Source organism: Salvelinus fontinalis, chromosome 4 (genome assembly GCF_029448725.1).
Source record: "Salvelinus fontinalis isolate EN_2023a chromosome 4, ASM2944872v1, whole genome shotgun sequence".
Lineage (NCBI taxonomy): Eukaryota > Metazoa > Chordata > Actinopteri > Salmoniformes > Salmonidae > Salvelinus > Salvelinus fontinalis.
The window spans coordinates 41973803-42024760 of record NC_074668.1 but is presented as its reverse complement, the minus strand read 5'-3'; the positions used below and the strand labels follow the sequence as shown (position 1 = coordinate 42024760).

General features: G+C 41.2%; 2 protein-coding genes across 2 annotated transcripts; both read left to right on the top strand.

Moving 5' to 3' along the window:
• Positions 1-10827: 10827 nt before the first annotated feature.
• LOC129852787 (fibroblast growth factor 10-like) lies at positions 10828-25379 on the top strand. The gene is made up of 3 exons (XM_055918444.1): positions 10828-11911; positions 22098-22201; positions 24457-25379. The coding sequence occupies exons 1-3, from the start codon at positions 11422-11424 to the stop codon at positions 24649-24651; spliced, it is 789 nt and encodes a 262-aa protein (XP_055774419.1). The 5' UTR covers positions 10828-11421; the 3' UTR covers positions 24652-25379.
• A 2485-nt stretch (positions 25380-27864) lies between these two features.
• On the top strand, positions 27865-50553 carry LOC129853801 (polyadenylate-binding protein-interacting protein 1-like). Its single transcript, XM_055920215.1, has 11 exons — positions 27865-28299; positions 43650-43798; positions 44275-44472; positions 44612-44724; positions 44872-44983; positions 47014-47139; positions 47346-47452; positions 47613-47727; positions 47941-47995; positions 48077-48158; positions 48896-50553. The coding sequence occupies exons 1-11, from the start codon at positions 28110-28112 to the stop codon at positions 48984-48986; spliced, it is 1338 nt and encodes a 445-aa protein (XP_055776190.1). The 5' UTR covers positions 27865-28109; the 3' UTR covers positions 48987-50553.
• The last annotated feature ends 405 nt before the right edge of the window (positions 50554-50958 follow it).

The following is a 50958-nucleotide window of genomic DNA, read 5'->3' as shown; positions in this document are numbered from 1 at the left end:
ATTTGATCATCTTTTCATCTTTTGTACATTACTACTTCACATCATACCTCATTTTCAGCAAATAATATTATCCTATCTTGGCCTGTCCATTTTAGTTCTGATGATGCGATTCATGTTTGGGGTCTGTGTTAATGTTCCTGTGTCATTACCTCGTTATCCGAGGTAATGATCACTACAGCTCGTTACAGGTGAGCGGATCCAGTTTTTGACCTGTAAATAAACTCGTTTGGCCTGCTGCAACCGACCCGTGGACAACGGCCATGCTGATAATGTAAGTGTCCATCCTGGATGTGAGATAACATGGCAAACATCTATCGCTCAGCATAAGACAGGAACCTCATTTGGGTTACCAGACACCCAACCACCGCACACCGGCCTGGGACACATCAAATATTTACATCTGATGACTGGCTTAAAGGGCCTCAGGTCGCCTACAAACATAGGGGAACAGTTGCTAAGGGAACTGTCTTCTGTTCAAAATGAATGTAAACTAATTAGGGGCCAATTTCGCCAGGCTGTTCCATCGCCTATCAAGGTGAGGTGAGTATAGGAATGGATGCGTTGGACGCCGAGGTGTAGCCCAGTCCCTCCCATCTGGGTCAATCATACTGTGTACCTACGCAGTAACACAGTCATCCCTGTCTGTACTGTACTGTACCAGCCCTGTTCTTTTAGCAAAAAAAATATATTTCCCACCTATCAAATCGCTGACATTGTCATTTTGAACAGTCCATCGGAATCATTCCATAAATGCTCTGCTTTGATTTCAAATCCACTTTTGGTATGAGGAACGTGTCAACTCAAATCCTATTTGAGGCACGTGTTATCTATAGCGTTTTCCATGTCAGTGTTCTTTGTAATGGTGTTTTTGTTTCTGCACGGTACAAAGGCAAGCTGCTGCAGCCTTCAGCTGGAGATCAGAAACACACTGGCCTGTTGCATTGTCTTTGCTTCTTGAACTTCAAAAGCATTACTCTGAGATAGATCAATAAAGATAGGGTGAACACTACATCCAGGGAGGGTAGAGAGATGAGACCCTGGCCGCTCTCCAGGAACTCTAAAGCCTACTTATATTGTTATAGGAGAAAAAAAACACAGGCATGGTTGCATTTACAAGGAATTTGCCCTTCGAATTTACTCTTCCGCTTCTCAGCTCGGATGCACCTGCAAAGGACAGTATCCTCTGTCTGAAGGGAAAGAAAAAAACACTCAATAGAAGGGAATATCACGATACTTTAAAAAAAACGTCACCTTTACCAAGAAAAAGAGATATGCCCACCAGAAACCAGGGTACAGTGCCTTCGGAAAGTATTCAGTCCCCTTGACTCTTTCCACATTTTGTTAGGTTACAGCCTTATTCTAAAATTGAGTAAATAGTTTTTTTCCTCTCATCAATCTGCACACAATACCTCATAATGACAAAGCAAAAACATGATTTTAGAATTTTTTGCTAAAACGTTTTTAAAAATAAACTGAAATATCACATTTACATAAGTATTCAGACCCTTTACCAAGTACTTTGTTAAAGCACCTTTGGCAGCGATTACAGCCTAGAGTCTTCTTTTATATTTTTTGTGTAAATATATATATCCGTATACATACACGTATGCATACATATACACATATATACATACACATACCTATATAGATACACATACTTTTTTAAGAATGTACCTTTATTATTCCCCGCAAACCCTACCACCCTTCCCCCAATTGGAGTAAACGAATAAACACTTAGGCTTCTACCTTCAGTTTATACATTTTATACACATTTTACAGACACAATCTATTTTACAATAGATATATTTTGTTTGTTTTAAGTCCTTCCTCTATTTCTGATGTCCATCCAGTTTATACATTTTACAGACCCCGTATGGTTCACATTGGTTATCTTGTTATTAGTCCCACCCTTCAGCTCCAGTGAACCCCACCCATCTATCTCTCAACATCATCCATTTTGGATTTCTATTTGCCATATATTTTTCAACTGTGCTGTGATGCTTCACAAAATTCTGAACCTTTCTATTGTCAAAGCTTCCACAGATTGTAAATTAAAAATAATTATTTTTGCTAAAATAATTATTATATTATTGATTGATTGACTATGGCTTTTCAAATCACCCAGTATTGCTATCTGCAGCGTTAGTTTTAGGCAAATGTTGAAATTCTTCAGCCATTCCTGGACTTGTGACCAAAAACGCGCTACATATGGACAATACCAAAATAAATGATCTAATGACTCTGCCTCCTCATAGCAAAATCTGCAGAGCTGGGAAGATTGTATCCCCCATTTATATAACATTCTATTGATTGCAAGAATTTTGTATAATAATTTAAATTGAAAAATTTGAAGTTTTGAATCCAGCGTTATTTTGCTTATCAATTCATAAACCATGTGCCATGGAATGGGTACATCGAAAATCTCTTCCCAACTATTTTACAATGTATATGGCACAGCTGTCAGTTTGTTGGTCCTTAAATGAAATTGGTATATGTTTTTATTTATCACACTTTTCTTTAACCATTTATGTTCTTTAATACAGGGCCGACATACAAGTTCCTTACTTTTTTCCCCTTCTACTTGCCTCTTCCATTTTTGTGGTAATGCTGCAATTAATTGGTTGTAATTTTTGGTAGAGCAGACATTTCCATGTCTGTGTTAGCTGCATGTGTGACATAACTCCACCAGTCCTATTTATGATATCATTGTTAAGGCTGTCGCTCTCCTCATCCTCGGATGAGGTGAGGAGAGAAGGATCTTCAGACCAAAATGCAGTTTGCGGGAAATAAGCCATCTTTTTATTTATAACCGAAAAACTGATGATGATGGCAACACGAAAACAAACACTTTAACAAACTTACAAAATAACAAAACGACGTAGAACGAAACCTGAACATAAACTCACATCACAAACGTAAACTCACGGACAGGAACGTTACATCGAAACACACGAACAGCCAAACAGTCCCGTAAGTGAAAAACACATCGACAACGACGAAAGACATCACAGGAGACAATCACCCACAAACAAACAGTGAGAATGCCCTACCTAAATATGACTCTTGATTAGAGGAAAACGCAAACCACCTGCCTCTAATCAAGAGCCATACCAGGCAAACCAAAACCAACATAGAAACAAATAACATAGACTGCCCACCCAAAACTAACGCCCTGACCATAAACACATAAAAACAACATAAAACAGGTCAGGACTGTTACAGTACCCCCCCCCTCAAGGTGCGAACGCCGGGCGCACCAGCACAAAGTCCAGGGGAGGGTCCGGGTGGGCAGTTGACCACGGTGGTGGTTCCGGCTCAGGACGCTGTCCCCACACCACCATAGTCACTCCCCTCTTCTGTCTACCCCTTCCACTGACCACCCTAAAACTACTTTCCCCAAAATAAACAGCCAGCACCGGGACAAAGGGCAGCACCGGGACAAGGGGTAGCACCGGGACAAGGGGCAGCACCGGGACAAGGGGCAGCACCAGGATAAGGACCAGCACCGGAATAAGGGGCAGCACCGGGACAAGGGGCAGCACCGGGACAAGGGGCAGCACCGGGACAAGGGGCAGCACCGGGACAAGGGGCAGCACCGGGACAAGGGGCAGCACCGGGACAAGGGGCAACACCGGGACAAGGGGCAGATCCCGGCTGAAAGACTCTGGCAGGTCCTGTTTAGACGGCTCTGGCAGGTCCATGCAGGCTGACGGCTCTCGACACTCATGGCAGACTGACGGCTCTCTACGCTCATGGCAGGCTGACGGCTCTCGACACTCAGGGCAGGCTGACGGCTCTCGACGCTCATGGCTCTCTGACGGCTCTGGCTGCTCATGGCTCTCTGACGGCTCTGGCTGCTCATGGCTCTCTGACGGCTCTGGCTGCTCATGGCTCTCTGACGGCTCTGGCTGCTCATGGCTCGCTGGCGGCTCTGGCAGATCCTGTCTGGTTGGCGGCTCTGGCAGATCCTGTCTGGTTGGCGGCTCTGGCAGATCCTGTCTGGTTGGCGGCTCTGGCAGATCCTGTCTGGTTGGCGGCTCTGGCAGATCCTGTCTGGCGGGCGGCTCTAGCGGCTCCTGTCTGGCTGACGGCTCTAGCGGCTCCTGTCTGGCGGATGGCTCTGTAGGCTCATGGCAGACGGGCGGCTTTGCAGGCTCATGGCAGACGGGCGGCTTTGCAGGCTCCTGGCAGACGGATGACTCAGATGGCGCTGGGGAGACGGATGGCTCAGATGGCGCTGGGGAGACGGATGGCTCAGATGGCGCTGGGGAGACGGATGGCTCAGATGGCGCTGGGGAGACGGATGGCTCAGATGGCGCTGGGGAGACGGATGGCTCTGTAGGGAGGAGAAGGAGAGACAGCCTGGTGCGTGGTCTAGGCACTGGCTGCGCTGGAGAGGAGGAAACAGCAGGAGAGAGAACCCGGAGAGACAGCCTGGTACGGGGGGCTGCCACCGGAGGACTGGTACATGGAGGTGGCACCGGGTCTACCGGACCGTGAAGGAGGACACGTGCTCTTGAGCACCGAGCCTCCCCAACCCTACCAGGTTGAATGATCCCCGTAGCCCTGCCAGTGCAGCGAGGTGGAATAGCCCGCACTGGCCTATGCAGGCGAACCGGGGACACCACCTGTAAGGCTGGTGCCATGTACGCCGGCCCGAGGAGACGTACTGGAGGCCAGATACGTTGGGCCGGCTTCATGACATCCGGCTCGATGCCCAACCTAGCCCTCCCAGTGCGGCAAGGTGGAATAGCCCGCACTGGGCTAAGCACGCGTACTGGGGACACCGTGCGCTTTACCGCATAACACGGTGTCTTACCAGTACGACGCCTTCTACCTCCACGGTAAGCACGGGGAGTTTGCTCGGGTATCCTACCCGGCTTTGCCACACTCCTCGTGTGCCCCCCCCCCAAGAACTTTTTTTGGTCTGACTCACGGGCTCCCAACCGCGTCGTCGCGCTGCCTCCTCATACCAGCGCCTCTCAGCCTTCGCTGCTTCCAACTCCTCCTTTGGACGGCGATATTCCCCTGGTTGAGCCCAAGGTCCTCTACCGTCCAGGATCTCCTCCCAAGTCCAGAAGTCCTTGTTGCTCCGTAGAGCATTCCCATACCGCTTGGTCTTAGCGTGGTGGGTGATTCTGTTAAGGCTGTCGCTCTCCTCATCCTCGGATGAGGTGAGGAGAGAAGGATCTTCAGACCAAAATGCAGTTTGCGGGAAATAAGCCATCTTTTTATTTATAACCGAAAAACTGATGATGATGGCAACACGAAAACAAACACTTTAACAAACTTACAAAATAACAAAACGACGTAGAACGAAACCTGAACATAAACTCACATCACAAACGTAAACTCACGGACAGGAACGTTACATCGAAACACACGAACAGCCAAACAGTCCCGTAAGTGAAAAACACATCGACAACGACGAAAGACATCACAGGAGACAATCACCCACAAACAAACAGTGAGAATGCCCTACCTAAATATGACTCTTGATTAGAGGAAAACGCAAACCACCTGCCTCTAATCAAGAGCCATACCAGGCAAACCAAAACCAACATAGAAACAAATAACATAGACTGCCCACCCAAAACTAACGCCCTGACCATAAACACATAAAAACAACATAAAACAGGTCAGGACTGTTACAATCATTCACAAAAATTATACCTTTTTTAAACATTTCTTCGAAAAATATGTTTTTTTAAATCAATTAGTATATTTGAGTTTAACAACAATATTTGTTGTATTATTTGTTCTGTCTTTTCAGGTGGATTAAACTGAAATTGCAACCAACTTCCTACGGCTTGTTAAAAAAAGTTGGATATTTTGGAGATTATTTCCTTTTCAAACAACCGAAGGTGAGCAGGTGTAATCTGAATAAAGGGAAAAAGGCCATTCTTGAACATAGGATGAGACATTCCTACCAATTTACTAGAGAACCAGTTTGGATTTAAGTATAACTTTTGTATGACTGATGCCTTTAGTGAGAGGTCTAATGCTTTAATATTTAATAATTTCTGCCCTCCGAAATTCATATCCGCTATATAAATAGGCCCTTTGAATTTTGTCTGGCTTGCCGTTCCAAATAAAATGGAATATTTTTTGTTCATATAATTTAAAAAGCAGGTGTAGGCAAAACCATAAGCAAATAGGTCAACTGTGATATGACTAAAGAGTTAATCAGGGTGATTTTTCCACAAATAGACAGGTATTTCCCTTTCCATGGTAGCAAGATCTTATCTATTTTTGCTACCTTTCTATAAAAAATGATTGGAGTGAGATCATATCTTTCTTTGGGAATTTGTATACCGAGTATGTCCACATCTCCGTCAGACCATTTAATTGGTAAACTACATGGTAATGTAACATTTGCATTTTTTTGTGATCCAATACGTTATCATCATTTGGTTTTAATCCAGAGAGGATAGAAAAAATATCTAGATCCTCTATGAGGCCATGGAGAGATTCTAATTGTGGTTTTAAAAGAAAAGAGTCTTCTTGGGTATGACGCTACAAGCTTGGCACACGTGTATTTGAGGAGTTTCACCCATTCTTCTCTGCAGATCCTCTCAAGCTCTATCAGGTTGGATGGGGAGTATTGCTGCACAGATATTTTCAGGTCTCTCAAGAGATGTGTTTGATCGGGTTCAAGTCCGGGCTCTGGCTGGGCAACTCAAGGACATTCAGAGACTTGTCCCGAAGCCACTCCTGCGTTGTCTTGGCTGTGTGCTTAGGGTCATTGTCCTGTTGGAAGGTGAACCTTCACCCCCGTCTGAGGTTCTGAGCACTCTGGAGCAGGTTTTCATCAAGGATCTCTCTGTACTTTGCTCCGTTCATTTTTCCCTCGATCCTGACTAGTCTCCCAGTCCCTACCGATGACAAACATCCCCACAGCATGATGCTGCCACCATCATGCTTCACCATAGGGATGGTGCCAGGTTTCCTCCAGATGTGACGCTTGGCATTCAGGCCAAAGAGTTTAATCTTGGTTTCATCAGACCAGAGAATCTTGTTTCTCATGGTCTGAGAGTCTTTAGGTGCCTTTTGGCAAACTCCAAGCAGGCTGTCATGTGCCTTTTACTAAGGAGTGGCTTCTGTCTGGCCACTCTACCATAAAGGCCTGATTGGTGGAGTGCTGCAGAGATGGTTGTTCTTTTGGAAGCTCCTCCAATCTCCACAGAGGAACTCTAGACCTCTATCAGGGTGACCATCAGTTTCTTGGTCACCTCCCTGACCAAGGCCCTTCTCCCCCGATTGCTCAGTTTGGCTTGGAGACCTTCAATGCTGCAAAAAAAATTGGTACCCTTCCCCAGATCTGTGCCTTGACACAATCCTGTCTCTGAGCTCTACTGACAATTTGTTTGGCACCATGGCTTGGTTTTTGCTCTGACATGCACTGTCAACTGTGGGACCTTATATAGACCGGTGTGTGCCTTTACAAATCATGTCCAATCTATTGAATTTACCACATGTGGACTCCAATCAAGTTGTAGAAACATCTCAAGGATGATCAATGTAGACAGGATGTACCTGAGCACAATTTTGAGTCTCATAGAAAAGGGTCTGAATACTTATGTAAATATGGTATTTATTTTTATTATTTTTAATACATTTGCAAAATTTTCTAAAAACCTGTTTATACTTTGTCATTATGGGGTATTGTGTGTAGATTGCAGAGGATTTTTTTTCATCCATTTTAGAATAAAGCTGTAACGTAACAAAATGTGGAAAAAGTCAAGGGGTCTGAATACCTTCTGAATGCACTGTATATGAGGAGATTTGGGATTATGATATCTGGATAAAGTTTTTCAAATACATACCTGCTGTATCTAATGTGGCGATACCTATAGATGGGGCATTCAGTCTGTCAGAGAGAGAATGTTATATTGGCTCTCACATTTTCCACGAGAGGAACACAGGTTGTGCTTTAGCAATTGATAGGGATCATCAAAAAAATACTTAATAACTATCAGAACCAGTGGTGGAAAAAGTACCCAATTGTCATACTTGAGTAAAAGTAAAGATACCTTTATAGAAATTTGCTCAAGGAAAAGTGAAAGTCACCCAGTAAAATATTCCTTAAGTTAATTTCTAAAAGTATTTTGTTTTAAATATACGTAAGTATCAAAAGAACATGTAGTTTAAAAAATATACTTAAGTATCAAAAGTGTCATCATTTCAAATTCCTTATATTAAGCAAACCAGACCGTACAATTTTCTTGTTTTTTATTTATTTACGGATAGCCAGGGGCACACTCCAACACTAAAACATAATTTACAAACTAAGCATTTGTGTTTAGTGAGTCCGCCAGATCAGAGGCAGTAGGGATGACCAGGGATGTTCTCTTGACAAGTGTGTGAATTGGACCATTTTCCTTTCCTGCTAAGCATTCAGAATGCAAGTACTTTTGGGTGTCAGGGCAAATGTATGGAGTAAAAAGTACATCATTTCCTTTAGGGATGTACTGAAGTAAAAGTTGCGAGAAATAGAAATAGTAAAGTAAAGTACAGATACCCCCAAAAACGACTTAAGTAGTACTTTAAAGTATTTTTACTTCAGTACTTTATACCACTGATCAGAACATACAGTGTAAGGAAGGGCCTCAAATGCGTTGCGGTTAAAAAAGAAATGCAGTTATGTAAATTCCATGGGAATCGTATGGATGTCCATTATAATTCGGTCAATAATCAATATCAACTTATCCCTGCTCCTCCCAGCTCTGTTTCCTATAAGTGCTGATTCCGGATATCATGGTGGGAAGGTAGACAACAAAGGAAGTAGTCTACTGATAAGATTTTGTTTGTGGGGTACCTGATGAACACAGACAGCTAGCTTAAGACTGGACTTAGGACCCGACCAATGCTCTGGCAACATGTCATTGACAGACATTAAAGCAGCCACTAAGAAAACCGTAGGGACTTCAGGAGAGAAAGCAGAAGGCAAGACATGGCATCAACTTCTACAGGGATGAGAGGAGTAGACAAGGGAAAAAGATGGTTTCATAAGTATAATTTACAGTAATTTACACTCAGCAAGATGATGATTTACAACCAAACAATTAATACTGGCAGTCTTGACAGATTTTAATTCTTATTTTTTTTCTCTAAGTAGGAAATTACTCCCCTGTGTATGATGATGTCATCTTGCTGAGTCTACCTTTCATTTCTTACAGTTTCAGTAACAGTCTCAGAACCCACCAATTCACAGATTGGAAATGTAGTTGAATAAAGTTAAATGGACTAAGTAATATTCTCCAACTAAATTGAATTACTGAACATTTGACAACGTGACACAGTTCTGAGTAGGGGGGTAAAAGAGCTTCTACTTTGGCTGTGGGCCATGTGACACCTGACTCTCAGAGGAAGGTAGGTGAGATGAGAGAGGCCTGACAGATTCTCTTATAGCAATTGGATTGAAACCAGCAGTGGTAACCTTATAGTGTGTTTTATCAGGAGAGATAAGAAATGACACACACACACACACACACACACACACACACACACACACACACACACACACACACACACACACACTATATACTCACCATGCACACTAAAACAGCCTACTCAGTAAAGTGTTTGAAACACCTATGTAACTGGTCTATTACTACTACACATACCCATGTTATCTACCCAGATAAATCCTATCCTACACTGGTCTCCTTTCCCACCACCACCCTTGTCATTCTGCCCCATATTCTCTCACACACACACATCACCCTGACACAGCTCACTCCAATATTTTACAGAGGGTGATGGGAAATGAGAGAACGGTAGGTGGAGCGGAGGGGGAGGGAATGCACAAGAGATTTTCGGTTTGGGAATGCACGAGAGAAAGAGAACATATGTAAACATACGTTTCCCATGCCAATAAATCCCTTTGAAAGTAATTTAATTTAGAGCGAGAGAGAGAGAGAGAGAGAGAGATGTGGAGCGGTGAGAGAGGGGGAGGGGGAGAGAGAGAGAACGAGCGGTTGGGGGTCTCATATTCACAAACACAAACACACATCTTTCAGTGACAGGTAAAGAGATCAGACCAGGCGTCCTTCTATCCAGCCTGGCCTCAGAGCCATACGAAAAAAAAGAAGAAAAAAAATGGAGCACTTCCAAGACTTATGATACTTACAAATACTGTACTTACTTTAGACAGAAATGAAAGCAAGGAGGTTGGTCTGGGAGGATGGGTGGTTGTAATCCGTGACAGTCTTGCAATCCAAAGGTTGTGTGTTCAATTCACCTAACCTGCTACATAAATTCACCTAACCTGCTACATAAATTCACCTAACCTGCTACATAAATTCACCTAACCTGCTACATAAATTCACCTAACCTTTGTTGTTTTAGTTTCCATAACCTTTCACGTAAATTATTCTAACATTTGTCGTTAGTTCTCCCAGTAAATCTCCTTTGTTGTTATGAGGCAACAAGCAACCTGGTTTCAGAGAAAGATGTATAATACTACATGTCATCCAAGATGTATATTAAGTTACGTCATCCAATTCGTATGCTATTGTTCGACCGAGTAAGACGTATGATACTCTAAGTCCTATAATTCATATTATATTGTATGACTGCTATCCCATTCATTTTGTAACCTAACGTTACGTATCACACTAAAAGTTGTGTCAAAGATTTACATACTGAAAAATACAAATTACCCTGAGACCACGTCACATCAAGCCCAGCAAGGGGAGCAAAACATCTTTAACACACACATGCACAAACACACACACCCCTCCTCAGCCTGTCACCTCAGTGAAGGTGGAGCCACTGTAGGGAGCGGGAGAGAGAGAGAGTCCACTCCACACTCATCCATGGAGAGAGAAAGAGAGGAGAGAGCAGCGGAGGATTTCACACTCAAATGTATTTTACCTTCTTTGTGAAATCTGGAAATCTGTGGAGGGTATCTGTCAGCAATGAGCTGTTGAATGTTTGAGACTTGAGGGATGAACCTGGAGAAAGTGTTATAGCAGAACGGTCCTATATCAGTGGACCTTTCATTATTGGAGTAATCATCTGAGGAACTCTGGTTTGGAATTAAATTCAGTGGGACATAGGACAGCTGCTTGAATTGTCATTGGAATACACTGACAGTATATGCACTGGTAAAAATAAGGTGGGTGTTTTTTGTTTTTATTTATCTACCTGGACATCTGTATAGGAAGAAACGTGAAAGAGAGGACTCTCAGATTTGTCATTGGAATTCATTGACTTTCAGGACAGTAACTGCTCTAGCTACCAAAAAACAGGAGGAACAGAAGGACATCTCTTTTTGCGTCGAGACCTGGTAGAAAAGGTATCAGATAGCCCCATTTCCCAGGAGGGCTCCCCTCCCTGCCCTCCCAGCCTACCCTGTCCCCAGCAGCATGTCCCAGGCTGTGAGGCTGATTCCAGTCCTCCCCAAACCACTCTACCATGAGCACATGGGCTGCTGGAGGGAGTAAGGCTGCCTCTGCCTGGTCCACCTCTGGGTCTTGGTTTAGGTCTGGCTCCAGGTTTAGGTCTGGTTCTGGGTCTGGGCTAAGGTCTGGCTCCAGCTCCATCTCTGGGTCCTCCTTTTCCAGCCTGTCACTGTCTCTGCTGCTAGCACTGCTGCTCTCCCTTTCTATCCCTTTGGTTGTCTGTCATCAACCTCTCTACAGAGGCAGGAACCAGCCCCACAGCCCCAACAGCACTCTTAGTGCCCCAGTGAACAGTTCCCTGGCTGGGTCCAGGATTGGAGGAACTGGGCAGACTGGGGATCCCTTAGGAAGGACAGGGGGTCCACTTGGGAGGCATGTACGCAGCTACAACCACCTGCAGGGAGATGTGCGGCGGAGAAAGCTCTTCTCCTTCCAGAAGTTCTTCCTGCGGATCGATAAGAATGGCCGAGTCAACGGGACCAAGAGTAAAGATGACCCACTCAGTAAGTAACCACAAGAGTATGTTTTTCAATTTGTAGGAAGGTGAAAGAGGGGGAAACAGAGGTTCAACCATAGTGTATTAAAAATGAACCATTGTGTTGTTTAGGCTTTCTCAAACCTTCTGGCACGGTCTTCACTACAGAACATCATACGAATTACAGAAAAAAAGGAAACTAATTCAAATGATTGACTTGAATTGAAGGATTTTACTGAATAACATTTTTTTTTGCATTGATCATTTCAAATACTGTATGTTGAATCAAAATGGCAAGATTTGTCTCCGAGCAGTTCACAGATGTTAAACCTTTTAGTTTAGTTCACATTCCTGATTAAAAGCTCCTTTTTTCCGTCTCTAGCAAACATCCTTGTGATATCTGGCCTCTCCAAACATTCAGCACAATGATGCTAGATCTCAGATGGCTAAAACAGGACAAGGGAGGAATAGATTAGCAACCTGTTATCTGTCATTATTCACTGCCCAGGGTAAATAGCACTGATAACAACTAGACAGGAGCAGGACTGGGGGAAGGAGAGGAAACGTCAATCACTACCATGCTCTGTGACTCTCTCACACACAGCCAGTCTGCTACATAATGCCGATACCGTCTGGTTTCTGATCACTGCAGTATCATGTGAATGTGATCTGATACATTCACACAGGTACAGTAACATAAATGGGGATGTTTTTCTACTCACGCCAAATTGTTGTGCCTGAATATCCTATTGTAAACGGTGTAGCATTGTATGTCTAAGCACTTTGTTGCCGTCTTCACTGCAGCTCTTTTTACTTAGTGTTCTCAGTGATCACTGGGAGAAAAAAATAACTTTCTATCAACCCACTTCCCAATTAGCTACGTGTGTGAGCCTATCTGTGTGCGGGCACTCACATGCTCAAGTGGGTGTGTGTTCGGATGTAGAAGCCAAGGAACCAGCGGCACATGTGCCCACTTAAACTACAACCCCCACCCACCCACCACACCTACCACCCCCCATCCCCGGTATATGGTACTCTAACGTTTCTCCTGGGAGTTCTTAACCACACATTCGATCAAAGACACTTATGGGAAACAGTAAGGGATGTAAAAATGCCACTAATGGTGTTTGTTTTGACAAGAATATGACAGAAATGTCTTTATAGACTCTACACTTTTATATAAATGTATTTATAGACTTTAAACTGTCTTTATTTGACAGTGAGGCAAAAAATGCAATGAATTTCAATGGGCCCCTTTCGGGTATTTGTGAAATAGTACAACAGCCAGGCTAGCAATGTCTTTACTAAGATGATTGGTGGGTTCAACTTGACGCTATAGTACGTGTAAACCTATTGAACCTATCAATTATCTCTCACCATTACTCCTCACAATTCTTTACATTTCTAGGCTATAATACTAGTACTAGTAGTATATATTAGTAATATTCTGTTGTATATATTACTAAGCATTTGCAAAAGATGACCTAGTTTATCTTTGGGTTGAGTATGAATGCAGTGGTAGGGGAGGGGGGGGTACTAATTCATGAATGACATGGTTAACGTCATTGTGGTCACATCAAAGCTACGAGTGTTCAGTATCAATGGTGGTGCTGTCACAAAGCCGTGTCCTAGGGGGGACTGGGGACAGTGTGTGTGGATTATATGGCCCATGATCAGGTTCACAGGGAAAGGGATACTACAGAAGAGCAGCTCTAGTTTCTGCTCTGGACCAGGGGCTAGACATGATCCCTGGGAGGATGTCCTAGACATGATCCCAGGGAGGATGTCCTTTGAAGGCCCTTGAAATGGCACTAGATCAGGTTTTTGGAACTGGTTCTGTGGTAATGCCTAGTTAAACACTCCGGGTTGATAGAAAACAATAACATAGAACCGATATACTGTATGAATAAAACTAGAAAAGGCCATTTCCCAAACTAAATCTGTGTGCTTGTTCTTGCTAGGAGCAATCCCATGAAATATGTTGAGTTAAAGTTTTGGTAATCTTTCCATAGATATGTTAAATCATGATTATGTTTATGCACTACAAAAGCATATCTGGAGACAATATTACCAGTTTTGATTTTTTTTAAAACATCCCTCACTCTCTCACTAGTCATTCTTATTTCTCCTCTTTAGAGATATGGTTTACGTCAAGTTTGTTTGTGTGCAAGGCTGAGACCCGACCTTTGAACCCAGGTTACAACAGTGCAGCAATAGAAGGGGAAACAACTGTTTTGGGGTTTGAAATACCAACCTTGCTAGCACAGATCTCTACAGATGTAGAGGTGGTGGTTTTGGGGGCTGCCCATGGCCCTGTGAGGACCCTGCTCTGTTTAAGAGCCTGTATCCAACCTCCCACAGATTTATATGGATGCCAGTGCAAAACTGTCCCACATGGCACTCCATCATGCTGGGATTCTGCTGGGAGCTTACAGAGAGAGGGGGCTGGAATGGAAACCCCGGAAATATGGAGCTTTGCTAAAATAAGCACATGGGTATAAAGCTACACAAGCTAGCCGGCATGCAGAGTAACAAAAAATGTGCTTATCGATAACCTAATTTGCTATACATTTTTACATTTCACCAAATTTGAACAACCTAAAGCATTTCTAATGAATTGTACATTGTTACTGGGACGGGTAATGGTGGACTCTAGCAGTGCTAACTGAGGCACTAACAGATGTGTGGCGGCAGACGGATTAGTCTAATTACCCCAAACTGGGATTGTGTGAGTATGAGCCCAGCCTGTCAAGAGCGCAGGAGGCAAATATAGGAGGCCACCAAACGTGTCTGTGTGTCTCTCTCTCTCTCTGCCAGGGGCCATGTGTGCTGAGGCGCCAACGGACTTGGCCTGACATGGTCCCCACTTGCTCTCTCTCTCTCTGTGTGTGTGTGTGTGTGTGTGTGTGTGTGTGTGTGTGTGTGTGTGTGTGTGTGTGTGTGTGTGTGTGTGTGTGTGTGTGTGTGTGTGTGTGTGTGTGTGTGTGTGTGTGTGTGTGTGTGTGTGTGTGTGTGTGTGTGTGTGCCCCCCACAGAAGGGAAACCACAGCCAGTACTCTCAGGGACACTGAGATAGAGATGTAAAGTTGTTTATGGACGTGGATAGAGGAAGGATATGAACAAACTAATTACATTCAATGTGGTCCTCATCTGCTTAACAGCTGATTTATGTTTCCATCCATCCCATATTTCAACATGACAATACAGTTCGAATGGTTCCAGATCTCTAAGTATATTTTTCCTCATTCTTAAATCAAGCAGTCTACCGTATCTGTACTGTAAGCTCTGTCCAATTTTTCTGAGACAACACATATTTTTCAAAGAGTAAACTTCCAGTTACCAAGAATAACAATGAAAACTGCAAAACACATCTGAACTTGGCAACCCACTGTGGAAAATCCACCTTTAATTCACATTGGCATTGTCTGCACCCCTTGGACCCTAACGCACCATTTACTGTAGTAACTACAAACAGAGCGTATCAAATGAGCCACACATTAGGAAAAAGAATCCAGTATGCAACAACAAATATTTCCCTAAATAAACAGATGGAAATGTGTGGTTGACCCAGGGCCATGTTTTTATGCGTGGTGTATCAGAATAACCACTACACAACACACAGGTGTCACATTTGGTGCTGGGTGTTGTACTGTGTAGTATGTTGAATGAAAAACACATTTCTCCTAATGGCTTTGTTTTGTGGCATTGTGGATATCATTCCTAAGTGAGCAAGTAGACATTAATCATCACAGACTGAGTGGATACAGGTGGGAAATACTATAGGCGTGTGTGTGTGTGTGTGTGTGTGTGTGTGTGTGTGTGTGTGTGTGTGTGTGTGTGTGTGTGTGTGTGTGTGTGTGTGTGTGTGTGTGTGTGTGTGTGTGTGTGTGTGTGTGTGTGTGTGTGTTCATGCATACAGATGTGGGTCTTAATTTGAGCCAGTTTGCTACAGCAGGAAAATGATCCTGCAGCAACAGGAAATTATAATTATTATGTGGATTATAATTAATGGACATTTTTTAAGGGGTTTGCTCCATTTTTTGTTAGGGCAAATGACATTACAAACTATGAAAGCCTTTTTAAACCTTGAATATACTACAAGTTTGCATTTCCTGCAGGGAAATTCTCAGCAACGAAAGAGTGATCCAATTAAGATCCTACATCCGAATGGGTGTGTGTACGTGATGTGTACAATGTATACTCTATGTTTGTGTGAGGGGGGGGACTCTTTGTGTGTGTGTGTGTGTGTGTGTGTGCTCAAACTTTATAAGAGCCGTCTCGCCCCAGCCCCCGGCGTGTGTCTTTGATCAGTGGTCATTAAGTTATTTCTAATCCTCATCTCCCTGTCTCTCTGTCATGGCCTCTGTTCTCCTCTGTTCTTTCTTCTTTCATCCCTAGCATGTTTACAGAGGGGCCAGAGACGACCTTAGATAGTCTTACATCCTCACACGATACCGGACACCTGATCCCTTACAGAAGCAACTCTCAGATCTTCAATGGCCGTTGTGTCATAGTCCCCACCACCACTTCACCTAACGGTAGAGCTGGGCGATATGGACAAAAATCCATATCACTGTAAATGTACTGAATTATCATGGTAACGATACATTTAACGATAAGTTTATAACATTAAAGTGCACCACAATATTTTTTTATATATAACCCTAAAAACGACTACTACTTTGAATGTTGTAGCTGTCAATAGTCCCATTAACAATCACACATATTAGCAAACATATCTCATTTCAAACTTGTCAGCCAGCCCGTCTATAGGGCGGGTTGGCTGACAAGTTTGAAATTCGATAAGTTGGCTAATATGTGTGATTGTTAATGGGACTATTGACAGCTACAACATTCAAAGTAGTAGTCGTTTTTAGGGTTATATTTTTTTTTTTAAATCACAAAAATGACCACCTTTACTCCACACACAGAGAAGCGTACAAAGCTCTCCCTCGCCCTCCATTTGGCAAATCTGACCATAATTCTATCCTGATTCCTGCTTACAAGAAAAAATAAAAGCAGGAAGCACCAGTGACTCGGTCAATAAAAAAGAGGTCAGTTGAAGCAGATGCTAAGCTACAGGACTGTTTTGCTAGCACAGACTAGAATATGTTCTGGGATTCTTCCTATGGTATTGAGTAGTACACCACATCAGTCATTGGCTTCATCAATAAGTTCATCGATGACGTCGTCCCCACAGTAACTGTACGTACATACCACAACCAGAAGCCATGGATTACAGGCAACATCCACACTGAGCTAAAGGCTAGAGCTGCTGCTTTCAAGGAGTGGGATTCTAACCCGGAAGCTTATAAGAAATCCCGCTATGCCCTCCGATGAACCATCAATCAGGCAAAGTGTCAATACAGGACTAAGATCAAATCATACTACACCGGCTCCGACGCTGGTCGAATGTGTCAGGGCTTGCAAACCATTACAGACTACATAGGGAAGCACAGCCGAGAGCTGCCCAGTGACACGAGCCTACCAGACGAGCTAAACTACTTCTATGCTCGCTTCGAGGCAAATAACACTGAAACATGCATGAGAGCACCAGTTGTTCCGGACGACGGTGTGATAACGCTGTCCGCAGCCGATGTGAGTAAGACCTTTAAACAGGTCAAAATTCACAAGGCCACACGGCCAGATGGATTACCAGGACGTGTACTGCGAGCATGCGCTGACCAACTGGCAAGTGTCTTCACTGACATTTTCAGCCTCTCCCTGTCCGAGTCTGTAATACCAACATGTTTTAAGCAGACCACCATAGTCCCTGTGCCCAAGAACACTAAGGTAACCTGCCTAAATGACTACCGACTCATAGCACTCACATCTGTAGCCATGACGTGCTTTGAAAGGCTGGTCATGGCTCACATCAACACCATTATCCCAGAAACCCTAGACCCACTCCAATTTGCATACCATCCTAACAGATCCACAGATGATGCAATCTCTATTGCCCTCCACACTGCCCTTTCCCACCTGGACAAAAGGAACACCTATGTGAGAATGCAATTCATTGACTAAAGCTCAGCGTTCAACGCCATAGTGCCCTCAAAGCTCATCAATAAGCTAAAGACCCTGGGACTAAACACCTCCCTCTGCAACTGGATCCTGGACTTCCTGACGGGCCGCCCCCACGTGGTAAGGGTAGGTAGCAACACATCCACCACGCTGATCCTCAACACAGGGGCCACCCTGGGGTGCGTGCTCAGTCCCCTCCTGTACTCCCTGTTCACTCCTGACTGCATGGCCAGGCTCCAACACCACCATCAACTCCAACACCATCATTAAGTTTGCCGATGACACAACAGTGGTAGGCCTGATCACCGACAACGATGAGACAACCTATAGGGAGGAGGTCAGAGACCTGGCCGTGTGGTGCCAGGACAACAACCTCTCATGCAACGTGATCAAGACAAAGGAGATGATTGTGGACTACAGGAAAAGGAGGACCGAGCATGCCCCCATTCTCATCGATGGGGCTGTAGTGGAGCAGGTTGAGAGCTTCAAGTTCCTTGATCACCAACAAATTAACATGGTCCAAGCACACCAAGACAGTCGTAAAGAGGGCACAATAAAACCTATTCCCCCTCAGGAGACTGAAAAAATTTGACATGGGTCCTCAGATCCTCAAAAGGTTCTACAGCTGCACCATCGAGAGCATCCTGACTGGTTGCATCACTGCCTAGTATGGCAACTGCTCAGCTTCCGACCGCAAGGCCAACCTTCCTGCCATCCAGGACCTCTATACCAGGTGGTGTCAGAGAAAGTCCCTAAAAATTGTCAAAGACTCCAGCCACCCTAGTCATAGACTGTTTTCTCTGCTAACTCACAGCAAGCGGTACCAGAGCGCCAAGTCTAGGTCCAAGAGGCTTCTAAACAGCTTCTACCCCCAAACCATAAGTCTCCTGAACATCTAATGAAATGGCTACCCAGACTATTTGCATTACCCCCCGACCCCCTTTTATGCCGCTGCTACTATTTGCTATTATCTCTGCTTTAATAACTCTACCTACATGTACATATTACCTCAATTACCTCGACTAACCGTTTCCCCCACACATTGACTCTGTAACGGTACCCCCTGTATATAGTCTTGCTATTGTTATTTTACTGCTGCTCTTTAACTACTTGTTACTTTAATTTCTTATTCTTATTCATATTTTTTAAACTGCATTGTTGGTTAGGGGCTTGTAAGTAAGCCTTTCACTGTAATGTCTAAATCTGTTGTACACCTGTTGTATTCGGCGCATGTGACTAATAAAATTTGAAGAAGCTGTCATTTTCTTTTTTTAAATGTAACCTTTATTTAACTAGGCAAGTCAGTTAAGAACAAATTCTTATTTACAATGACAGCCTACCAAAAGGCCTCCTGCAGGGACAGGGGCTGGGATTAAAAATTAAAAATAAATAAAATATAAATATAGGACAAAACACACATCACGACAGGAGAGACAACACAACACTACATAAAGAGAGACCTAAGACAACAACATAGCAAGGCAGCAACACATGACAACCCAGCATGGGAAGCAACACAACATAACACTAACATGGTAGCAGCACAAAACATGGTACAAACATTACATTTGGCATGAGGATTATAACAATTGCATATTACATTTATGTATGAACAGTTTGGCTCGTTTGGTATGTAGGCCACCAATTCACAGTGCAAATATTCTGGTTACCTAAAAGCCATTCAAAAAGGTTGAATTATACCCTAGTAACCATAGCATGCTGTTGTTGTAGACAGCTGAGGTTATTAATTGTGCTCGTAGTATCAGAGGTCAGAGAGATACAGCTTCCTAATGTGTCCTTTGACCAGAGAGCCCATTTATCATCCACACACGCACACACACACACACAAACACACACACACATTTATCTAATCTGATGCTGGTGTGTGTTAATGACCCCTCTCTGTTTCCCAAGGCACGTTTGATTTCATGCCTCACTCCTTGACTTCTTCTTCCCATTTCCTGTATGGTGTTGTTATCCTATCTTGCAACACACACACACGCACACACACATACAGCTAGGGAGTATGAACTGTAGGGAGTTGTCATGATGATGGCATGGTTCCCCTCCTTCCTCTCCCTGATGAGTGCTTGTGTGGCTGCCTGTGTCCCTGTCCAACTCCCTGTCTTGTTGTCAGACCGTCTAAAAAGGTACTGTGTGAAGACTTGAAGAGGCAGGTGACCTGAAAAAAAGTGCCCTCTAAAATATACAGTGATTTACATCCCTGTCTCCACATCATGTATAACAAAGGGGATTAAAAATTATGCAAGTAATGTTATTTGATCAACTCCAATTCTATCTACCAATTTCATAGCTGACTAATGAAATTAGCTGCCCCCCCCCCAAAAAAAAAAAAATGACCTTGTGGCAGCGAGGTCTACATCATTCGGAAGAGCTGGGATGATAAATAGGAAATTATCGACACCGACCAAACTGATCCACCTATCATGGACATTTTTCTGATATCGTTCATTACGAATAAATCACCTATAGAAAAAAACGGATGCGTGCGCAGCTATGGGGCAAAACAGACAGGTTGGCTTAGATTGTTGACATGTGAACTATATTTAGTCTCCAAATGTTTGAGAAGATAAATTCATTTGCACAATCAGTACATGTTGTTCTTCAAATACAGCGTTACAGTTGTTGGTTAGCTAGCTAGCACATTTTTTGCCATATTAGCATTGACATGAAATCAGTCAAAAAACCTCAAAAGAAGACATGGTATCAAGAGCAAGATAAAACCAGCCTAGGTTTCCCCACATGACTGGGCTCCCGAGTGGCGCAGCGGTCTAAGGCACTGCATCTCAGTTCAAGTGGTGTCATTACATTCCCTGGTTCAAATCCAGGCTGTATCACATCCGGCTGTGATTGGGAGTCCCATAGGCCAGCACACAAGGCCGTCATTGTAAATAAGAATTTGTTCTTAACTTATTTGCCTAGTTAAATAAAGGTTAAATAAATAAAAAATGAGTTAAGTTGAAGTCTGTTGTTTTGTGTAGAGGAGATGAAGCAGGCTTATTTGGATGAAATCAAGGATGGATGGATGGATGAAAACTCTACCCTACAGTTGAAGAGGTTCTTTAGGATTTTCTCTGACTAGTAACTAGAGTATTTTATGTATCTACTGAGCACCATAAGTAGCATGACAGTTCAAATAGGGGGTGCTGATACCTGTCCTGTTGATATCTGCCCTGTTGATATCTGCCCTGTTGATACCTGTCCTGTTGATATTTGCCCTGTTGATATCTGCCCTGTTGATACCTGTCCTGTTGATACCTGTCCTGTTAATATCTGTCATGTTGATATCTGCCCTTTTTCACACATGAACAACCTGTACAAGTGTGTGGTGTGAAATTGAAATGTGTTTGTTGAATATCCCACTTCCCCTGCCATTATTGATGCGACCCTGGAGCAATTAGGGTTAAAGCTGCAATATGTAACTTTTTGGGAGACCCAACAAAAGTCACATAGAAATATGAGTTATAGCTCTGTCATTCTCATTGAAAGAAAGTCTAAGAAGTGGTCGATCTGTTCTATGTGCGCTATTCTTGCTTGTTTTGTCACATAAACAGAAATTAGGCAAACTATACGAATTTTAGCCACTGGGAAATGGATTTCTACATAGTGCATCGTTAGGTGCCTAGCTCAAAGGCAGATCGACAGATTTTTCATCTAGTTGGCTCTAGGATTTGAACTAGCAACTTTTTGGTTACTGGTCCAATGCTCCAACTGCTAGGCTATCTGGCCCCTAGTTGGCTATGAACCCACACAATTTCACCTAGAGGCTTTCTGAAACACATCCAGCCAATGTGTTGTCTTAAGAAAGGCTCTAGCCGGACCATTTAATGTGTCAATTATTGATGGGCTTGGCTTGGGTAACAATGGATGGAATCCTGTCGCCTCACTTGACAGTCTGTGCTGCTGTCCATGGACCATAAAGATCTGTCCATTTCCCTATATCTGACACAGCTGGTGGCTGGGCCTTTGTCTTCCTCAGTCAGGAGGGGCAGGCAGACTGCTGACTGTTTTACAAACTCTTATCTGCCGTGTATGTGACCACAGCCGATCCAGAACACTAGCTTCTATTTCCTCTGCCTCTGATGTTCCTTAAAATCCTCCCCTCTACAAATGGTCATGATGATTATAAATGGCTTATAAAAAGGTGTTTTTTTGGTGTTTATTCTCAGGTATTCTGGAGATCACGTCAGTGGATGTGGGCGTGGTGGCTATCAAAGGACTGGGCAGTAACTACTACCTGGCTATCAGCACCAAGGGAGAGCTGTATGGAGCGGTCAGTATCCGTGTCAGAGGTCATTCAACAAGCCTCAAAGAGATCCCCTTAGATTCTTCAGTCTTTATCACCAGATTGTTTAACTATGTAGCTGCTTTCACGTTTAACCAATGGTGCGGTGGAAACCATGAAAAGTGCTAGGAGCACACGAGCATTTACAGACGAAATTGGAAGTCAGCAAGTCATGACTATAGTTCTAAGTGACACAGACTTTCGATTACATCACATTTATCACTGATTTGAATAATTAACCATTTCTATTGAGTGTACCCCTCTGGTACATCTTGACTAAGTTGAATTGGTTCCCACTGGGCAAAATCAATGTTGTTTTCAACTGAATTTTTCAACGTATCGTGACGTGGAAACTATGTGGAAAATATATTGGATTTGAAAAAAGCCATCAACTGTTGTTTTGAGATGAAATTTCAACCGCAGGATTATGCCATCATAGTGATTCATTTTCAACATTGACCAACATTGTATAAAATGTGTTGAATTTGTACCTTTGAAACAATGTCAGATCTTCAACTCAACATCCACTATAAGAAAGAAACAAAATGCTGGTCAGCACCTCCTACTGGGCAGTTGATATATCTACAGCTACCCTTTAGTCTCCCATCCAGGATTTTAACTAAGCCTAGCTTTGATATGTATCACTGACTGTTACCAATGCGCTTTTGTGAGAATGATTGTTAAGAAATCTCCACTTAATAGATTCACTGTTGCTATCATAGTCATTCCCAAGCGTGGGTTTAAGATAGCAAATTAGATGTAACCTTGTATTTTCAATCATGTATCATCAATGATGCTATTTAGGCCTATACAGCATTTGGGAAGTCATCAATAGCTATTGTTTAAATTCAAACCAGTGTTCAACTAAAACTAGACAATAGGTCTAGGCCTAGGATTTTAAGCTTTGGTTGATTTCAAAAGGAACACTACAAGTTAGTAATACAAATATGTTGGATTCACATCTCCATCCAAACCAAAAATCGAAGTTAAAGAATATAACTGTATTTAAAGTGCATTTATAGTTAGATTTTATTTAATTTAATCCTATTAATTAGCTTAGATGTTTGGTTTTAATGAATCCACCATTTCAATTATTCATTTGTAGACAAACTGGAAGTAAGCCAGACACAGTGGCACAGACAGAACTATCCAAGGACACATATCCTTCAAATGTTGCTATTTGGTTGCGTTGACAACCAAACACAATTCAAGTATCACTTTTGACATACAGTAAATAGTCTATTAACTTGTTGACCAGTTAAAAAAAGTATAGGTTGGATTCAGGCCTCAATCTCAACCAAAAATAAAAGTTAAAGAATAGCACTTAGCCAGTTTCTCAGATGGGACTACCCAAGCAGTAGATACATCTCCTTTAAACGTTGATATTTGGTTGCATTGTTAACCAAACACAATTCAATATTACTTCTGTAATACAATAATATAACAGTATTTATTCAACACATCCCTTGCCACATTCTGAGGTTACTGTAACAATGCATGTCTTCTTATGTAATCATAGAAAGCTGCATGCTCAAGATAGCACGCAAATGTCACGCAAAAAAAGCACGCAAAATTGATATAATAATATGCGCATAATCTCAAACTCCGTTGACCACTTGCACTATGTATTTAAATAATCTCAATTGCAATCCAGGTAATTTGGTTGCGCTATTAGATGAAGCACAATGTTAACACATTAAGTTGTTGTACAAATAAACAAAATATCTAACGTTGTATTCCCATTTGAACTTTGTTGTGCTTTTAAATGGTTGAACGTGCAGTAATAACACATTTAGGTGAGAACTAAAAGAAAAATCGGACATTTGATTTTCGATTGGAAAGCATAGTGGATTAGATTGCTGAAAGCATAGTGACAACACATTGGGAATTAAACAAACTTTTGACTGTCTTTTGAGTGGCTGAAAATAGGTTGTAATATAGTTGATCAATCTATCAACCAAATATTACCCAATTCTCCACGTTGGAATTACGTGGTGTACCCAGTGAGTTATCAGTTAGCTAATTAGATTGAATTAGTTTGAATAAATACCTGGAAATATTTTGATTTAAACTCTTGTATGAACAGTACACCACTGGACTAACTGTAGTGGTGGTATTTTTACATCTTTTGCCAGTGTATGCACTTCAAAAACGGAAACGGTTGAATCAGTATAAAATGGATTCAGTCAATATCCAAATACACATATGTGAATGTAACCCAATAATGTCCCTTGTTCTTCCAGAAAGAGTTTGGCATTGACTGCACACTGAAGGAACGTATTGAAGAGAACGGCTATAACACCTACGCCTCAGCCGAGTGGAGGAACAAGAAGAGACAGATGTTTGTGGGCCTGAGTGTCCAGGGGAGGCCACTGAGAGGGAAGAAAACACGGAGGAAGAATACGGCCACACACTTCCTCCCCATCATGGTGTGGTGATGAGGAGCTTTTCACTGGACTAGACCCTGTCGGAGAGCTAATTCAGCACTGAACAATCTTTCAACTAAGGATAAGAAAGGACTCTAATCTGGACAGAGAGCATCTGAACTAAAATACATATTTTGTCTAAGGAAGTTACTTAACTGCGCAGATGCTGCCTCCCACTGGGCACGGACGTCAATTCAACGTCTATTCCACGTTGGTTCAATGTGATTTCATTGAAATTACGTGGCGCAACGTTGATTCAATCAGCTGTGCCCAGTGGGCTGCTTATGACTTTGCTTGAGATAGTTTATTGGTTTGGGGGATGGACAGTGTTTTCTGTGGCACATGGTGAAATATAAACTATATTCTGTGCCAAGTCATTGGAAGGAGGTGGACTGAAGGAGGACGTGACATTCGGGGGACAAAGTAGGAGGCTGTTTCACACATCAAGTGGATGAACTGAGGAAGCACTGGTTTTGTGTGTAAAAAACACTTTTTACAAACTGTTATTCACGGTTCTCAATCGCATTTCAATAATCTGAACACGTTTGGGAATCAAGAAGAAGGGCTAACAGATCATTAAATGCGAAAACAGCAATAAACTCTTGAGCAAGATCCTAGTGCTCATTTTAAGCCTGAAACCATGACAACAGTGAATATATAATGTATACTTAACCACTAAGTTCTGACTGTGTTGAAGCAAATTATTTATTTTGTGTAATATTTAACTGGAGGTGGAAAGAAGGTGAACGTTTATTTGCATTATTTTACACCTTTAATGTCTATAAGAGAAAATAAAATGAGACGTTTCCTCCTCTGTATCCAGATGTTCTAATGTCCATCACTAAAGTGTGCAACTAAAACTGGTTGACTCGGTAAACATCCGACAAATACACACATGAGAATGTGAACTAATACTGTCTACATAGGTAACAGGTTATGGTAAAAAGGAAGATAACCCAGAGCACAGAAAACAAGTGTAGTTTTCGAGTGACTATTCTTATCAGGCTGACTGAGGTAGGGAATGACAAAAGGCAACCATTACAGGCCCACCAGATATTCCATGTGGCAACCATTGCGCTAATGATTAGAGTTCCCAAACAAACTGGAAACATACAGGCCAACCACATCAAAACGGAAGGGAGGTAACTACCCTGGTATGGGCTGTAGATGCTTACATCATTTTTTCAACTATCACCCCATTACCGTGGAGCTGCAACATTCCCGAATGTTGCGGAGGCCTTGGGCCACATGGATACAGAAAGAAACCCTTTTTTCATACAGTAAGTAATATGAAGAAAAGTTGATAGTATGTAGACCTCACGTTTCTGCATTATATTGTCCCACATCAAGCCCTTACTAGAATGTGGTGCAGGGTATGTGGGGTAGGAGGCTGTGAGTGTGTGTTTGTGTGTGCGTGCCTGTGTGGGCGCGTGCGATGCGTGCACGCGATGCGTGTGTGAGAGAGATGTCCGTATGACCTGTGTCTCGCCACCCACTTCCTCCTGTAATCGTCAACAAATGCTCTAATCAATGACAGCTGTCAGATGCCAGATCAAAAGACCAGGGGGAAAATGTTAACACCACGAACGCTCGGTCCTGTGCCTCTCTCATCTAAATATATTTTTATGTAAGGGTGTGAAATTGGGAAAAGAGCACAGAGTGTGTGCAAAACTAACATGAAAATGTCCAGATTTGTCCCATTCAACTAGAGACCGTGATTCCTGACCTGGAACTACAGTAAATGCTTGGAGATACTGTAGGATGCCAGGGATCATGACAGTATTTGCTTTGAGCTAGAAATGCTAATATTGTCCCCATAATGATGGCTTATGGACTCACAACAAATTGTTTTGTGATGTTGCAATGTATTTCCAACATACTGCAATGGTCCTTACTATATGAGCCAAGTTAAATTCCCACCAAATGGGGTTAACCCTATTGATGCAATGCGCAGGGTGTTTGCCTTTCCCGCCAGCGACCCAGGTTTGATTCCCTGCCGTGCCATTCGCTACGTTGGTGTCAGAAGTGGAATGGTGACTGTGAGGCCATTGGAGCGCATGGCTCAGATGTGTGAGGTGGCTGAGTAGTCGAAGTCTGCCTTTCCATTCCGAGGGGGCAGTATAGCAATCCTCGCTGAGCCACGTTACAATTTCCACCATGGCCTTGATATCGTCCCCTTTTCACAGCATTTCCTTGGATTTTAACATTATGCTATATTGTCACTTGGTCACAGATAGTAGTATAGCCCATATGCCACAAGGCTAATAGTCAAACGAATTGCCCTGAACACACAGCCAGTGCCCCCCCCCCCCCCCCCCCCCCCCCACACACACACACACACACACACAACGCCAGCTAGCAAGGACTCCAAAAAGCATTGTTGTCATCTTTCATCTTCTATGCGTTCTTAAGACTTGACTTGTGAATGTTTGAACTCTCTCCAAGACACCCATTTGGGGGAAAAACAGCAATAGCAGAAAATAGGGGATGTAATTTTTTATCAAAGTGTGTCTCCACATTTCTGGAACGGGAATGCTCTTTCACATAATGTGATACAGCTTTGGGAAACAAGTGGAAAATGACTGAAGGCTAAACAACTAATGAATGCTTATTCTGTTTATGTCTGGTGAAACACACATGTTTGTAGTGGGCAGCTACTGAGAGAGCAGCAGAGGGAGAGTGGCACATGTGAGAGGGTTTGATCCACAAGGATCCTGATTCTGCTCTCTGATGCATGCGTCTGTGGTTTTATTGTAGTGTGGGAGGTGGGTGGTATGTTTATATTATTCGACCACCCCACTCCCTTTCATTGCTAAAGAACCTGGGTCACATCTATCATGATATGTGTATTTGATTAACTTACTTGTTTGCTTCAGCTCAATGTAGTCCTCCTGGGACTTTTTTACGGTCTGCTTCCGCTCGGTTGTGACTAGTTACCACAGCCACAAAGGCAACATTGACTATATCGTACAAATGTATGAAATCAAACATTTGAGGTTAGTTTAAGGTTAGGACTAGGCATAATGTTAGGTTAGCAGTGTGGTTATGGTTCAACTCAGATTATAAGAAGATACATTTTAAAAATAGGAAGGGTTTTAATAGTAATTATGACTTTGTGTTTATGATATCTAGTCTACCGACGACCCACTCCGCTCAGCTCCAAGTTGGTGCTCTGCCACTCCCTTCCCCTAGAGGTCACCAACACCTTCACTTGCATATGAATAATCAGCCGATATCCTGATTTGCTGTTGAAGGAAGTGGCCTTACAGAAATATGTTTTAATATCCGATCGAGAAAATAAACGTAAATATTAAAGTGAGATAGGTGAGTGTTTGAGGCCAAACTAAATAATAATTTAATACCACGTTATTGGAATTACCAAACCGCTTCACATTTGTTTGGAGGGAATGCCAGGTGTTCTGTAGTGTTGTGCTTTACCAAACAGGCCGTAGTACAAACAAGCAGCAGAGATGACTGAGAATTTCGACCGAGCCCCAGGCGCAGGTAGAGCCCGTATAAAGCCAACAAGCCCCGGACTCGCAGATGTAGGAGACGGGGACGCAAACTCTGTTTTCAACCAGCGTGAGCCTCTACGACAGCCTCGGACGTCTCCACCTTTGACTGAGAACAACACAAACACTAGTGAGGCTATCGGCGGAGGTAAGATGTGCTGTCAGTTCAAATATGCTTTTACTGTAAATAATTTGCATTAGTTAGCTATGTCATAGACAAGAAGGGAAACCTTATAAATTACTGGATTACTGTTTTAGTTACCAGCATCTTTGGCTACATTTTACATCTTACATCATAATTTGCATTAGTTAGCTATGTCATAGACAAGAAGGGAAACCTTATAAATTACTGGATTACTGTTTTAGTTACCAGCATCTTTGGCTACATTTTTAGGTATTTAGCTAGACCTGTGTGAAGCTAGCCACAATAGTTGAATTTTGGGTTTCGCCTTCAAAATAAAAGTCCCTCATTGAAAGTGATTCAAACTGATACAAATAGTGGAATCATGCCATTTGGACTAGATAATACTAAACAAGATCGGAATGTTGTATGAATTCAACACAATATATAGTTCATTTGATACTAAAAAAGTTAAAATCAGTTGAAATCGCACTGGATGTATTAGACTTTAGATTTTCATTGGAGGCATACTTATATCAGAGAGGAAAAGGAAGAGAGGTCAAACTCGGCAGAAAATCCCTCTGTACAGCAGGTGGCGTTGTTTCGCCCACCGAGGAAGGTGTTTTTGTATGGAGTTCAATAGAGCCCCACAGTGGTGTAATAATACCCATAAAACCTAGTGGTCAAACAGGGAAATGGTTCCAATAGTTTTTCCACCATTCATTTTTCCCATAGGGTATTTTAGAAAACACTTCAAATATGGGCTGTGTTTCGTGTAGACTTACCTTGGTGTGACATTTTGATTACCATGTAAATCACTTGGACAAGGAGATGGAGATTTGGAATATTCACTGAGAGGGTCTGGCATAGATTTTACATGGTAGAATCACAGTGAATAGCCTAATAAGATGTCTACGGGGTCTGGGATCATTGAATTAAAGCATAAGGGAATTTCTTTAGACCACAGATAAGATACATTTGCAGACCACACAGAAAGAACATGCCTAAATATAGGTTGAAATAACCTTTTACCTTCAGTCATACATGGCAAACAAAGTGGCTTTATCCAAATCTGATAGACATTAATCACTCTGCAAGAGCTGGAAAGGGAGTTGGGAGATGGTGGGTGATTGGTGTCTGTATTTTAGTACAGAGTATCTATGCTATAAATGGATGTGGTTTGTTTCAGTTCACATGAAAACAAATCAATACTTTTTTGTTCTGGGCTACTTTTGGTTTGCTTCCAATGATAATATAAATTGTTACATCCACGTAAGGCTGGCCAGGGCTCAGTCATCAACTGGTGATAAGGACTGACTGCATGTGATTGCCTTAATGGTGCCAAATTACGATCCTCAACAGGTGATTGTGTGAAATGGCAGATACAAAGATGCTATAGAAATGTGGTTCTTGTATTTGATGCACTAATAGAATAGACTGACATTCCTGTCTAATTAGCCAGTTTGTCCTATTGATGCTTTTTAAAGAGCGACTGCCTCTAAAAATCAACTAATCCCTTTGAAAACGGCCTATGTGGCATCAGTTAAACATTGATTATAGTGTCAAAATTGACTACAAAGTGTTAATAGGATAACTTTTTTTTTTTTTTTTATTATTTTTTATTTTTATTTTTTAATTTTTTTACTTCTGGGGGGTGGATCAGCTTAATATTGCGGAAAGAATGTTGCTTCCAATGTAATTGTCTGCATCATTTCCAATCCCCCATATTTTTTTGGGTAAATATATATATCCATTCACGTATGCATACATATACACATATATACATACACATACCTACATAGACATACATACTTTTTTTAAAGAGTATACCTTTATTATTATTCCCCGCAAACCCTACCACCGATCCCCCAATTGGAGTAAACTGATAAACATTTCTGTTTTTACCTTCAATTTATACATCTTATACACATTTTACAGACACAGTCTACTTTATAATAGTTCTCTCTTGTTTGTTCTTAGTCCTTCCTCTATTTCTGTTGTCCATCCAGTTTGATTTCCACTTGTAACTGTGCTATTTCACAATAGCTCCGCACCTATACACATTTCACAGATCCCGTATGCCCTACATTGTTTATCTTGTTATTAGTCCCACCCTTCAGCTCCACTCAACCTTTCCCATCTATCTTCCAACATCATCCATTTCGGATTTTTATTTGCCATATATTTTTCAACTGTGCTGTGATGCTTCACAGAAGATTTGAATCTTCCTATTCTCATAGCTTCCACGGATTGTAAATTAAAAATAAACATTTTTGCTAAAATAATTATTATATTATTGATTGATTGACTATGGCTTTTCAAATCCCCCAGTATTGCTATCTGTAGCGTTAGTTCTACGCAAATGTTGCAATTCTTCAACCATTCCTGGACCTGTGACCAAAAACGAGCTACATGCGGACAATACCAAAATAAATGGTCTAATGACTCTGCCTCCTCACAGCAGAATCTACAGAGCTGGGAAGATTGTATCCCCCATATATATAACATTCTATTAGTTGCAAGAATTTTGTATAATAATTTAAATTGAAAAATTCGAAGTTTTGAATCCGGCGTTGTTTTGCGTATCAATTCATAAACCATGTGCCATGGAATGGGTACATCGAAAATCTCTTACCAACTATTTTGCAATTTATATGGCACAGCTGTAAGTTTTTTGGTCCTTAAATGAAATTGGTATATGTTTTTATTTATCACACTTTTCTTTAACCATTTATGTTCTTTAATATAAGGCCGACATACAAGTTCCTTACTTTTATCCCCTTCCACCTGCCTCTTCCATTTTTGTGGTAATGCCGCAATTAATTGGTTGTAATTTTGGGTAGAGCAGACATTTCCATATGTCTGTGTTAGCTACATGTGTGACATTACTCCACCAGTCCTATTTATGATATCATTCACAAAAATTATACTTTTTTTAAACATTTCTTCGATAAATACAGTTTTTTTTATTACTATATTTGAATTTAACCACAAGATTTGTTGTACTATTTGTTCCGTCCTTTCAGGTGGATTAAACTGAAATTGCAACCAACTTTAAGGCTTGTTTAAAAAATAAAGATATTTTGGAAATTATTTCCTTTTCAAGCAACCGAAAGTGAGCAGGTGTAATCTGAATAAAGGGAAAAAGGCCCTTCTTGAACATAGGATGAGACATTCGTACCAATCTACTATAGAACCAGTTTGGATTTAAGTATAACTTTTGTATGACTGATGCCTTTAGTGAGAGGTCTAATGCTTTAATATTTAATAATTTCTGCCCTCCGAATTCATATTCGTTATATAAATAGGCCCTTTTAATTTTATCTGGCTTGCCGTTCCAAATAAAATGGAATATTTTTTGTTCATATAATTTAAAAAGCAGGTCACTAGGTGTAGGCAAAACCATAAGCAAATAGGTAAACTGTGATATGATTAAAGAGTTAATCAGGGTGATTTTCCCACAAATAGACAGGTATTTTCCTTTCCATGGTAGCAAGATCTTATCTATTTTTGCTAACTTTCTATAAAAATTTATTGGAGTGAGATCATTTCTTTCTTTTGGGATTTGTATACCGAGTATGTCCACATCACCGTCAGACCATTTAATTGGTAAACTACATGGCAATGTAAAATGTGTATTTTTTAGTGATCCAATACGTAATATGGTACATTTATCATAATTTGGTTTTAATCCAGAGAGGATAGCAAATGTATCTAGATCCTCTAAGAGGCCGTGGAGAGATTCTAGTTGTGGTTTTAAAAGAAAACATGAATCATCAGCGTACAATGACACCTTAGTTTTTAGGCCCTGGATTTCTAATCCCTTAATATTAATGTTTGATCTAATTTTAACAGCTAACATTTCGATGGCAATAATAAATAGATATGCCGATAGTGGACAACCTTGTTTTACTCCTCTAGATAGTTTAAAACTTTCTGAGATGTAGCCATTATTTACTATTTTACACCTAGGGTTACTATACATAAATTTTACCCATTTTATAAGAGATTCCCCAAAATTGAAATATTCTAGGCATTTATATATAAACTCCAGTCGTACTTTATCAAAAGCCTTTTCAAAATCAGCTATGAAAACCAGGCCTGGTGTCCCCGATATTTCATAGTGTTCCATTGTTTCCAGTACTTGCCTTATATTATCTCCAATGTATCGTCCATGTAAAAAACCTGTCTGATTAGGATGAATAATATCTGACAAAACTTTTTTTATTCTATGCGCCAAGCATTTTGCTAGGATTTTTGCATCACAACACTGAAGTGTAAGAGGTCTCCAATTTTTTAAATGGACTGGATCTTTATATATACCACTTGGGTCCTGTTTCAGTAATAATGATATCACACCTTCTTGTTGCGTGTCTGATAATCTATCAAAAATGTTTGTATACTTCCACTGTTATGCTATCCAGTCCTGGAGTTTTCCCATCCTTAAAGGCCCCAATTGCATCAAGTAGTTCCTCCTCTGTAATTAGGCCTTCACATGAGTCTTTCTGTACAGATGTTAATTTTACATTATTATTAGGGAAAAAATCCATACAATTAGTTTCAGTTAGTGGAGATGGAGGAGCCTGAAACGAAAATATATTCTTAAAGTACTTTACTTCCTCTTTCAAAATATCATTTGGTGAATCATGCGTGACTCCATCATTTGTAACAAGTTTTAATACGTTTTTTTTGGTAGCATTTCTATATTGACGATTGAAAAAGAATTTGGTGCATTTTTCCCCATATTCCATCCAGTTCGCTTTATTTTTGTAATATATTACACTGGATCTTTCTTGAATAAGTTCCTCCATTTCTTTTTGTTTTTCCTCTAACTTATTCTGTGCCTCTATGGTACCGTTTTTATTGTTATCTAACTATACTGTTAGTCCTTCAATTTCCTTTGTTAATATGGACTCTTTTGATCGAAATTGCTTTTGTTTTATAGATGAGTACTGAATTGCATGGCCTCTAAAGGCACACTTAAAAGTGTCCCATACAAAATGGGGATCTGCTGTACCTATGTTATGTCTAAAAAAGTCAGTTATAAATTCTTCTGTCCTAGTTCTAAACAATTTATCATCTAGTAGGCTTTGATTAAATTTCCAATATCCTCGCCCACGTGGAAATTCTGTAAGAGTAATATATATGGCAATTATGTGATGGTCCGACCGCATTCTGTCCCCTATCAAACACTTTTTAACTTTTGGTGCCAGAGAGAATGATATAAGAAAGTAGTCAAGGCGACTAGCTTGATTAAGCCTCCGCCATGTATATCTCACTAGGTCAGGGTATTTAAGTCTCCATATATCCACTAATTCCAATACATCCATGACATTCCTGATTTCCTTAAGTGCCTGAGGGTGATAGTTTGTAGTGTGATTTCCTTTCTGGTCCATAGAGGTATTTAAGACCGTATTAAAATCTCCCACTATAATAATAGAGTCTAGTGTTGCTTGTAGAGTTGATACATTCTTATATATATTGTCAAAGAAGCTTGGATCATCATTATTCGGACCGTATAGGTTAATAAGCCATATATGTTTATTGTCCAATAACATATTTAAAATAATCCATCTACCTTGAGGATCTGTTTGGACAAGTTGCACATTTGGATCAAAGTTATTATTAATTAAAACCATCACCCCTTTTGAATTTCTTTGCCCATGGGAGAAATATATTTTTCCCCCCCAGTTCTTTTTCCACAAAACTTCATCTAAAACTGTCGAATGGGTTTCCTGTAAACAGTAGATATTATAATCCTTCTCTTTTAGCCAGGTAAATACTGATCGTCTTTTCTTATTATCTGCTAAGCCATTACAATTGTAACTGGCTATACTTATTTCACCACTTACCATAATGAGACACACCTTTCAATTATTTTTATCAAAATAGATGTTTGTAAACGTCCTATTAAAAAGTAACATAATGATTGAGTGTCTATATAGTTGTACCATGACATTTGCATCTCCACTAAGCAAACCTCCAATTGGTCCCCCCTATTCCACCCGCCAAAAGCCCCCATCTCGAGTTGGGTTGTCATCCCAATGCCCGGCAGACCACCCCCGACCCCCCGCATCGCAAAGCCCCGGACCGACTGGGATCCATCCTTCGAAAAGTGCACACAGCACCATCCACCGAACCGAAGCAGATCCATTGCCAAATGCATTTCCATCGCCCTCACCTCGATTTTTATTACATATTGCTGTGAATCATCCTCTATAGTCCCTAACATCTTTTACTTCTTCCTTCGCAACAGTTGTGGGATACACACCTACACCCACACACATTCAGCCCTTACCCCCACACAACCATAAGCTCACCCTCTCAACAATTGCACCATCCCAGAGCCCAACTCAAGATGGGTCATGATTTACAAATGTACTTGCAGTTGCAGCTGCATGAGAAGGCCTGCAAGACCGCGCAAAAAATGAGCATAAATGTAGAGATTTATTTACCATTGTCACATCCTAGATGATGGAGGTCAAATGTACACCTTCTTCCTGAAACACCCACAATACGGTCATCCATTTTGACCATGTTCCCAAGCATCTCCATGCAGTCCGATTGGTTTCGTGCCACCAGGGCCACAATAATATACCCCCTCTCTGAATGTCCGAGTGTGACCCCCTCCCCATGGGTTACTGCAGCTAGTGTTGCCAGCACTGCCACTGCCTGGGTGGGGGCACCCCACCGGAATCCCCACCGGCTAGGTACAAGGTCGTCAAGGTTCTCATTAGCAGCTTTGAGAATTTCCTTGTTTATTATGCTCTCCCTTTAGGGGGCTTTGGCTTTGCAGGACCAACCCTGCCAAGCAGGCTCAGAATCTTGAGGGGGCAGTGCTGCTCATGGTCCCTGTCCTCATTTTGGCTGCATACAGACCGTTTACAGCATGCACATAAAACAGTTAGGGACTTCTCCTTAGTATCTGGGCCATTCATGTGGGTGTCTAGGGTATAGGGCCATGGACCGTACCATTAAAATAGGATAATAAATAATTAGATATAATTTATTTTAAAAATGTAGTTCCCCATGATAGGACAATAAATAAATAAGACGTATAATTCATTATAAAAGTATATCCATCATTTGAACAACATTGAAAGCCCTCTCATACCCGGCCCACAGCAATACACTGGCTCTGGGATATGCAACTATTTCATTACTCACTCACTCAACTTTCCAAACATAACAAATAAAAATAAACACACACCACACCATCCACACATACTGTGCCTTCTGTTTACTTAGTTTTTATCTTCACTATGTAGAAATAGTGCTTGTGTTCAATTAGTTATATGTGAAGATTTATAGAAAAGCTATATTTTGTATTGTTACAATCAGTAACCGGGCTTGAATTGTGTTTATTTTCCTCATCTATGAGAACTTTGTAATTTTTAAAATAACCATGGAGTAATCTTTGTGTCTCTGAACAACTGGTTATCAATATATAGTTTATCCACGACGAGAGCTACTCGTTTCGCTTTTAATCTATTTTCTTTGAAAATTGGATACAGAACTTTGCGCCGTTCTGCAATTTCTTTCGGAAACTGATCATTCATGCCAATTTTGGTCCCAGCAAGTCTTTTACCCAGGCTTTTAACCATTATTTTATCTTTAAATGAAGCAAATTTGGCAACGATTGGGCGTTCGTACCTCTGCCCTCTCTGTCCGAGGCGGTGTACACGTTCAAGTTGGATCTTATCGATAACTTCGCGTGGAATCTGAAGCGCTGCAAAAAGGAACTCTCTAACTACAGATTCAGGAACCTCTCCTTCTTTCTCTTGGATACCTGTAAGTACCAAATTCTCTCTCATGGATCTAGTTTGTATGTCCAGTAAGCATTCTTTCAGAACGTTGTTCTCCTTTTTAAATTCATTCATTTCGGTTTCAATCTTATTGACCGTCACTTTTAGCGCGTGTGTTTCCTTTTCCAATGTTGCAGCTTTTTCATCACTCATCTCTAGGCTTGCCTTCAAGTCTTTTATATCTTTACTAACTAATTCAAGTATACCCAGTTTGTCATTTATTGATTTTAACAGATCGGTTTCGACCTTTACCATTGCTGGTGTTGAGAATATTAGATCATCCGTGTCGGTTGAGGAGTCACGTTTTCGCTTTTGATTCGGTTCCCCTGTCTTATTCTCCGTCATGTTTGGGTGTTGCTTGTTTTCGTAATATTTGTCGATAAATGTTTCTAGTCTTAGGATTTGTTTTGTGTTATTATCCAGATTGAAGGTTATCACCCACCAGATTATTTAGTGCTAATATTTGAGTCTAATTTAGCAGATATTTCGAATATTATGTTTTATCTTGAGGTGCTCTACATAACTTCGTTCAGTCCGCCATTACCTTTACGTCCGCCGTCTACGTCCTCTTAATAGGATAACTTTGGTCATAATGGACAGTTTGGAACCTCAGTGCGTCACAAGTAGTAAATGAAAGTTGGGTTTGGATTACAATTATGTCAACAAACCATGCCCCCTTTTGCCAAGCTCCACATGCAAATTTGCCCCTCCGCCCGCTTCGCGTCATTGAATGGTGTCCCGTTTCATCGCCCCCACCCAACTCGCTAAAAGGATCATGGCCGTTTGAGACTGAGAAGTTCTATACGGATTGACCATGCAATGCGTGCGTCCAGCAGGATGCATAGCCAACAACTATGGTTTGCATGCCCTGCTGAAGGACCCTATCATGCAGAATAGGTGGTTGGAGTTTGTTGGTCCCCAGTGGTGTACTGGTAGCTAGACCTTAGACTGTTCGTTATATATATGGTTATGTATCTTTTGATAATCATTATCATCGCTAGCATAGCTGATATTATCTAGCTAACTACCGACTTGCTACCTAGTTAGCTAGCTAGCTGGCTAACGTTAGCGTACCTCAATGGAACTCTGATTTGATTTGGAAACACAATAACATTTCAAAAGAAGACAAATAATTAGTATGAAAACCATTTGTCACGAGTGTGATGTTGCCAGATTTACTTAAGATGCACTGTAACTTTAGCCAGCTAACTAAGATTGAGGGGACCACTGTATTTTAGCTAGCCTACATTAGCATTGCTAGCTTTTTTAGACACTGCTGGTAACATTAATGGCAACATTGCCATCGCTCTGAAGTAAGCTTAATGGCATCATAGGGCAAAGTTGTTTCCTACTACTTATTTGCCTATTTTAGCAACATCATCGTATTTCCATGCCACTCTAAGTAAGTGTAATTTAGACAAAACAGCCAAATTAGCCTCTGAGGTGCAACCCATGTCTAGGGCACAAATAAAATTGGATGCAGCTATCATGGTACTAGCTGACTACAACAGTGTACTAACTAGCAGCAATAAACTAAAACCAACCCAGGGCCATAGCAAAACATGTCACAGTTGGTTCCGGACTGTAGCGGTGTCACCGGCCTGAATTTAATACAATCTGGAGCCAGTCAGTCATTCTACAGTGCATTCAGAGTATTCACACCCCTTGACTTATTCTGTTGTTACAAAGTGGGATTTAACTGTCCATTTTTTGGGGTTAACGATCTTCATAAAATAGTCTATCAAAGTGGAAGAAAATTTCTAAAAAAAAATTATTAATGGAAAATAAAACTGGCTAAGTCTAAGAGCTTTGCAAATCTGAATTTTTACAATATTTGCCCATTTATTCTTCAAGCGCTGTCAAATTGGTTGTTGATCATTGCTAGACATTGCTAGACATTTAAATCTTGCCATTGATTTAAGTCAAAACTGTAACTAAGTCACTCAAGATCATTTTAATGTCGCCTTGGTAAGTCACTCCAGTGTATATTTGGCCTTGCGTTTTAAGTTATTGTCCTGCTGAACGGTGGATTTTTCTCCTAGTGTATGTTGGAAAGCGGACTGAACCAGTTTTTCCAATAGGACCATGTTTGTGCTTAGCTCTACTCCTTTTATTATACTAAAAAAAAGTCCCTAGTCCTTGCCGATGACAAGCTTACCCATAACATGATTCAGCCACCACCATGCTTGAAAATATGAAGCGCGTACAGCCCAGTACATCACTGGGGCCAAGCTTCCTGCCATCCAGGACCTATATACTAGGTGGTGTCAGAGTAAGGCCCTAAAAGTTGTCAGACTCCAGTCACCCAAGTCATAAACTGTTCTCTCTGCTACAGCATGGCAAGCAGTACTGGTGTGCCAAGTCTAGGTCCAAACGGCTTCTTAACAGCTTCTACCCCCAAGCCATAAGACTGCCGAACAATTAAGAAAATGGCCACCTGGACTATTTGCATTGACCCCCCCCCCCCCCCCCCCCCCCCCATCCCCTTTGTTTTTACACTGTTGCTACTCGCTGTTTTATCTATGCATAGTCACTTTACACCTACCTACATGTACAAATTACCTTGACTAACCTGTACCCCCACACATTGACTCGGTACCCTCTGTATATAGTCTCATTATTGTTATTTTCTTGTTACTTTTTTATATACAGTACCAGTCAAAAGTTTGGACACCTACTCATTCAATGTTTTTTCTTTATTTTTTTTCTTTATTTTTACTATTTTCTAACATTGTAGAATAATAGTGAAGACATCAACACTATGAAATAACACATCGAATCATAGAGTAACCAAAAAAGTGTTAAACAAATGAAAATATGAGATTCTTCAAAGTAGCCACCCTTTGCCTTTGCCAGCTTTGCACACTCTTGGCATTCTCTCAACCAGCTTCACCTGGAATGCTTTTCCAACAGTCTTGGAGTTCCCACATATGCTGAGCACTTGTTGGCTGCTTTTCCTTCACTCTGCGGTCCAACTCATCCCAAAACATCTCAATTGGGTTGAGGTCGGGTGATTGTGGAGGCCTGGTCATCTAATGCAGCACTCCATCACTCTCCTCCTTGGTCAAATAGCCCTTACACAGCCTGGAGGTGTGTTGGGTCATTGTCCTGTTGAAAAACAAATGATAGTCCAACTAAGTGTGAACCAGATGGGATTGCGTATCACTGCAGAATGCTGTGGTAGCTATGCTGGTTAAGTGTGCCTTGAATTCTAAATAAATCCCGGACAGTGTCAGCAGCAATGCACCATCACACCACCTCCTTTATGCTTTACGGTGAGAACCACGCATGCCAAGATTATCTGTTCACCTACTCTGCCTCTCACAAAAACATGGCGGTTGGAACCAAATTTAGGCTCATCAGACCAAAGGACAGATTTCCACCGGTCTAATGTCCATTGCCCATGTTTCTTGGCCCAAGCAAGTCTCTTCTTCTTATTGGTGTACTTTTAGTAGTGGTTTCTTTGCAGCGATTTGACCATGAAGGCCTGATTCATGCAGTCTCCTTTGAACAGTTGATGATGATGTGTCTGTTACTTGAACTCTGTGAAGGAGTTATTTGGGCTGCAATCTGAGGTGCACTCAACTCTAATGAACTTATCTTCTGCAGCAGAGGTAACTGGGTCTTACTTTCCTGTGGCGGTCCTCATAAGAGCCAGTTTTATCATAGCGCTTGATGGTTTTTGCGACTGCACTTGAAGAAACTTTCAAAGTTCTTGACATTAAAGTAATTATGGACTGTCGTTTCTCTTTGCTTATTTGAGCTGTTCTTGCCATAATATGGACTTGGTCTTTTCCCAAATAAGGCTATCTTCTGTATACCACCCCTACCTTGTCACAACACAACTGTTTGACTCAAATGCATTAAGAAGTACAGAAATTCCACAAATTAACTTTTAACAAGGCACACCAGTTAATTGAAATGCATTCCAGGTGACTGCCTCATGAAGCTGGTTGAGAGAATGCCAACAGTGTGCAAAGCTGTCATTAAGGCAAAGGGTGGCTACTTTGAAGAATCTTAAATATAAAGTATATTTTCAGTTGTTTCACTTTTTTTTGTTGGTTACTACATGATTCCATGTGTTATTTCATAGTTTTGATTTCTTCACTATTGTTCTACAATGTAGAAAATTATAAAATAAAGAAAAACCCTTGAGTAGCCGTGTCCAAACTTTTGACTGGTACCGTATTTTAATTTAGTTTATTTGAGCTTTTTCTGTTTTTCACTTTAGTTTACTTAGTACATATTTTCATAACTCTATTTTCTTAAAATGGCATTGTTTGTTAAGGGCTTGTAAGTAAGCATTTCATGGAAAGGTACACACACCTGTTGTATTCAGCGTATGTGACAAATAAAATTTGATTTGGATTTGATACTCAGTGATTCATTGTTGGATTTGGCCTTAACATAGTGCTTTGTATCCTCTCTCCAGTGTCTGTTTTCTTTTTCCTATCTTAATCTTTTCTTTTTATTGGCCAGTCTGAGATATGGCTTTTTCTTTGCAACTCTGCAAATTTTTGTATCTATGAACATTTGATCTCAATACAGTTTTCTGTTCCCGAAACTAGAATATATTATGAACAGAGAGGACAAAGTTTTGTAGACTTTACTCTTTGCCAAAGTTTTAAAAAGTTGCATTGTTTAGTAATGCAAGGCTGAATTGAGTTATTGCAGACGTGAACGTCAGAGTAGGCGTTCACTAATGGAAATATGCAAATACATGCTAGAACGCGCCAATAGGATCTCGCTAGCTTGTGTCTGGCTCTTCCCACCTCTTTGCTTGTTCTGCCCACTATGATAAATTTGCTCAAATTGGAAACAGGCTGTGGTCTATCTTGGGTTAGTTAGAAAATCTTTGGCTGTACAGTTCATATACACTACCTTCAGAAATTATTCACACCCCTTTACTTTTTCCAAATGTTTGTGTTACAACCTGAATTTAAAAGGGATTAAATTAAGTCACTAACCTACACACAATACCCTATAATGTCAAAACAATGTTTTTTTCCTAGATTTTAACTCCGTTGCCAGAGAGAGAGAACCGCTCAGGGATTTCACCATGAGGCCAATAATGGTGACTTTAAAATGTTAGAGTTTAATGGCTGTGATAACTGAGGATGGATCAATAACATTGTAGTTACTCCCCAATTTTAACATAAATGACAGAGTGATAAGAAAGCCTGGACAGAATCAAAGTATTCCAAAACATGCATCCTGTTTGCAACAAGGCACTAAAGAAATACTGTGAAAAATGTGGCAAAGCAATTTTTTGTTGTTGTCCTGAATACACAGTATTATGTTTGGGGCAAATCCAACACATCACTGAGTACCACACTTCATATTTTCAAGTATATTGGGGGCTGCATCATGTTATTGGTATGATTGTAATCTTTAAGGACTGGAGAGTTTTTCAGGACATGACAAATGGAATGGAGCGAAGCACAGGTAAAATCCTAGAGGAAAACCAGGTTCAGTCTGCTTTCCACCAGACACTGGGAGATGAATTCACCTTCCAGCAGGACCATAATCTAAAATCCAAGGCCAAATCTACACTGGAGTTGCTTACCAAGAAGACAGTGAATGTTCCTGAGTGGACAATTTACAGTTTTGACTTAAATGTACTTGAAAATCTATGGCAAGACCTGAAAATAGTTGTCTAGCAATGATCAACAACCAATTTGACAGAGCTTGAAGACTTTTGAAAATAATAAAGGGGAAATGTTGCACAATCCAAGTGTGGAAAGCACCTAAAATGTGTTCACATAGGCAGTTTGAAGTGACTAAAATCCTATTTATTTGCATATCCGATTCGAATCTGTTATTCGATGACAGCTGAGGGATCAGCTGTCATCGATGGTAAGTTTAAGGAGCTCATACTGTCGGACTACAAAGGGAAATACCTAGTCTTCTTCTACCCCCTACAGTCTGGACAGCCAAAAGGCATATGGAATTGGATATTTCAAGCCACATTTCAAAGCACCTTCGTAGGTGGTTTGAAGTCGGATACAAATCTGTTTCCTGGCCATAACTTGTCTGACTGGTCAAATCAGATTAAAAAATGTTTGCCCTCAAGTGGTATTTAGACTGTTATTTGGCATATTTTGTTGCTCGCTAGCTATTATGTTGATAGTTTGACAAGAACATGTGGTAGCTAACTAGCTTGTTAATTGTTTACAAACAAATTTGTGAATGTGCTATAAAGCTAATCAGCTAGCTGGTTGTCTGCTTTGGCTAGCCAAAAAAGACCATTTGAAAGTTGGATCATCTTATCCTTTGAGGCTTTGAAGATGTTCTTACCCTATGATTTTGAACAATCAAAGCAATTGGGAAACGTTTATGGCAGGCATTGTCACCTTAGCTTGCTACATAACTTTCTGAGTGATATGAAGCACAAGCAAAACCAACAATCAGCCTACACTATTGCACACACTGACGTTGTTACTATGACAAGCGTAACCTTGTCAGCAAATGACTGCTGTCTGAACACACACACATCCAATTTGGTCACTTGTAACTTGCTGTTTGGACAGTCAGTGGTCGAAAACTGATTTGAAAAACAAACTGATGAGCATTAAGGCCTGCAGTGTGAACAAGGCTAGATACTTAACCAGAAAGACTCAAAGCTGTAATTGCTACCAAAGGTTATTCTACAAAGTATCTTTGTAAATTGAGTTATTTCTGTGTCCATTTTCAGTCAATTTGCTAACATTACTAAAAACATGTTTTCACTTTGTCATTATGGAGGTATTGTGTGTAGATGGGTGAATTTTTAATTGTTTTCTTATTTTTAATCAATTTTGAATTCAGGCTGTAACAAAATGTGGAATAAGTCAAGGGGTATGAATACTTTCTGAAGGCACTGCCACTAAGTATGCCCCCAATTCAATTACAAAGTCTAATACATCCAGTGCGACAAGTAAACTAATTGTGCTTTGTTGAATTTATGTAACATTCTGACCTTGTTTAGCATTATCTAGGCCAAACATATCATGAATCCAATATTTGAATCACTTTCAAAGGGGAACTTGTATTTTGAAGGCGAAACGGAAATGGCTCATACTTATTATGGCTTGCTTCACACGGGTGCTAGTATGTAGCTAGCTAGCATAGGCAACAAACGGGTGAATTTCCTGACAGTGGACCTCTAGCGTGAATCTACACAACATTCTCTCGCGGGCATGGGTTGAGCGCGCCCCGTTTGCTCACGTCAGCTATATCTGACAAGCTATACTGTTAGACGACTCAAGAAGGCTGCGCACACGTTTCAGACAAATATTAGAAGCTACACAATTTTAACGTCAATTGAATTACGTCAATTAATACATTATACTAAAAGCAAGAACAACTTGAATCCCCCCGTCACACCGACAAAATTCGCTATTCGTCTCATGAATGACCCATAGCTAAATTGTAAGTCTATTTTTAGACATTGGTCTGTGAGCTAGCTGCTAAATAAAGTGCAAGGACGGCGGCCAAATCACGTCACATGACTAGCTAGGTCAGTGCCACCCAGTGTCACCCACCCTCTATTGCTAGCTATGGTCTTCAGTATTTCCTTCATTTCCCACCCAGAAAGCAGAAGACCAAGCAAACCCCACCAGGTCATTCACAACAACAGCACTCTTGTCTCCAAAGTGAAAAGGGTGGACTCTCTGGTGAACACCTCCATTCTGTCAGCCAACGCACCCGAGTTCTACCCTTCCAGCTCATCCCCTTATGAGGTATTAAAGCAGTGTTCCCACAAACTGGTCCTGAACCCACAGTGTGCAGGCTTCCCCCCAGTACTACTAACACCTGGCTGGTTCCACCTGGGCAGGGTTTCCCAAACTCAGTCCAGGGGCCCCTCCTGGGTGCACGTTTTAGTTTTTGCCCTAGCACTCACTACACATTTGAATCAGCTGTGTAGTGAGTGCTAGGGAAAAAACTAAAATGTGCACCCAGGAGGGGCCCCTGGACTGAGTTTGGGAAACCCTGAACTAGGTTGACCAAGTAATAAAGCCCCTTATTAAATTAGGTGTTGTGGTGCTGGGTTCACACCCTGTACAAATGGATAATGATAATGGGTTGCATTGTACCTCATCAACTGCACTTTACATTATAAGGACTGAACTAATCAATCACCTCATCCACTACCAATGTCTAGCTAGTATCCATATTTGTCACCATCCTTGATTACCGGTATTCTCAATTTTTAAAGGAATCTGTTTTGGAGGATGGCAGCGATGGCTATTATACTGAGACAACATTGTCTGAATTGGTTGAGGAGTTTCTCAGCCACCTAAACTCCTCACCGGGGTCCTTTGAGAACGACATTGAGCACATAGCAAACATGCTGAACAGCTGGGTCACTACAGAGGAGACGCTGCAGGAATTGGTGGAACTCCTCTACACACAAGTATGTGTATCAACACACGCACGGTTCGGCCATCTACCTGCTTATAAATTTTATAGCACTGTCTATATGTAGTTTACTGTTGTTTTACTGTCAATTTTTAAAACAAAATTTGTTATGTTTTGTGATGCCTGTTTTGCAGTCTACTGTTATCCCCAATTTCTCTTACACGGGGGCAAGGCTCTGTAACTTTCTGTCTCATAACCTTGCACTCAGCCCAGCAAGAGGCAACTTCCGTCAGCTGTTACTAAAACGGTGAGCTTTGTTTATGTTAGTAACAAGTAGGCCTAAAATCTACGTCATCACTTTTGTCATCATAGGCTTCGTCCTGATGCTTTATGCCTACCATAAGTAACACTTGTAGCCATTTATACAGAAACACACTCTCTCCTCCCCCGGTAGGTGTCAGACAGAGTATGAACAGAGGGGTGTAGCGGTGCGGGGGGACGCTGAGACTCAGAAGAAGTTCCATGCCTATGTGCTCTTCCTGGGGGAGCTTTACCTCAGACTGGAGGTGAGCAAAAGCCCCTCTGTCCTTTCCAAGTCTTTTGGGGGTCTTTGTCTCTGTAGATCTGTGCCATTTCAACCCCTCAATTTTGACACTTGCTTCCCATAACCCAAATTCCGTAACCCCTCCCCCTAGATACATTTTGAGTTGATAATAAACTCTAGACAGAACCTAATCTCTTGTGGATAGACTACCTGAACATAACTGGTACAGTAGATCTGTCGGAATGCTATGGGATCTGTGAGATAACGAGTAACAGTTGGGTTTTTGTTACTGGTTATTTGGACGTATCAGGATTGAGCGAAGGAGTTGCTTAAACAGATTCACTTTGACTCATTATGAACACAGTTGAAAATATCGGAGGTGGGGGGTTTTGGCTGAGTTTCCTTTTGCAAGGGTGGAGACTTTGAAAACCGTAAATCTTAATTTCTAACTAGGGCTGGCACAATTATCTTATAATCGCGTAATCGACCATTATGGACATTAGCCATGGATTTTTTTTTTAAACAAATATCTTAATAGGTGGGATCCAACTTTATATTCAAGTAGATGCAGTGCATTCAGAAACTATTTCTATCCCTTGACTTATTCCACATTTTTGTTGTTACAGACTGAATTCTAAATGGATTAGTGTTTTTAGAATTTTTTGCAAATGTATTGATAATGAAATACAGATCTCATTTACATAAGTATTCAGACTCCTGAGTCAATACTTTGTAGAATAACCTTTTGGCAGCGATTACTGATTTGAATCTTTCTGGGTAAGTCTCTAAGAGCAGGAACATTCACTGTCTTCTTGGTAAGCAACTGCAGTGTAGATTTGGCCTTGTGTTTTAGGTTATTGTCCTGCAGGAAGGGTAATTCATCTCCCAGTGTCTGATGAAAAGCAGACTGAACCTGGTTTTCCTCTAAGATTTTACCTGTGCTTAGCTCATTACGTTAATTTTTTTATCCTGAAAAACTCCCCAGTCCTTAACAAGCACACCCATAACATGATGCATTCAACACTATGCTTGAAAATATGGGGAGTGGTTTTCAGTAATGTATTGGATTTGCCCCAAACATAACTTTGTATTCAGGATCTATCCTTAGTTTCCTCCTATCATAGCCAATAAACTCTTAACAGTTTTAAAGTCACCACTGACCTCATGGTGAAATCCCTGAGCGGTTTCCTTCCTCTCCGTCAACAGAGCTAGGAAGGACGCCTGTATCTTTGTACAGACTGAGTGTATTAATTAATAAGCCAACCAAATAGTGATTCATAAATTCACCATGATCAAAGGGATATTTAATGTCTTCTTTTTTATTTTTAAAATACCAATACCTACCAATAAGTGCCCTTTGCGAGCATTGGAATATTTCCCTGGTCTTTGTGGTTGAATCTGTTTGAAATTCACTGCTCGACTGAGGGACCTTAAAGATAATTGTATGTGTGGGGTACAGACATGGGGTAGTCATTCAAAAATCATGTTAAACACTATCACACACACTGAGTCCATGTGACTTGTTAAGCATATGTTTACCCCTGAACTTATTTAGGCTTGCCATAACAAAGGGGTTGAATACTTATTGACTCAAGAAATTTAATTTAACCTGACATTTAGAAGTAATTTAATGTGAAAAAAGTCAAGGGGTGTGAATACTTTCTGAAGTGACTGTATAGTTTACCCAATAGCAGTTATGTTGGTAATCATTTTACGAGCAGAATAGCAGGGTCTGGAGGAGCAGCATCATTTCCAAATGGGATAGGGGTGTCACCAAGCTGTGTTGTATTCATTGTGTATGTCGTAGCTATTTTTCTAAGATGCATTATAAATTGAAAACATCTTTCAACAAAAATGACAATTACGACAATAACCGAGGCCATTTTGCATGACAATTCATCGTCTCCTAAAATTCCATATTCGTCACAGCCCTATTTTTAAACACGCTTCCCCCAGAACATAGTCGAGCATCTGACCAAATGGTGCTAGGTTTTATAATTAACTGAGATTAGACCGAACCTGACCGCTGTCTTGTATGATTGGTTGTCTCAGCTTAAGAGTGCGAAAGGGCCTCCGTCTCGAGCTGAGGTCCTGCTTACTGCCCTGAGGGAATTGATGAATGCCCTCTTCTCCAACCCCGTGGATGGAAACCTCATCTGTGCTGTCAAACTGCTCAAGGTGATTTCACACGTTTTCTGATCTCCAATGTCAAGTTGATTCAATGTTCCACATCTGTGGTACACCGTTAATTACGCTCTATTGAAAGAAATCTGCAGGCCACAATCCAAATGATACTATATTACAATGTAATGTCAAGCTTGTTGTAATGTGCAAGAAAAATTCCCCTGTGTTACAATGACGTTTACCTGTGATGTCATCTGTAGTTGACAGGCTCGGTTTTGGAGGATACGTGGAAAGAGAGCGGGAAGTCTGACATGGACCAGATAGTCCAGAGGATTGAGAACATTGTGCTGGACGCCCAGTGCAGCAGGTTGGTGTGTGTGTGTTACCTCTGCCAGATTCAGAAGTAAAATGACTGCTTCTTCTATTAGGTAAAAGATGGTAGGATGAATGACTGCCTGTTGTGTGAAGAAGATGCTATTGACGCCGAGTGAGTGATTACATAAAAGACTGTCTTGTGTTTTCATCAGAGATGTGAAGCAGATGTTATTGCGGCTGGTGGAGCTGAGGTCTAGTAACTGGGGCAGGGTCCATGCTGCTGCTGCTGCCGACGCTACACCTGACAACGACCCCAACTACTTCATGGTGAGGAGTGAGGACTAGGGCCAAAGAACAACAAGCTTTTAAATGTTTCACTCATGTCTCAAGCCAACTCCTGCTTTAAGCCTTGACACAAAAGGAATTGCCGGCGATCCAACATTTGGGCGAAACTGGTTTAAATGTTCAAATGGAAGTTCATGCCCACCACCCTTTCACCTCTGTTCCTTGTGTTTGTCTTTGTGTTGTTTCTCCTGTCAGAATGAGCCTACGTTCTACACTGCAGATGGCACTCCCTTTACAGCAGCCGACCCTGGTAAGTATTATCCTCAGCCTTCATCAAGGTGAAACCCTGCAAGCTACACATTGTCCCTAAATGTATGTTTCGGTGTTGTAGAATATTCTGAAAAATACCAGGAGATCCTGGATCGGGAAGATGACTATTTCCCAGAGGCCGACGAAGAGAATGGAAATGAATTGTGAGTAATAATTGTCTGTGATTTAGTTTTGGTCATGTTCCCTTGCTTTTTCAGTTGACCTGGTTCCCATGTGTGTGTGAGCCATAATGGAACTTAATCCGTAAAATATTCCTATGTAGTTCTAGAATGCTATTCTGGTCTAGAGAATTCCTCTATAGTTCTAGAATGCTGTTCTGTAGTTTTAGAACATTCCTCTGTAGTTCTAGAAAATTCTTCTGTGAGAACCATCAGACCACAGAAAATAAGTCACACAATCCAGTGCCATAGTCACTAATGCCACTGTAGCATTTGTCTTGTGACTTTTCTCCCTCACTCCTGTGTGCGTATGCCAATGCAGTGTTTCCCCTAGGATTTCTCTCAGCAGCGGAAGCAGAGTTGGCGGGGGTTTGGGTCTGTAATACGTAGATCTCCTTTTTATTTTTTTGCAGTGGCGGCCATGATTTAGCAGTGCAAATGTCACCCAGGTCACATAACCTGAGAGCCACATGAGGTTGTTGACTTGTGTGTAATTGTTTAGCCCACAATTGAACAGGGGAAGCCAGAATCTCCGAGTCAGTTGAGTCCGCAGACGAAACAGAAAGAGCGTTTAGTTGACCCGTCTACCTCCCACTCAACTGTGTGTGCATGCCTTTTCCTTTAGAGGACTGTGACTTTGATATTTAGTGGTACACTGAATGGCATTTGAAACAAACCTCTATATTCCCTTAATAATTTTGCCTGCGTTTTGTGTGTTCCAGATCATTCAATGACGAGGATGAGATGGACCCTGAGATCGAGGAAGCTTTTGAGAAGTTCTGCTTAGAGTCTGAGCGAAAAAGACGACCATGAGACAAGTATGAGAGCATAGCGAGAGACTGAATTTACACATACCTTTCGTGTTCGACTTGCTGGAGTGTTTGCGACTGGGGGAAAATCAAAGATAACCAGCAATTGATATGTTTCAAAAATATATATTTTTTCGCAAAATAAACTGTGCATAGTTTGCACTTCAGTTACAGGTTATTTTCTGGCTGCAATTTGTGTTGGTTGCAAGATTGGGGACAATCAACTGGATCGTTATTTCCGCTGAGTTGAAGCGACTGTTCTGAGTGGGGGGAGTTAGTTTTCTGCTTCTTTTGATTATTTCATAAACGGTACTTTCCCTCAATCTTCCTCATAACGCCATTGGGGAAAAAGTGTGTGAGGTGGATTTTAGACTAATAAATAGCTCAACAACAGAGTAGCATCATCAAATGTGTGCGTAGTTGGATTTCATACTAACTGTATAAGCAACGACAGAATATGGGGTTTAGCTACAGGGAGTAGTGCAGGGGAGGCTACACTCAGAACATTTACAATATAGGGCTTTTTCGGGCAGAAACAAAATATATGCTTAGACAGGCCGCCAAGTATAAAAATAAATAACGTTTTCAGGAAATTAGCTTTAAAACTGCATAAATGTATCTCCGCTCCATGGAGAAGTCTGCAGAATTGCAGGAAATTGGATAAATATTTATTTTTGCAATCTACAATCTACACCGCCAAGATGAGGCCAACGGGCCAACCATGCTCATTGCCATGCTTCCTGCCATACCATCACCTAAGCCCCTTTTTTTATCTAGAAAAAAAACCTTGCAATAGAAATGTGATGTATAGAACGAACACTGCACTGCCAGAATTTTGCTTCATGGGGCTTATAAATACAGCATTCAAGAGAATTGTCTGTTCTATATAGTACTTCTCTGTTTTCAGTGTTCTGAATGTTGCACACTACTGACCTCAAGGGACAGTTTGTTAAATTGCACACTGAGGATTTGGCCATTTAGTTGGTCAACCACCCTTTAACAAGCTATGCATTTAAGGAGGTGGGTTTGTGAAAAGAATAAAAGAGCTAGAAATACTGAATACCGTCAAGTGGCAGCAAACTGTCTGCAAAAGAGAGCTCCAGTTTCAACTTTAGGGGTATTTTTGTTCTTCCTTTTACTGGTTTAAATTAGCCTTTTTAGAATTGTAAGTTATTGGACAATTGTTAAGGAGTACAGTACTGTGGTGTATTCATTACGGAAACCATTTTAAGAACCAAACGGAGCAAAACAAACACGTTTATTTTGGACAGGTCACTCCTATTCCATTTGCTTCAGTTTAAGAAACATTTTGCAACAGAATTGGCAGAATGAATACACCCCTGGCTCTGGTATCGTTTTTAATTCAATTTGTCTATTGAACACGGCTTTAAACCTTTTGTAGTCCTGCAGTTTGGACCTGTCATTGAGAAACCCCCACTTAAAACAGTAATCTCTCAAAGGATGCACCTACAAGTTCAAATTTGTCATAAGCAATTAATCGATCCCATTCAAAGGAATGTTTGTACATATAAACAGTATTGTTTGCCTGCAATAAATTATTTAAAATATGAGTATTTCACTGCCTGATGCTTATTTTGAGTGTGTGCGGGATGTTGCGAAATGTAAGTTATCTGAAAAGCACAGTAGATGACGCTCCTTTTGTCCACTACTAAAATGTTCACTAGAAGAAGAATGAGCATCCATCCAATGGGACACAGTATAGTGCACCTTTTCAAGTTGCGGGAATTTTGTTGACAGTGTTGCACACCAGCAGAAAGTTGTTTGTTTACTAGCTAGCTAAATCAACAACACCAATATCAATTTGATGATCACGAGAATGAGTTGGACGTCCGTTACGGAGATGATTCCCGTCTGCACCCTTCGGCCTGTACTGTGGCTCTGTGTTGGAGAAAGGCCCTGCACCCTGCTCTGTACATCCTCTCCAGTCTAGCAAGAATGTTCGACAGAGGATGAGG

Coding starts and splice junctions, on each gene's coding strand:
- LOC129853801 (XM_055920215.1), top strand. CDS start 28,110: ATGACTGAGAATTTCGACCGAGCCCCAGGCGCAGGTAGAGCCCGTATA. Junction 28,300..43,649: donor TAGTGAGGCTATCGGCGGAG/GTAAGATGTGCT, acceptor TTTCCCACCCAG/AAAGCAGAAGACCAAGCAAA. Junction 44,984..47,013: donor AGCTTTACCTCAGACTGGAG/GTGAGCAAAAGC, acceptor TGGTTGTCTCAG/CTTAAGAGTGCGAAAGGGCC.
- LOC129852787 (XM_055918444.1), top strand. CDS start 11,422: ATGAGCACATGGGCTGCTGGAGGGAGTAAGGCTGCCTCTGCCTGGTCC. Junction 11,912..22,097: donor GAGTAAAGATGACCCACTCA/GTAAGTAACCAC, acceptor GTTTATTCTCAG/GTATTCTGGAGATCACGTCA. Junction 22,202..24,456: donor AGGGAGAGCTGTATGGAGCG/GTCAGTATCCGT, acceptor TTGTTCTTCCAG/AAAGAGTTTGGCATTGACTG.